The sequence below is a fragment of the Colossoma macropomum genome, unplaced genomic scaffold (assembly GCF_904425465.1).
Source record: "Colossoma macropomum unplaced genomic scaffold, Colossoma_macropomum, whole genome shotgun sequence".
NCBI classification, from domain to species: domain Eukaryota; kingdom Metazoa; phylum Chordata; class Actinopteri; order Characiformes; family Serrasalmidae; genus Colossoma; species Colossoma macropomum.
In genome coordinates, this window is record NW_023495254.1 from 1,129,406 (window position 1) to 1,201,494 (window position 72,089).

The following is a 72,089-nucleotide window of genomic DNA, read 5'->3' on the forward strand; positions in this document are numbered from 1 at the left end:
ATTGGCTGAATAAACTCTTCGCGAAGCGGCATTGAAATATTTGCTGTTCTATACTGAGAAAACGAGTGAATTTTTCTATATAAATATAAACGTTCCATGTTTCTGTTGATTCTGATCCTGGAGAATAAGAGGGAAAATAATAAGGAATTAAAGGCACAACAGACAAAGATAGTTCCGCACAGTAGCTCACTATGACAAGTTCTCTCTCACATGCTTTCTGCACCTGACATATCAATAGACACGTGGCTTAAGGACATATTAATCAGCTTACTTCACAGACATATTCTCCCAAAGTATCTTCTATCGTTTCCTTCAAAGAACTGATAAAGGCCAGTTTTATTAAGTTGTGATGTAAAACTGTACACTCTTAAAAAAGATGGTTCTTCAAGGGTTCTTTAGTAAAGAAAATGGTTCTATATAGAACCATGAACACTCAAAGAACGTTTTGCATGATTAAAGGGTACTTTACATTGTGAAATTCCTACCACTCCACAAAGACAGCGTGACAAAATGCGTCGCACAGCTGCAGCTTTCTTGACTTAAAAATGAATGATATATTTAAATATATAAATATACATAAAAATATATTTAAAAACCCAAATGTCACAGTGTACACGTGGCATTTCTTACATCGTGACACTCATTGTACATGAATAGTGCTGTTCCATCAATCAGAGCATCATATTCATCAAACTCTGCTCTCTTTTTGGTTTTCCAGAATCTTCTGCCCTTGATGTTTCCATCCAGGCCTCCTCATCTGGCCACACAAGAGAAGAATCAAAACAAAATAGTGCAAATCCACAACAGAGAAGCTCCATCACCCAGAGGTCAGGTCTCCAGAGGCCCACATACAAGGACTTCCCCTCCCTAAAATGGGTCAGGTGGTCAGGCACACCACCCAGGTGGGCGGTGAGGGTGAAAAATGAGTGTACCAAGAGGTTTGACTACGTATGTGCTCCGTTGACAGGGTGCAACTGGGCAGCCGGCTACTACAACACCGGCAGAGAAGCCCTATGCCATAGCCCATGTGGAGGGAAAGAGCAAATAAGCCCCACGTTTGATGTGTTGGTAAATGAAAACAATGCAGTGCATTTAGAGTGGCAAAACGTGACTGTTGACCCATACCCACTCAACGCGGTTCATGCTTCAGCAATGGAAAATGCTGTTGGAAAAAGCCCACATGGTGTGGGGACCTTTCATATACCATCAAAAAGGTTCTTTGTTCCATGGAAAGGTCTTGAAGTGATACTTCAAGAAGGTTTTGAAGTGCTGGTGATGACAGGCGGATATTCCCAGCAAATCTATGACGTAAAATACCACATGGAAGGGATGACTATAGTCTCCAAGACCTCAGTCATCGTAACATCGATATCTGTTGCCAACAACGGCAATGCCATCCTGAAGGAAAGTGTGAATTTGAGTAAGAGCGTTCAACAGCACAGCACTTGGCAGACGAGTGATTCGGACCCTCTGTCCATCTCGTCCTCCATCAGAGCTTCGGTTCCCTTCTTTGCTGCTACCACTGGCCTCACGTACGAGAAAACCTTCCCTAACATGAAGGGCAACTCTGTCACCGAGACAGACACTCACTCGCTGACCCTTGAGATTGACGTCCCTCCCAGACACATCTGCCGGGTGAAAATGGTTGGGGAGCAGTACAAAGTGAGCATCCCCTTCACTGCCAAGCAGGTCAGGGTCTATGACAACGGCGATGAAAGAAGAACCGTGATCACCGGTGTCTACCACGGCACTCAGGTCGGTGAGATCAAAGCCGTGGCTGAAAGCTGTGTGCTGATTGATGGAGAACATCACCTCTAACCAGATCCACACTGTGAAGAACTTCTGTAATTTCTGCAATAATACACTGTGTTCAAGCGAGTATAATATTTTAAATGTGTTTTACAGTTTTATGCAGCATCTTGCGTCAAATTCAGGTAGAACATTTACAGCACAGGCAGATTTTACTGTGTTAAACACCTTATTGTATAGCTACTGCAATATTATTCCAACAGTACTGTAATAACACGTCAAACCATACAGTATCATCAGCTAAACTGTAAAAGTAGGTGCCAAAATTACTTTTCTGAAACAACTTTGTTTTTTAGTTTTCCGATGATGACATGTTAAAGAACTAACGAAATCTAGCTGCATACTAGCTTACCTAGCACAACTTGTACCAGCATGGGAGTTCACAAACATTTTTGTCATATATGTAATTAAGTAATTTCAGCTAGCTATGGGATTTGCAGTGTCATGATAGCACCAAGCTAACAATGGTGTACATTCATTTTCCAATGTTAAGTTTAATACTACACAGCTGTAGCTAAAACACTGACTTTTGGAGCTTGTAAGACATGGATGCATCATATTTGTACTTTGTAGATTGCAGTTTTCAGTGAATTCTTAAGTAAATACTTCATCATAAAGTTTAACTGTGAGTATTATTAGAGAAGCATGTTAGCTTTTGAAAGAACTGACATGAAATAATAGATTCTTTTGTTAGGAGTTTTTACTTTACATGTATTTAACATTTTAACTGCAATTTTAGAACTGCTGTTTTACATATATATATATATATATATATATATATATATATATATATATATGCACAAAACAACAATAACATTTAGATCACAATAGCAATAACCCAGATAGCAAGCGTAAATCGGTCCGCTGGCTTGATAAGGTCGACACCACGCTGACTGTATGCCACTGCTGGTCCACCCTCAGACTACCCACATTATTACCCAGCATGCAAGGTTTTCAATCCCATCAAACGGATTGTAAATGCACACAGCCTTTTATTTTGGAAAATAAACTAAGAATAATATTACAATCAAGAGAAAAAATATTTAATGAGTCTAATAAAAACTGATTTTGTTGAAAATGTTGTTGCTGACACTGGGCTAGATTGGTTACAGCTGTATAACCGGCTTTAATTATGATGTTGCAGTTAAAATGATTTATTAAACTAATTTACAAGGATAATGAAAGAAAGAAATAAAGGAAAAATAAGTCAGTTGGATTATGAGTGGAAAGTGAGTGATGAAAAGCATCATTTTGTCTAGTACTCTGCTTAACCACTGGTGGGCCGCATGGAAAACGCTGAGTAAAAATACAGTGGGCGAACAGTGACCCACTATCCTCTTGCTATATGTGGAGTACATTCTGTAACAAACTAAAAGGTCAGCAAGACTAGCTGACAATTTAAACCAAAATAGCTATAATAGCTGGAAAAAAGGCCACTTTTGCGCCACTCATTTTTCAAACATGATTAAATGAATTCAATTTCTCTTTATTTTATTTTATTTATGCTAATAGTGATTGTATAACAAACAAGCAACCACTTAGCAACACCCTAAAGATACCGTAGCCACTGCCTAGAAACACCCTAGCAACCACAAAGATACCATAGCCACTGCCTAGAAACACTCTAGCAATCACCAAAGACACAATAGCAACACCCTAGCAACCAGCTGGGTTACCACAGCAACCACTTAGCAACATCCTAGCAACCACCAGGGATACCATAGCAACACCCTGGCAACCACCTGGAATACCACAGCAACTACTTAGAAACGCCCTAGCAAGTCAAGGCACTGACTCGAGTTCCCATTTATGACTGGTGTGTTTGGGTTTGTTGTCTCTCTGCAAGACCCACCTTCTGTTGAGCTTCAGTTCACAGACGAATGTCCTCCTAGAATTTGCTGATCTTTGTTTTAGCAGATTTTAAACAGGCGGCAATGATCTTCATGGAGGGGCTTCTTCCCTGCTAACACTATTCTAGTTCAGTCTTTGCCTGATGGTGGAGTCACGAACACTGACATTATCCAGTGCAAAGGGGATCTACAAACAGGTGTATAAAATCAGGCACATAGCCATGCAGTCTCCTTAGACAAACACTGGCAGTAGAATGGCTTGTACTGAAGAGTTCACTGACTTTAAATATCACTTTAAATGTCATGGTCATAGGATGCCACCTTGGCTACAAGTGAGTTGGTAAAACATCAGCCCTGCTAGTTCTGCCCCTGTCAACTGTAAGTGCTATTAATGCGAATGGAAGCATCTAGAAGAGACAACAGCTCAGCCACTAAGCAGTGGACCACACAAAGTCACAGAGTGGGGCTGTTGAGTGCCGAAGTGCGCAACAATTGCATATCGTCTGTTGCATCACTCACTCACTCTCAGTTCCAAACTGTTTCTGGAAGCAACATCAGCACAAAAACTGTGCGTCAGAAGCTTCATGCAATGGGTTTTCCATGGCGGCACACAAGCCTAAGATCACAAGCCTAAGATCACAATGCACAAAGCGTCGGCTGGAGTGGTGTAAAGTATGTCACTGGACTCTGAAGCAGTGGAAACGTGTCGTCTGGAGTGCATCATGCTTCGGTTTGACATTTTAGACAATCATATGCTTCCAACTTTGTGGGAGAGTTTGAGGAAGGCCTTTCACTGTTCCAGCATGACTGTACCCCTGTGCACAAAGCGAGCTCCATAAAGACATAGACTGATGAGTCTGCTGTGGAGGAATGTTCATTGTGAGCCAGGCCTTCTTGACCAACATTGATGCCTTTTGACTGAATGGGCACAAATTCCCACAGGCACACTCCCAAATCCAAAAGCCTTCCCGGAAGGGTGGAGGGTGTTATGGCCACAAAAGGTGAAGTAACTCCATTTTAATGCCCATGGTTTTGGATTGGGATGTCCAAAAAAGCTCATTCAGGTGTGATGGTCAACTGTCCACATACTTCTGGCCACATAGTGTACTTTTGCCAAAGAAGACATGTAATGTTGGATCACTTTGTTCAATAACTGAATAAAAAAGCTATATAATTGTGTTATCTGTTTTACTGGGTTCTCCTTATCTATTGTTATGATTTAGATGAGGATTTGAACACATTTTCATAATTTGAAAGGGTCCACAAACTTTCTAGCACCGCTGCACCTGTCTGTCTCATGTTCCCTATGAAAATCACTAACACTTGTTTTCCAGAGAGTAATAGTCAATAGTGGCCGTCCCTGGTATAATTAAGTAACACTGCCACCCAGAGGTCAGTTTCTATTGTAACATAGAGTGCTCTCCATAATGTAAGGGACAAAGACATTTTTTTATTTGCCTCTGTACTCCACAGTTTTACATTTGTCCCTAACCAATTCACATATGGTTAAAGTGCATCTCAGATGTTAATAAAGGATAGTTTTATACCTTTTACTTTCACCATGTTAGTGTACAAGAACTCTAGTGACCTGCACAGAGCACTGGTCTCAACCACCCTGAACACCTTTAGGATAAACTAGAAATGACGGCTCTGTTTCTACATTAAGTGACTGACTTGGCCAGTTAAAAATATTCTGGCTTTTAGCTTTGAAAAACTGCTTTGTTGCTTTGGCAGTATGTTTGGGATCATTGTCTTCTGTAGGATGATAGGTTTGGATGCCTTTTTCTGAACTTAGATTGATCAGATGTTTCTATATACCTCAGAATTAATTTTGCTGCTGCCAACAGCAACTGCATCATTAATGGAGATGAGGGAGTACCACAGCCATAAGCCCAGGCTATAACACTCCCACCACCATGTTTTACAGGTGAGGTGGTTTGCTTCGGACGTTCGGCAGTTCCTTTTTGCATCCACACATTACTCTTGCCATGGCTCTTCTACAAGTTCTTCAGTCTTGGTCTCATTTGTCCACAAGACATCTTTTCCAGAACTGTTGCAAACTGTAAGCTAGACATCCTGTTTTTGTGGCTAACTTAGGGGTTTGCATCTTGCAGGGTAGCCTCTGGGTTCCTGTTCATGAAGTCTTCTATAGACAGGGGCCATTGGCAAATCCACATCTGCCTCCTGAAGTGTCTCCTATCTGTCTGACATGCGTATGAGGATTTTCCTTCTTCTGTCACCAGCTGTGGAGCTCTTCCTTGGCTGACCAGTCCCTCTATGGTTACTAAGCTCACCAGTTCACTCTTTCTTATTAATAGTGTTCCAAACAAGTGACTGTGGCAAGATTGTGGTAAGGTTCGGCCCTTGTCTATTACTGTTTTGTTCTTTTTGTATAAAAAGTGCTGTAAATTTTACATGGCAAAACTAAAATGCATAAAAATGCACTTAAAGTGACCCTTATTAGTCCCACAACGGGGAAGTTTCACCTCTGCAGTGAAACACCACATACACACTAGTGAATGCACACACACTAGAGGGCAGTGAGCACACTTGCCCCGAGCGGCAGGCAGCCCTACCCACGGTGCCCGGGGAGCAGTCGGGGGTTAGGTGCCTTGCTCAAGGGCACTTCAGTCATATACTGTCAACTCAGGGGATCGAGGCAGCGACCTTCTGGTCATAAGGCTGCTTCCCTAACCTCCAGCCCTCGACTGCCCCATTTTATTATTTATTTATTATTAATTATTATTAATTATTCAAATCTGAGAATATGTACTTTAACTATATGTGTATTGCTTGAGTGCAAGTTTAAAACTGTGGAGTACAGAAGCAAATTAAAAATATATATATATATGCCTTTGTCCCAAACATTACAAAGGGCACTGAATGACAACTGTGTTATTCCAAGAATCCCAACATAGCCATTTAATGTTCTGGTGCTATAAAAATAACTCCAACATGTAATTAGACCAATAACACTTTGAGGAAACTCTAACAACAGTGTAAGCCTACTTAGCAAGACAACGTTTTATTGTACTCTAAATATAAGTGCATATAAAATGGCTCAACGATGCGAGACTGGAATTTCGTTCCGTGTCAATACTCATTTAGTTCAGTTGCTATGCTATTTATAACCATATAAAGAATGAAGTGTGTGGGTGCAGAAAAGCTACCAGATGAAAAGAACACATTGGGCTTGTTGTGATGGATGTTTTATGAAATATATTTATTATGAAGGGGAAATTCAGCTACTGCCATTACAGATCATAAAATGTAAATATGGCAGCTCACAATGCTAACTATCCCATTTCACTGGACACAAGGTGGACGCAGGTGCTTTCTGGGGATGCTCATTTAGGGTAGGAGAGTGTGGATTTGTCCCCCTGGTCACAGATCAGAGCTCAGTCTTGCACTGTCCTATTGTAATGCATTATTCTATAGCATGGCTTAAAGAAGCAGGTCCTAGATCACTGGACAAGGGCAAGTCCAACCCCCCAGGCTCAGAGGCAACCATGGCAACTAGTTTAAAAGCAATGTGCCACGTCTGGAGCACCAGGAAGCCAGCGTTAGCACGATGACGTCTCATGGACGCCTGCTCTACTACTGGAAGGTTTCAGCTTAATCTGTCGCCCAGCTGACAGCAGGTCCGTTCCAGTGGAATTCCACCGATTTTTAGGAGTTTCTACATAATTAAGTGGTTAAGATGTAAACAAAGTCATTCAGAGTGGCTTGATGTGAAATGCCGCTGCAGAAAAACGTACCAGGTCACAGTGATGGTGACAGGAACCAGAAAAGATTAATGTCTCTAAAAGCTCCCTCCGATAGTTTTAGAGAAGGTTTGGCTTACGAAATTCATTCATTCATAGTGGAAGGATACATTCAAGGTGTTATAAGGCTAAATAGTCCCCCAAAGAAAAATTCGCACTATGTTCTAATTATTTACATTACATATAAAAACCTCGAAAGGTTCTCTGGTGGTTTTGGACAGTAAATAAAGTGGCTATATTTGTGTTGTAGACATTGTGACCCCTGGTTCCTATCAGCACCACTGTAAAGAAAAGAGTTGGCAAGTTTCTCTACAAGGAAACATTTCACTTCAAACAACTCTGAATGACTTTGTTTATGTTTGTTTTTTATTATTTAAACATGTAGAACTTTGAAAAACAGGTCAAATTAAGACAACAACTTTTTTTCCCCATTGCACTTTATGAGCAAACGTCAGGTTTAACGGAATTAGTGTAAATAACTGCTCAAGTTAGACCGTCATCATGTTGACGATGTTCTGTTACGTCAGTTGTAAATTTACCGTTTCCGTTGCTTGGTTAACTTTGCGGCAAGCCAGTTGGTAACGTAATGAGTAAATGTGTCTCCTCTGTTTTACCTCATCGCAAACTTATGTCATTCTCTCGCTAGCAGTGTGTTGCATTCACGCGAAATGAAATGGTAGCAGCATGATAGCATGAGTCGAGTCAGCTAGGCCTTATAAGAACGGTTTCACTCATTCACATACCAAAGAAACAGCACACAGAGGAAATGAAGAGGAGACTAGAGCCTTTTGCAAATGATGACCACTACATCAATACTGAAGCCAGTCCAGAACCTTTTAGAAGAGGGGAAAAGCCTGGGGAGAGGAGATCACCTCCGATGTATCTCTAAGGGGGAACATGAGTGCAGTGGCGCTGTTCTGATCGGCTGGTAAACAGCGCCAGCTGGAGGCAGGTTTATGTAGTGCTGCTCTGAGGGACGACTCTTTGGCGGGCGGTCTTGGGCCGGTGTCGAGGGGTCGGGGGGGAGCTGCGCTCGCTCTCCGATTCAGAGGGTTCCGTTTCGGCCTGGGGGGAGCCCGTGTCCCCCACCAGCTCTCTCAGAAACTTAAACTTGGACAGGAACAGCTGCCACACCACATACCAACCTGTAAAGCAAGAGCAGATTACACCCATTAGCTGAAGTAGTCTAAGAACGAAATGGGAACCAACAGAACTTACAGTTCTACTTCATTTTCCACCTCCTTGAGAACCATCATAATAACCACAATTAATGTTTTAATTACCTTTTTGTTCAGTTTACGGCACTCTGAAGCATCTAATTAGGCTAATTAGCTTCTTTGCTACCCTTACTAGCTAGCTCAGGGTTTGGCAGCATGCGGCTCTGGAAGTGGAACAGGAAAACTACAACACAAAGCTTGTGAATGAGAAGCTGATTTCAGCCTCGTAAAAAATTACACCTACAAAAACAGAAACTTCTCCACTTTTGAGTAAAAGTTTCCTGCTGGAGATGCGAGAAAAGCAGCTATTGCTGAGCAAAAGCTTAAAGCAGAGAACATATTAAAACATATTTTGAGCCAAGATGGTAATGGTTGTGGCTCCCAAGGTGGTTTGGTTTTTGTTGAAAGGACAAAATTTGGGTTGCCAACCCCAGAGCTAGCTTGACTTATTGGCCGACATTAAACAACCTAATGTACTGACTACATATATACAGACTCGTGAACAGTCTGCTGAGTGTAAAAATATGAGCAAAAACCTTTATTCTGTGGAGGCTAGCATATATGCTAATATTGTTAGCATTCTAACTAGCCTATGTGACCTTAGCAAATGCTTTACAAAGTAATAATGTAAAATTAGCAACATTATCATAGCATTCATGTGCTTATTGGTGATGTAATAGTGCATGGAATGGTGCTTCTGATGGAAGAGTAAAGAATTTTCTACATTCTTCTTGGCCATTAGGTCCAAATGATGCCAAAGCTTGTACGGAACTGATGGTCCTGGACTAACTGTCGACAGAATAATACAGTTCCAGTTTTCTGGTACCATATCATACTTTACCATACTTTGCACACTGGAAAAACGCACTAATATGAGCTATCACAATACGTCATATCGCTAATTTGTTCATTAATATACAATTAACATGTGCTAATATTTAATAATAATATACACTATGATCATAATGTATACTACAACATCTGATACTGTTATTATACTATTTTAATCAAACAAGTTGCAGCTTCACCAGAGATTTTTTAGGTCCCACTAAGACAGGTGCCGGCCACCCACATGTTAAGATGAGCCATTTTGTCCTTTCAACAAAAATCAAACCATCTTGGAGTCACAACATTTTATGTCCATTTTACCATCTTGGCTGTAAATATGTCTTCGTATCTGTTAATGTACTAGTATAGGCTAAAAATATTATAGTCTATAAACAAAAACGCAGACTTACTTTGCTTTGCTTTAAGCTTTGGCTCAACTATAGCCGCTTTTCTCGCATCTCCAGCAGGAAACGTTTCCTCAAAAGTGGAACAGTTTCTTGTAAAACGTCTCTCAATGTTCACTTTTTTACGAGGCTGAAGTCAGATTCTCATTCGCCAGCTTCTTGTTCGAATTTCCCCATTCCACCTTAAATGGTGCCTGAGGCGCCAGAATGTAACTGCTGTACAATTTAAGGCAGAATGGGACAATTCGAATGAGAAGCTGGTGAACGAAAAACTGACTTCAGCTTTGTGACTTTTTAGTGTTTGACAGTTTTTCATTGCAGATTAAACGTATCAGGAAACCAGCTGGAGTGATTAGAAACACAAATAAATCCATTTGTCTCCAAATTATCGATGTTCATATTAAATCTCTCTCTTTGCCTTTTCGTTAGCTACTAGCTAGCTATGCGGGACTGGTGTCTGCGTTGCTGTGTGACCTGCAGTCTATGCTCAATCTTCAGGGTTAAAGGTTAATTTAGCAGTTATACATTAACTCCACTTTTTAAGACTATTTATTGTTAAAACTGTGTTAAACGATCAGCAGAGCTTAATTTTACTACAAAGGAGGATTATTTTATTTTTCCCTAAATGTCTAATTCTGCTGTGGAGCCGCAACAGGACAGTAAAAGAGCTGCATGTTGCTGACCCCTGCACTACACTGTCACACTGTGATCCCATACTTTAGTTAATGTCAGTAGAGCTGTTTTAATGTGGAATTGGTCTGAGCACCTTCTCAGGTGATTGTAAAGGCTGCAGTGCTAACCTTGCATGCTCTGTATGTTAGCTAGAGTACCATCAGTCTACCAACTGGCCCAGAAAAAAAATAAATAAAAAAATCTGTGGGAAACTATTAATACTATTAGCTCAACGCTGTGGGTCTGAAAGGATGTGTAGCTGAGAAGCCCTTACTGAGAAAAGGAAACAGACAAAAAAGAGAAAACCCAAAGAGAAAATCTGCAAATCAAGCAAAGAAGCTGCTGAACTGACCACCCCAGAGTCCACACCTCAACATCACTGAATACGTTTGGGATTAGTTGGATCATGAGGAGCAGAAAATGCAACCAACTTCTAAGACTGAACTTTGGAGGTGTGGAAAAAATATTCCTGCAGATTTCTTTGAAAAAGTCTCCTGAACAGAATGGAAGCAGTAATAAAGCTTAAATATGGACACACTATGTGTATTTCATTGTTGAAGCTACTGTGGAATCTGATGCTTAAAAAGGAATAACTTGTATTTAATAGCCAATTTGACTGGTCTGACTTTTGTACATTAGTGTAATATGATGAATTATGCTTATTATAATCAGGGACATAAACTAACAAAGCAAAAAAAGGTCAGTTTTGATTTCAGGTTGACACTAGTGAATTTGGGTAAGTTAAATAATGTCAGCATGTGGTGGCTTTTAGACTCGGATAGAGCCAAACAGACTATGATTGAGGAAACAGCACCCACAGCTCTCCAACAAGTCTACAGTGAAATCAGGCCTGCAGAAAACTGGCCTTGTTTTGTAATGACTGTCTGTATCTCGCAAGCTCTTCCCTGAGGGAAGCTACGAAATGCTACGAAACTCTTGTGTGGGCTGGACTTTAACACCACAGCATGTGTCTCTGTCTCTGCTATGTGGTCGTGGTCACGTCTGTCATGCCTATGACAATAACCAATAAAGAAAATGACAAAAAATGCTGAATTTTTCATGTAAAATAAAAAAATTAAAAAAAAACTGTTTAAACATTAAAAAACAAGCAAAATGCTTTTATTTGGTATGTTTACTGTACAACCCCAAAAAACTAAAATAGACAGTGTGACAGATAAATAAGTAAAATGCTTATAAAAATATCAACATATGTATTTATTAGTCAATTAATGTACAAAAGTATATGTCCACAAGTTTGTAGACACTCACTCACCCAGTGTTTGTCCTGAACTGAAGAGTATAAATAGGGAGTTTGTCCCCCTTTGCTGCAGTAACAGCCTCTACTCTTCTGGGAAGGCTTTACACTAGATGATGGAATATTGCTGTGAGGATTTGATTGCATTCAGCCATAAGAGCATTAGTGAGATCTGGTACTGATGCCGGATGTTCAGTTCTGAATCACTCCAGCTCATCCCAAATGTACTGGATGGAGCTCCATCACTCCAGAGAATGCACTGCTCCAGCCCAAATCTGGGGGGCTTCACACCTCTCTAATATTTTACCAATATCGTTACATATAATTAAAAAAAGACATTGTGACGTTTGGTTCCTATCACCACCACTCTTACAAAACCAGAGTTGTTAGGTTTCTCTAGAACTTTCCACATCAAACCACTGTCAGTGGCTGTTTACATCTCAACCACTGAATTATGCCGTTTCTAACCAGTGGAATTCCCCTTTAAAGTAGCAGAAGGGGTGTCTAGAGATTCACATATTTATCTGATACTAACACTGTGTGTGAAATTAAAAAAAAAAAGTGTCAAAAAACACTGTCAGAATTAACAGCATCTCATGCAGTATTCTGAACCTTATTCTATGTCCGTGTTTTGGCAACTGTGCCATTCTGAAGCTGTCAGAGGTAACATATTGGCTTTGCAGTGACTCCAGACTGAGGCTTTAAAGGGCTCATATCACAGAGTTTGATGTAATATAAGACTATCCAGTTGCATAAATAAAAGGAAAAGTCAGAGGGAAATAAGTAAAACATTTCCAAAACTGAAGTTGTTAAAAGTGATTAAAAGATGCTTATTATATTATACAAAGTCTATTTTAGTCTAAAATAGACTAAGAACCCTGCAAGACCTAGTAGACCATCAAAACAACTTCTAAGACTGAACTTCGGAGATGTGGTAAAATATTCCTGCAGATTTCTTTGGAAAGACTGAAAGAAAATCTCCTAAATAGAAGCTGTAATAAGGTCAATATAGTGTAGCTTGACTAATAAGACTAATAACTGAATTAATAAGACGTTGTGATACATACCAAAGAGCATGAACAGCAGGACACAGAGCAGCGTGGCCACAATGACCAGCAGCGTTAAACCCACACTCTGCCACATCTCTCTTTCCTACTGAAGAACACACAATGACTCAAATTAGTTAGTTATTCCTGCTGGCTGTAGCACAGTATTAAGATATTCTTAACTCTTTAAAGGAGAATTTCACTGATTTTGCAGAATTTCATCGTTCAATAGTTAAGATGTATACAAAGCCATTCAGAGCCGTTTAATGTGAAATGCTCCACTCTAGAGAAACTTACAGAACTGTTCATAGTGGTGGTGATAGGAACCAGACGTCTGAAGAGTTTAAGGTCTCTAAAAGTTCTCTCACAGAAAGTTGATGTCTATGAATAGGTCGTCTGATACCAAAGAACCTTGTTTTATGGTAGTTTTAAGATAAAATATTCGGCCAAAGTATTACTTTTTGTCTCAAAAAGTAGAGTGGGGAGGTACCTGCAAGGCGTTGTGAGGCAAAATATACCAAAAGACAACCGATTTATCACTATTTTACCATATTCAATATAACATATAAAAGCTCGGAAGACGTGCAGGTTCACTGTTCACTGGCGGTTTTGCGTTGTAAATAAAAAGGCTTTTTATCTGCTATCTGGCCATTGTAGACATTGCGACCCCTGGTTCTTATCACCACCACTGTAAATAAGAAAGTCAATAAGTTTCTCGGTACTAAACCATTTCACGTTAAAACACTCTGAACGACTTTGCTTACATATAGACAATTTAATTAAGCAGACAAGTTGAAAAAAATCAGTTGAATTCCCTGTTGAAGGACCACTCCACCAATTTCTCAAAATTTCTACATAATTAGGTTAAGATGTGAGCAAAGTCATTCAGAGTGGTTTACTGTTCACAGAGGTGGTGTCAGGAGGCACACGTCTAAAATGGTTAATGCCTCTAAAATCTCCCTCACAGAAAGTTACATGAAATGGTTATATATCAACTGCCTGGTGCCTGAGACATTATTTCATGATAGTTTTGTGATGAAGTTTTGGCCTGAAACGTCTTGTTGATCCATTTATTTAAATTAACTCATGGAAGGGGGGTTGCAGGGTACTGTACGGTGAAATAGTCCTCCCAAAAAACTTATTTTTACATTTTTTCCACTATTTTAGCATCTTAAACATTATATATAAAACCTTAGTAGACACATGTAGGTCCACTGGTGGTTCTGGATAGTAAACAAATTGGCTATATTTGTGTTGTAGACATGACGACCCCTGGTTCCCATCACCACCACTGTAAAGAAAACGGAGACAATGAACCATTTCACATCAAACCATTCTGCATGACTTCGTCTGCATCGCAACGACTGAATTGCAATGCAAAAAATTTGAAAAATCGGTGGAATTCCCCTTTAAAGTAGCTCCGCAGACAATACAGCAGTGTTGCCCCTCCTTCTCTCTATATCAGACTACACTTTACTAACCTACAGTGCGTTGAGGGTGAAGCAGGCGAGGTGGCCGCTGCCCACACGGACGGAGAGTGGACACACGGCTCATGGACGGCGGCAGGTCCGCTTCTCTACATCGCTGTCAGGCTGACAGGGGATTTCTTATTTTACTTCAGAGCTCAAACACAAGCTGCAGTCAACAAGACGACGCTCCGGACGCAACTGGCCCGGAAGAGGTCGAGCAGCGCTACGCTTGCTGGGTAACGTAGTTCTCTAGGACCGTTCCCTCATTTATTCATTCATTCAGTGTTCCACAGCAGGGAAAACTATGGAGGCCCAATCCCGCAACTTAAAAAAACATCCAGCACCTAATTTTTTATTTATTCATTTTTTTATTAAGTGAATTACAATGCCATTATTTTACAGTACTAAATTATTATTTTGATGCTTTTATGTTTTTTTATGCTTTTGAGATGAATATACATTACATGTAAATAAAAATAAATGTAAATATATAAATACATATATTAAATAGTAATTATATAGAATAAATAGAAATTAGTATCACAAAATTATGACTTAGAATCTGAAATTCATTAGATAATATCTCAAAATAATGACTTAGTTTCTCAAAATAATGCGATAGTATTTCAGAATAATGACTTAGTATCGCAAAATAATGGCATAGGTGTTAACTTAAGAATAAAAAAAAATAGGCACTGGATATTTTTTATTTTAAGTGATGGGAATGTGCTTCCACAGAAAACTGAATTTCCCCCATTTTTTTTTTTAATAAAAGAATGTAACATTTTATATAAATATTGCTAACATCCCAGCTCTCCAGTCCATACAGCACATATGAAAACTGTGCTGCCAAATTAGCCCATTTTGAATTCATTGTTTCTGTGATGTCCCCAAAATCAACATATATACATACTTTCACATATTCAGCCCACAGTAGTACAGCAGTTCAGCCCCGCCCACTCACGCTGGAGATATAGAGGAGTTTCAGCTCATTTACTTAAGTCAGAATGGAACTCAGCAGAGCTAAAAAACAAGAAACATGTATGGATATGAACCTTTCAAGTAAAGTAATGGTTCACAGAATAATCAAATGTACACGTTATCCCCGTTACCTCAAATGTAAACGGTCAGCCAAGAAAAGTTTGTTTTCTGAAGTTTTGCCTTATAACTACAATGCTACTGTAACAGAAGTCTATGTTACACACATACAATTTGGGTGACCTTTGACTTACCATTGATTACTTTTTAGCTACATTAGCCTCATAGCGCAGTGCAAAACTAAAAAAGCAGACCTCAGACACTAAACATGTCTTGGTTGATCGACTACATTTGAGGTGACGGGATAATTAAAGTTGATTTCCCGTCAAACCACTTTTTTAAAACAACAAACCAGACTAGAGGGATCACATTTAGAGTAGACTACTGAACAAACAACCTACAACGTGTTACAAAGAGTTGAAAACATGAAACTGCACAAAAAAGTGAAACAAAACGTGGATGGAAAATAAATACATTTAAATAGGACTATATTAAATGAACACAAAGTCCTCAGATGTACTGGGTAAACCGGTTTCAGCTGGTTTTTACTTGCTGTAGTGTTGGGATAGTATATCATTTGTTAGGTAGTCTAATCTTTTTATGACTGTCGTCTCATCATTGTTGTGTTTCTTTGCACTTATGATGTAATAAAAATAAGTCCATGAATTATTTAACACAGATCCCAGTGAAATTTGTGTCTATTTCCTCAATATAGACCTTATCAGCTTTCCCTCACTGATGGGTGAATGTCCACTCTAATGCTGTATTTTCAAGGGAATCCAGCAGAGGGACCAAGACTCCCAGACATTCTTCCAATGTCCCACAATGATAATTAAAATGACCTCAAAATAAGAATAAATCACACAAAGCTGATGTATGTTTACCATCATCATCTCACTAATCATCTAAGTCAATTATTCTCCTAGGTCGTGGGGGGTGCTGGAGCCTATCCCAGCGGTCATTAGGCAGAAGGCAGGAAACACTCTGGACAGGCCACCTGTTCATCACAGGACAGATACACAGACATACATATTCACACGTACATTCACAACTAGGGGTAATTTATTATCTACAACTGGTCTGACTGTATGTCTTTGAACTGCGGGAGGAAACCGGATCATGTATGTATATTCTTTGTTCTAACTCTAAATGAACCAACCAAAAATAATATTTTTTTTATTATTATTTTTGTGATTTTTAGTCATATTGTGCAGGAGAAACAGCACTGACTTTACAGATGTTGAACTATTATTTTTTTGCAAAACAACAATTATTATGCTTGTTTAAAGTAAAAATGCATTAAAACTGTCTGTTCTATTTTAAAATGATTTTGTAGACATTTTGCAGACATGCAGTCAGGCCAGTTGGAGATACTAAACTGCCCCTAGATGTGAGGCTTTACAATTTCTGTTTTAAACTTGTTTCCCTCACCCACTTCGACTGACCACTCGGATCTGTGTCACATCTATATTACACAAGTGGCCACTCATGGCAGGAGGAGGAGAAGATTATGCAAATTGACCCCTTGAGTAAGTTAGCCTCAGTGGGCTGATCAGCTAGCCATGCAGACTTCACAATGCAAAACGTGTTTTTAAGAAGTTTGAGCATAACGTGCATAATGTGTGAGAGTAATTGCTTTGTCTGGCTTAAACTTGATGTAAACTTGGCGTTAAACTTGGCCTTTCTTTTTGTTGTTATTAGCCATGTAGCCTTTAGCATGCTAACTAGCCAGCCAGCTGAGTAAAATGACAAAGTTATATCAACAGTCATGTATAGCAGATGGAGCAGTGTTCACCTCACCTTCCACTAGGCTATTGGACACCCAGGCTATTTGCCTGCTAGGCTATGTGGCCCAATATCAAAAATGAATTTGACATCCATGGCTTAGAATATATACACTTACCAAGCACTTTATTAGGAACACCTGTACACCTAATCATTCACTTATCTACTCAGCCAATCATGCGGTAGCAGTGCAGTGCATAATATCATGCAGATACAGGCCTCAGCTTCAGGTAATGTTCACATCAACCATCATATTGGGACAAAAATGTGATCTCAGTGATTTTGACAGTGACATAATTGTTGGAGCCAAACGGGCTGGTTTGAGTATTTCTGTAACTGCTGATCACCTGGAATTTTCACATACAACACTCTCTCGAGTTTACTAAGAATGGTGCAATAAAGAAAAAACATCCAGTGAGTGGCAGTACTGCGGACAGAAACACCATGTTGATAAGGGAGGTCAACAGAGAATGGCTAGACTGGTTCAAGCTGACAGGAAAACTGTGCCAACTCAGATAAGAAAAGCAGAAAAGCATCTCAGAATGCATAACACATTGAACCTTAAGGTGGATGGGCTACAACAGCAGAACCAAAACTGGACAGTTAAAGACTGGAGAAGCGTAGTCTGGTCTGATGCATCCCCATTTCTGCTATGCCACACAGTTGATAGTTGGCAGAATTTGGCATCAACAGCATGAATCCATGGACCCAACCTGCCTTGTGTCAACAGTCCAGGCTGGTGGAGGTGAGTATCGTTGTGGGGAATGTTTTCTAGGCACGCCTTGGTATCATTCATTGCTTGAATGCCACAGCCTATTTGAGTATTGTTGCTGGCCATGTGCATCCCTTCATGACCACGATCTACCCATCCTCTAATGGCTACTTCCTACATAATAATGCACCACATCACAGAGCAAAAGTTGTCTTAAACTGGCTTCATGAACATGACAAGTTTATTGTTTCTCAGTGGCCTTCCCAGTCAATGGATCTGAATCCAGTAGAGCACCTTTTTTGATTTGCAGCATGAAATGCACCTGAAAAATCTGCAATTGCATGATAGTCATGTCAGAATGAACCAGAATCTCAAAGGAATGTTTCCAATATTTTCTGAAATCCATCCCACAAAGAATTGAGGCTGTTTTAAGAGCAAGTTCCTAATAAAGTGCTCAGTGAGTGTATTTCTCCCCAGTTTTGTTGTATGCTCAAGATCCTCCAAGATCCTGTTCATGTCTAGTAAGAATGACTACAAGAAAAGCTGTTGACTGGGACTGGTGCTTAAAAGGTAGAAACACATCCTTGACATCATTTTAGAAATGGAGGTTGATACTGATAGCATATTATCTCTAAAACCACCACATTTGAAACATTTTAATTTTATTTTTGCATTTACATAATAATTTCAAAACATCCCATATTAACAGTATAAGGTAGATATGTACACAGCAGACAAATAACCTTAGTAAGGACTGTAATTCTGTTGGCAGAATTCACAAGAAGTAACATAAACACTAGATGCAATTAAAGTCTGGTCATTTGTAAATTGTTCCAAAATATACAATTTACAAATAAATCTTCAAATCTAGCTGCAGCTTTGGCAAAACTTGTTTACAAAGTGAGTTATAATCTGCTGTACAGCAGCTTAAGGGATATGAGCTGCATTCCTGTTTACAAAAGGGTCATTAGTTTAGTTACAGGAATCCACAGAGTATAACAGCACTGGGCCATTTTAATTACAAAAAAAGGGACAAAATCAAAAGAGAAATCAAACAAAGTATACAAAAGATGAAACCATAACAGCATATTAAAGTGATTTACAGTGCAGCCTATCTCTCTGTTTTTATTTCTGGCTCTTTCTGAGAACTTTCTCTGCAATAATCAAGGCCAAAAGTGGACAGGTAGTTTTCCTGTATATGAGCCTTATACTCTACATCACGTACCGCAATAGATTTACTGTTAAATGAAGAAACAATGTTGAAAATCAACATGAAGGCAGCTGTGGTGCAGCTTCAAAGCTGAGAATTGACTAAACTCAGCCAAACCCGATACCCTGTTTTCAGTGAATCAATCAAATGTTCATATGCTAATGATGTAGCCATATGTGAAATATGGATGTATGCCTGATTGGCCTGTTAAACTGTGCATGGTTTTAACCTAAAACATATTAATAGATGTTTTTTGCCTGTTGCTTTACTGAAAAGAACATCAGACAGAGGAAAGTGCAGGAGAGTTGAGTCTTCTTCCAGGATGGGACCGATCAGAGAGAAGGATGTAGCTGGTCAGTGCAGTTTTAGAGGTCAGTGGTGCTTAAACTGGGGTTAGCTATGGTGAGTCCTGTGGTCTGTGGACCTTTCTTCTTCCCTCTCTGCGCCAGCGCTGCTCCCAAAGGCTCAGTGTACACATGTTCACCCATATTCTCCTCTTCTTCCGCAATGATCTTAAAGAACAAAACACATACGGACAAATGAATGACAAATGATAATGGTGTATGCATATATATATATATATATATATATATATATATATATATACTATCATAACCAAAACCTCATAATTCAAAAACTGTCTTTTGGAAACATAACATAACATAAATGACTTTAATTAGAATAAAATTTTTTCAATGTCCTACAAAATTACAGTTAAAGAGATATGAGGCTTTCTTATGACACCCATATTAAGTATACATGTAGGAAAGCATAAAAGCACACATGTATATGCTGTACAGAGCTATATAAAACACACGGAAACCCATAAATGATGCATATAGACTCACGTATTTGATCTGCTATACGTACTGTATGCCAAGAACAGCAAAGGAAAAAGCAGGAAAAAGCAAACCATAGTTAACATGCTTTTTCAGCACTGCAGACAGCCAGAATACTCAGAAATGCATGAAGATAGTATAGATCAGTATAAATAGTGTTGACAGATAATATGGATAAGTATAGATAGTAATGATAGATCAGTACAGATAGTATAGATCAGCATAAATAGTGTTTATAGATAAGTATAGATAGTAATGATAGATCAGTATAGATAGTATAGATCAGTATAAATAGTGTTGATAGATAATATAGATAAGTATAGACAGTAATGATAGATCAGTATAGATAGTATAGATCAGTATTAATCTGTATAGATGGTATAGAGCAGCATAGATTATATAGATATAATCAGTGTAGATAAGTATAGATAGTATAGATTGCATAGTTCAGTGTAGATCAACAAAGATAAGTTTAAACAGTATAGATAGTGTTGAGAAATAATATAGATCAGCATAGATTGTATAGATTATATATATCAGTGTAGATAGTATAGTTGGTATAGATTGCATAGATCAATATAGACCAGTATAGATAGTATTGATCAGTATAGCTAGTATTGATAGATCAGTACAGATCACTATAGCTAGTATAGGTCAGTATATATCAGTATTGATCATATAGATCAGCACAGATTGTATAGATAGTACATATCAGCATAGACTGTATAGATCCTTGTAGCTAAGTAAAGATAGTATAGATTGTGTAGATTAGTATAAATTAGTATAGATAGCATAGTTGTATAGATTAGTATAGATAGCATAATTGTATAGATCAGTTTAGATAAGTATAGATAAGTAGTATTGACCATTATAGATTGTATAGATCAGAATAGATCAGTGTGGACTGTATAGATCAGTACAGATAAGTATGGATACTCTAGTTCAGCATACATTGTGTAGATCAGTACTTCGTAGATATGTTAGAATCTCTTTACCGTCATTGGCATTGTGCCTTTCTCAGTCATGGTCAGGTCAATGTTGTAGTCCAGGGAATTTAGGCTAAAAACAGAGAAGACAATACAATCAGAATCTTACAGTGACGCCTTTATATAAAGGCTAATAGTAGCCAAGTTTCCATCCAGCTGTTGATTTAAATTCAAGCCTTTCCTTCAGCTCTGTACAAGAGAATAAATCTCTCTATGGCACATTCTCAGGACACTTCAGAGAAATGTGAAGCAAGTTTACAGATTTTAGAGATTTTGTTCAATATTTGTTGTATTCATCAAGTTCTATTTATTCCATATGTTAAAATATGCATAAAACTATGTTGACAGAAACACCAACTACTGATGCACAATTAAAAGGAGAGAATTGGTACAATATGTGATTCTCAAAGCTAGAGAAGTGCTAAGAGGTCAAAATGATAAAGAAAAAGGTAATGTCAAGAGGTCAAGACGAAGTTTGTGGGATAATCGGTGTTGTGTGCACTTGGCTGTTTGTTAAAGGCAGTTGAAATACACTGCAAAAAATTGGCTCCCAAAAAACAAAACTGATGAAATGTAAGAAATAAAAACTTGAAATAAGCCAAATTAAATTCAAATAGAAATATGCTGATCCAACAGGTATTTTACCAATATATTAGCATATCCATAATGTGTTATTATTAGATTTTCCCAAAGGTCAAAATAAGAAATGTTCAGAATATTTAGATTTGTTTAAAATTGAGTTTGCCTTGAAATGATTTTCCACCGATATTTCAAAAGTTCTGTAAACAAGGTCCTTTAGAGTGGTTTGGTGTGAAATTATCTATTGTGGAGAAAATGACTCCGATTTCTTTACAGTGGTGGTGATAGGAACCAAGGGTTGCCAGGTCTACAACACACATATAGCTTTAATTTTATTTACTATCCAAAAGGATCAATAATCCTGCATGTGTCTTCTGAGTTTTTTGTGTGATGGTAAACTAATGGAAAAATTGTGAAAAAAATTCTAATAGTTTAATTGTATTCACTTCACCATGAACAGATTCTAAAAAAACACACTGTTTAGAACAAAATATGATCTCAGAACTATCATGAAACAGTGTTTCAGACATTAGACTCTAGATTCATAAGCATTTCATGTAGTAACTTTCTGTGAGCTTTCAGAGGTGGACGTCTGGTTCCTGTCACCACCACTGTGAACAATCCTGACTCAGTCAGATTCTCTAGAACGAAGCATTTCACACCGAACGTCTTAACCATTTAATTACACAGACTTTTTGAAAAATCAGTGAATTCAACTTGAACGTGAGCATGGCGTGTTTGCATATCTACCTCTCCCTGTCTGCACTGGATCCGTCTTCGTCGAAGCCCAGGTCTGTGGCTGAGTCAATGTTCAGGTTCAGCACAGGGTTCGCGCTGCAAAACACATAGCAGTACATATCAGCATAGTGTAACCCTTGGTCAGCAGCACAAAACAGCTTTTCATTATTTTATTATGAATTACACTCAAAAAAAGACTTCATTTTTAGGTATAGCATACAGCAGCACTTATATTTGTTGCCTCAACATGAATATTAACATATTTTTTAGATTCAACCCCATTGGTTCATTTTTTGAGTGTAAGGATTACAGGGCCTGTCACGGGAGGAAATAAATCCACAAGTCTAACAATTTCATACTCCAACATGCAGCTTTCAAACAGTAATAAATGGTTGTCTACAGCAGAATCAGGTTTGAAAGTACATTTTTCAAACCCTGCTGCTGCAAAACACAGCCTTATTACACTGGGAGCTACCAACTACCAGACTGAAGGGAAAAGCTATAACAAATAAGTGAGTAAACAGATTGAACGCAGACTGAAAGTCGTAGAATCTTCGGTTGAGAAAGGTGGACTGGCTGAGAGTGTTGAGACGATATTCCAGTTTGCTACAGGACCACAGAAATACAATAATTCATAATAGATCAGAGTAATTCTTTATACAGGAGCAGCAGTGAAGGCTGCTGTGTGGAGGGGATTAGCCTCACCCCTCTCTGGTGTATTTGTTGGTGCCCGGGACAACAGGCCCCGCCTTCTGGTTCTCGACTGCCTCCATGGCTGCAGTGTTCATGGCCTTGGCTGCCTTCAGCTTCCTCTTGTAACTAGAAAAGTGAAATGAAAACCTTAAGCTTTATGCTTTTCAAACATATAAAACTGACACCACCTGTGATATAACATTATATACTTGCATTATATTACATTAAATGCAATTATATGTTTATTGCTGTTATTATTACTACTATACAAATAATCATTTAATATGATAAAATGTAATAAAATAATAAATAAAATTATAAATTACATTATTATTATTATTTATTACTATTATGCTATTGTATTGCATTATATTATGTTATATGACTATGAATATATGAATATATAATAATATAATATTTTCTTGCTGTTATTGTTACTAATATTACAATTTGTTTATATTACAAATTTTTAAAAGTTTTTTATAATATTAGTAGCAATAACAACAAAAAAGCTATTCTTATAATATAATATAATATAATATAATATAATAATTTCTGTTATTATTAATGAAAAAATAACAACTTATTTTTTTATTATTTATCCATGTATCATATTATTATTATTATTATGTATCATTATTATTATTATTATTATTACACCTTTGTCTATTGTTTTTGCTGTCCTATATGATCTCTTACCTCCTCCTAACACACACAAGTGATGTGGTCATGACGGTCAGAACGATCACGAGGGCAGCCACCAGGCCGATCATGATGAACAGCTCCAGCTTGCTCTCCTGTGTCTCAAACGTGCCCGTCAGCTGTTTAAACAAAGTGCACACAAAAAAACGCAAAGTTACTGAAAGAACAGAACAGATAACTGTGGCCTGTGCATGTGACGTCATCCACTGTCAGGCTTTATCCAAGCTACCTTTGGCAGATCTACACACATTTATCCAAATATTAATCCAAATAAACATATACCAAAGTAACACTGTAATCAAGCTGTTTCTTACAATGCCAGTGAGGCCGTAGCCCTGCAGTATGACTCCGTACTGTTCATACACGTCCTGCGTGTTCAGGATCCTGACCACCGCGTCAGAGTCCAGGGCCGTCCCGTTCGGGAACACAAAGTACGCCTCGAGAAGAGTCACCTCTTTTCTGGAAAACACACATAAAATAAAACGATTGCTGATCATTCTGCTGTGTTGTTTTATATGCCATCTAGTGGACGGCAAAAACATAACAGTACAAATACAGTAGCAACAAAAAGTCTTTTAAGTTGTACTGTAGCTTTATGGTAAAAACAGTCTCATTCTTACCTCTGTAAATTCCTTGCTGTCTCAGACGACACCTTAACCACATGCACCATTGCATTCGTGGCCCCCCTCAAGGCCCTGCAAGATATTTCACAACAACAGTTCTTCTACATGGCCAAAATTGAAACATTAACAAATGAAAGCATGGTAGGTGTAGGTGTGACATTACTGTAAGAATCTAAGAAGGTTTTTCAACCTATTTTTGGGTAAATGTTATTGTTTTAAAGCTGATGTCAGACCAAAACCTCTTTTTTCCAAAATGGTAACTTTACAGGAGAAGGAAAAAACATACTTTACTTTTAATGTAAGTCAATGGAACCAGACTTTTTTCCAAGCACTTCTGGCCTGTTTTTTTGGGTTTATTCATCATGAAATTTACACACAAAGTAAAGGGCAACAGGCATTTTCAAATTAGGCCAAAAACTGAAAAACGACAAAAAAAAAATAATTCTTCAGATTCATCACCATTTTACCATTATCAACATTACAAACACTCAGAAGGTGCGTTTAGGTCCACTGATCATTTTAGATAGTAAATAAGATGTCTCTGAATGACTTTGTTTACTTCTCAATAACTGAATTAGAAAATTTGATGGACTGAACTCCCCTTTAAGTGATATTATCTAGCGAAATTAGGCCATTTTGCTTATTTTACAAAAGAATAAGCAAAAAAACAAGTAAATAAAAAAATAAATAAAATGATCTGCCATTGCTGTAAGATTATTTCACTTGCTTTAAAAAGTCTGGAAAATAGCTGAATAATCTTATAATATTCTAACAACAATGTCTTTACATGTCAAGACCATTTGCCATTTGTTGCACCCAGACAGTGCTGCTTTTGCTGGACAGAGTGTTGCTGGACACTCTTGCCTGACTAGAGTTTGACACCCCATCTCAGGCTGAGCCTGTTCATGAGTTTAACGCAGATAATAAACAGATTAGCAAGATAAATGTGCATCACATTTACACTGAAGCAGCAATATCTCACCCTCTGATATACGCCAAGTTTGCGTTGACTTCCGCCACTGGCGACTCAAATCGGAGGCCCACCCTGAAGGACTTGTCCACTGTGATAAGCTGTAAAACAAAGCCAAAGAAAACACAGTGCAATCAGATCACAATGCAGTTGTATGCATACGTTTTGGCACTTCTGGTCAAATGACGTGTTTTGTTAGATAATAATAATAATAATAATAATAATAATAAATCTTCTCATTTTGACACATAAGTGCTGTTTATTTGTTTAACATACTGGAAAAAGTAAAAAAATAAATAAAACCCTTGCACAGGCCACATTTTATGTTTTATTTTTTTATTTCAATATGTTAAATCTAGCAAATAAACAATAAATGTGCATTAAGATGGGCAGAACTTTGCTCTGGTGTGCAAAGGTTTGGGCACCCCTGATTTAATGCCAAATTTTGTTTATTTTTTTTTTATGAAAAAAGAAGTAAATACAATCTCTGCCATCTTGTATGCACAGCATGTGTAAGATCTACCAATAGATTTTCAGGGGACTATTCCTGAAATAGTGCAGGGTGGATTTTGGATTTTGAGGCATGTTTTGGAGCATGCAGAAGCCTGCCTTTATTCAGATTGCTTTTTTGACTGACTATGTCACATTTGCTTCCAGAATTTGCAGATAATAGATCTACAGCTGACAAGGTGTTTTTTTCATCAAATGCTGCTGTTGTTTTGCATATTTCAGATGTTGACTTTTGTAATGGGGTCACAGGTAAGGTTTCTTTCTCATGACTCTTCCATGCAGCTCATGTTTGTGCAAGCAACACTGCCACCAATCATGTCTCAGATAAACCTTGTTGCAAGTCCTTTGCTGTCGCATGGGTGTTTTGCTTTGCCTTTCTGGCCAGCATACGAGCAGCTCTATCTCTTTTTCTTGGTCTTCAAGATCTTACCTCGACTTCCACAGTTCCCCTTAACTGCCATGTCATTTAATGAGATTTTGAACAGTGGAAGAAACGACTTTGTAGCCTTACTCTGGTTTGTAGGCATCAATTAGCTACTTAGAGGAGCCCACAGTTGTTGAATATTAGGACCAGGTTTGAAGAGTCAGATGTATTACGCTCTTAAATCGTCATAATATTTCTACTAAGTACAGTTAATAAGTTAGTATAGATGTTTTATGTAAAGAGTGTCTTTATTTGAGTTTTGAATTCGAAACTCTAAAGACAACTTTAATGAGTCAAGGCAGTTGTTTTCTGAATCTATTTATTTAATTTATATTCATTTTGGTCTTTCATTCTTACTTCGATCGTCTCCTCTGTGCTGAGGTCAAGGTTTATCGCCATCACTCTCACCAAGTACTTTCCTTTTCTATCAGGGTCCAGAGTCTGGTGGGATCTAAGAAAAAGAGAAAGAAGTTTCACTATTTGTTTATTTAGTTCACTCCTCATTTGCCAAGATTTTGTTTATTCTTTCTTTCATTAATCAGAACAAATTTGTCTGTTCCCGGCCTTAGAGACAAGAGCATTTTACAATTGCATTTTTCAATATAATCTCTATCTGTCACATCAGTATTAAGTGGTCGATAACTTTAATACGTTTTCTTTATTCAGGAAAGATAAGGAAACCTGTTGGCTAGACTGATGACAGTATAATGAATCACCAGTAGTTTTCATCCATCCCCAATGGTCAGTCAAGTTGGACGATTTAAATGTCAGAAAACCAGTGGCGAACCATGACTATTAGATCTAGGCCTTCAATTCAAGTCACAAATGTCAAAACTCAAAGAAAAGCCCACCTCTATGATAATGCTAATTTCTGCTAGTGTGTCTCTGTGGGATTCTAGTAGTTTGTTAGCGCTAAACCAATGACGATTCACATGAATATTTTTTGGCCTTTCTAGATCAAACACAGACATTTTGAAGCTTCAAAAAAGGCATTACATGTTTTGCAAGAAGCTTGTGACAGACATATTAGCGTTTGGTTCACCTTGTAGCAGTTTCACAGTGACTCTTTCAGTAGCGAGCTCTGGTATGGAGCTGCTGCTATTTTCCACCTCTAACAACCCGCTGATTAGGCTGCCTCTTGATAGTGACATATCTAGAACTTCCAGAAAGCATAGAGTGACATTTTTCCTAGTGAAACTGGTCCCGCCTATTGGAAATCATAAGGTGATTGGTTGTTTCCTCTGTCACTTCTTAATCATGCTGATGTCTAATCTGTCATGTTAGGCCTTCTCTGCAGTTCCTGAAGTCCTAACCAATAGGAGAGTTTGCTTAGCTATATCTACCAAGATAACATGGAGAAAAACAGTTCCCAATTGGCCAGTTTCTGTTGGGTATTTCAATAATTTCACCCTTATGTTTCCATTTAAAACTCCACAATGAAACTACAGTAGTGCTGTAATGCTAGAGTTTAAATACAAGCATGATTCTATATGATAAAAATTAACTAAAAATTACAGACACGAATTTTTCAGTTCCTAGAACATCATTAGGCCTCCTAGTCTTCAGAGAAAGCTTAATAATTTCTGAGAGATAAACATTTTTATTCATTACAGCACTACTCTTGATTCACTGTTAAGTTTTGACTGGAAACAAAAGATTCAATTCTTGAAATGTCCAGCAGAAAATTGCTCACTCAGGGTTTTTTCACTGTGGTAGTTAGAAATAGTTAGGCAAGCTCTCCTATTGGTTAGGACTTCAAAGAGCTGTACTGAAGGCCAAACGTACTAGATTTACCATCAACATAATGACAAAGTGATGAAGGAATGAACTAATCGCATTTTGATTACCAGTAGGTGGAACCGATTTCATGAGAAAAAATATTACTGTAGGCCTTCAGGAAGTTCTAGATACATTACTGACTGTGAACACTATGTAAAATATATGCTAATATGTCTGTCATTACATTTAGTAAAAGTAAAACAAGGAATGCTTTTAAGAAGCTTAAAATGTCTGAGTTAAATCTAGAATGGGCAGTGTGAATTGCTGTTAGCGTAGTGCTAACATACTACTGGTATCCCATAGAGATGCCAGCAGAAAGTTATATTATCACAGTGGATGTTTTTTCCTCATAGTTTGACCAAGTTTTGACATTTTTGGCCATAACTGGAGGCCTTCATGGCCATGGTTCACCACTAATAATAATAGGTTACAGTAACAGTAGCTTTTAAGTTTTAGCCAATATATTATTTTAAGAATATTGTTATTTCAAGAACAAAGTTATTTTAAAAGTTTTTGACCAGAAACATAAGCATTTTGTGTTTTTCACTTGCCTGACGCCACACCATTCCAAATTTGAGCAGTTCTAGCTTAATTTACTCACACAGGCCTATTTTTTTCATATCAGTATACATTACAATTCAGCGCATTAAGCTGTAGTAGGTTTGGTTTTTGCTGTGTTACAGCAAAGAAAATCAGAAGCGCCATTAAAATGAGTACAAAGACAGAAAGATGAAGCAGCAGGTGCTGATATAAAAGACTTGGCTTGCTTGCCTGATAACTCCATTGTAGTTTCCTTCAGCATCTGGCTGCTCGTTGGTCTCAGCGTAGAAAATGAGGCCAATTGGCTGTGGATTCTCGCCAGCGTTGGTGCTGTCGAACTCCACCCCTACAACCTGAAACGTGATCTTCGCATTCTCCCCTGAATCTTTGTCTGTGGCCTTTTAAGAGTTACATTACATAAAAAGAAAAAATGAGAAATGAACCAGTCGGTCAGCTGTTGCAGTTGTTATCAACGAATCTGATGGATTTAAATTTGAATTCAGAGAAGTGGATTAGTTCATATACTTTAGCACGCATGAGATAACAAAGGCACAAAATGCAGCCTACAACCCCAATAAAGAAAATAGTTTGCAAATCTATTTGGAACTGTCGTTTGAAACTGCAATGCAAACTGTGGATCCTTTCATTAAAGGGCTCATATCCAACTCTTTTATTTCTTAAATGTGAGGAAAATTCAGTTGTGATATGAGCCCTTTTAAAACAACAACATCAGCAGTACTCACAGAAACACTGGCAACAGATGTGTCCTGCTCGACGTTCTCTGACAGCACAACTATAAGAACAGAAATAGCAAATGTTATCAGTGATGGGTTAATTGTTTTTTTGCCATATATGAAGGCTAGAGCAGAGAGCTAATAGCAGGTTTTACAGTGATCTGGCTGTGTGTTTGTGCTGTATTTCTGGGTTGTGGAATGTTAGAGCTGGTCTCTCTCACTCTGCTAGTGATGGCAGGTTCCTCTGAGTGTTCTGATGTGTGAATCATGTCACTGCTTTGAACCCTTTGTTTATAATATGAAGGCCAAAAGCAGAGATGTAATATAACAGTAGCGAGTGGGGTTTGAGTGATTTTGGTGCTGGATTGCTGGCTGATGGATGGTCACAGGTGGATGAAGTCACTCTGGATGGTGAGGGCAGAGTCTGATGAGTGAATCGTGTCGCTGTTTTAACCCTTTGTTGGAATATGAAGGCCAAAAAGCAAAATATATCAGGATTTTGGGTGATTTTCCAAGCCGAATTACTCACTGATGCTGATGATGCTTGATGACATGACACCTAGTTAGGGCTGGGTCTGCTGAATGGTTTGATATGTGTATCATGTCTGTAGCTTAAACCGTTCTGAAGTTATGAATGCTAGAAGTCATCTACATCTACATCTTTGCCCACAAACTGCAGGCGTTGGGTTCTGAGGGTTAAACAGCAGCTCCAAAATTGACATCAAAGACCCATGTATAATATTACAGCGATGAATCAAGTAGTAATTCAATTGAAATTACACCAATTTTGCAACATGCCTGAATGGTTGAAATTTTAAGATGTACAAAAGACATTCAGAGTGGTTTAATATGAAATGTTCAGTCAGAATTGTTCACAGTGGTGGTGATAGGAACCAGGTATCTGAAGCATTTAATGCCTCTAAAAGCTCCCTCACAGAAAGATATTACATGAAATGGTTATGAATACACTGCCTGATAATTGAGACATTGTTTTATGATTGATTTTATCATTGATTATGATTTTTTTCATGGTGGTGATGTACATGCAGGGCGTCATAAGGCAAAATAGTCCCCAAAGAAAACATATTTTTTCAGATTTACCATTAGTCGCATTATCAACATTACATATAAAAACCCAGAAGACATGTAGGTTGACTGGTCGTTTTGGATTGTAAATAAAATGTCTATATTTGCCCTCATCGCGACCCCTGTTCCCTATCACCACTGTAAAGAAATCAGAGTCAGTAAGTTTCTCTATAATGTACCACTTCACAATAAACCACCCTGAATGACTGTTTATTTCTCAACCACTGAGTTATGTAGAAATTAGTAAAATTTCCCTTTAGGGTTCCACAGTAGTTCTAGATCTAGAAATATAACAATAAGCACATTTAGTTTGACCAATTGTGAAAAAAAAAGTTTTCAAATTTACCAAAAAATTCCTGAACTGGGATGAACTCGGGTGCGTTGTCGTTCACATCCACTATCTCGATCATGACGGTACCTGGAAAATGGTGTAATAACCCTCAATAAGCAAAACCTCCTCAATGAACTCTGACTATAAAACAGCTTAATTTAAAATCTACTTGCAGACACATGCTTCACCTTTAGAAGGCTAGTTATTACTGTCATTTTGCTGCTATTTAAATGTAATTGTGTAATGACATAATTACTTCGCAATACCATTTACATTCATTTTACATGTGATATCATAATGCAGACAGTCATATGCAAAAGTTTGAGCACCCCTAGTCAAATTACATGTTTGTTGACTTTCTAAGTGATTCTCAACAGATAACACACTTAAATTTGTATTTTTCTGAAAATTTTAGAGCAAAATTTCTATTTATTTGCTGAATTTAACATATTGGGAAAAAAATGAAGAGTAAAATATAAAATGTGTCTAACTTTTGCTCAGGCCACATTTTATTTTATTTATTTGCCTCAATATGTTAAATGCAGCAAATAAACAGTAATTGTGTATTACAATGCACAACAGTGTGTTCTCTAAAGAAGACGTGTTAAATTAATTTCACTTAAGTTAACATTTAGAAAATCAACAAAGCATGTAAATTGACCAGGGGCGCTCAAACTTTCGCCTATGGCTGTATGCATATCTGGCTTTTTCTGTTTGTTTTAATGTCAAAAACTGACAAATATTTCAATGAGCTTTGAGTAAATAATCCATATAAAACTATAGCAAAATTTTGTTACTGCTGCCTATAACTATAGAAAGGTTAAATTTGGTGAAACAAAAACAGCAACCGTAGCACTGGATGGTTATTTTTCATGTTAGCTATTCCACCCCTCACCCTCGGTGCTGTTCCTCCCCTTCTCTGTGTACAAGTCGACCACACTGGCCGTCATGTCCACCATGTCGCACTTCTCGTAGTCGATGTTGTAGTCGGCGCTGGTCCTCACGATGCCTGTGGACTCCACGATGAACCACTCCTCCTCGCAGGGCTCCCACGTTTTGTTGCAGTGGCATTTTGTGGAGACCAGCTCATAGATCAGAGAGTGGTTAGTGTCAGCGTCACTTCCTACGATCACGCCCACTTCCGTCAGTGGCGGGGAGTTTTCCTCGATACTCATGGTCAGGCCCGATGGGAAAACAGGCGGCGTGTCATTGACATCCTCCACCACCACCTGCACTGTGATCTCAGCTGTGTGCTGGCCAAGGTCTGTGGCCTCCACCGTCAGCGTGTAGTTTTTGCGGTCGCTTTCATAGTCCAGCTCTACGTCTGGGTCCACCCTGATGACGCCCCTGTAGCCGTCACCATCAGGTTCCGAGATGCACAGGAAGCTGCCCTGGCTGCCGCTGGTGATGCGGAACGAGGTGCGGTTGTTGTACTCCGTTTGGTCAGCGTCTCGGGCACGGACATAACCCACCAATATACCTGGGAGTAAACAAGCAAAAACCTCATCAAATGCTGTCCTGGTAAGGGTGGAATAGCATACAGAGTAACACCACTGCCCTCTATATGGCAGACGAGGGTTCATTTCCCTGCCTAGGCAAGCCCGCCATGCTATACTGAGAAGAGTTCTTGGGTGAGGCCACATTTGCCTACCTCGAAAATGGGAATAAAACTGTAAGTTGTTCTGGATAAGAGCGCGTCTACCAAATGCCGTGAACGTGAACACCTAGCTTTCTCTCAAAATTATGTCCTTTGGTATTTTTAGCCTTATAGCTTCATATTCATGATAGTGTGTCCCTTATTACAGGCTGTGGCATGCACCCGCCACCCCCCGGCCTTGATGACAACCGCGAGAGCTGGCAGGAAGGCAGGGCCCGAACCCAGAGCGAAGACGAAGCCCCGATAGGATGGCGGTGAGTCCCGAGCTCTGCCTCCTGGGCACTGTCTCTGGTCCTGCATCTTGGCCACCGGGGTCGAACGTGAGTCAGATTAAAGTGGTCTTGCCACAGGACCAGAGGCGGTGCCCAGGAGGCAGGGATTGGGGCCTTATGTGCCGTCCCTCACTTACTCGTGGTTCTCCTCTCCCTGTGGTCCTCGCGGGACTTCGTCTTCACTCGGGGTTCAGGCCTTGCCTTCTCACGGCTGTCATCAGGGCTGGGGGACAGGCGCATGCCACACAATCATATGCAAAAGTTGGTATACCCCCGGTCAAATTACATAACTTCTTGTTTTTCTAATTCAAAATAAGTTGTAGAGGACGTGTTAACTTATTTTCACTTAGAAAATCAGCAATGCAGTTTAACCAGGGGTGTCAAACTTTGGCTTTCGACAATATGAAGAGCAGGTCTTTTATTGTTTTAAGAGATTTCTTTTCCAAACTGTTGCTTGAGCACATATTGAAGCTCTCTTGACCCAAAGGTGGGCCAAAGCCTTAAAAGTTTGAATGCAATAATGGCCTTTACCATTGTTCCCAAGCCAGCACCGTCAAAACTGTTACCACATGTAATATTCTTTTCCTTAGTCCTTAATATTTTAACTTATTGCAAGCCAACACAACAAATATGCTCATTTTCTAGTATATACATTTTAAAAGCTTGGTGCCCCCAAACCTTTGAGATGCAATATATGTTCTAAAGCAAATTGAATTCTATTTTAGTATGAATATATATACACAAAAAGTGACTTGCCTCTTTCACCTTCCTTTACGTGAAAGGTGTAGCCTGGATCCAAGTACACAGGTGGGTTGTCGTTGACATCCTGAGTTAAAATACAAGATTTGATGGTAGAATTTAAAACACAACCTGAGACCATTAAAAGGAATTCAGTCACTTCCACAATTACTGCCACTATTGGAAAAGATGGGTTAAAAAAGCACAAAAAATATATTTGTAAAGTTTTACCTTATCAACTTCACTGTTTTTTTGTAAATATATTTACATTCTGAAATTGATGCCTGCAACAATAAAAAACATTTAGAAGTGCATCCACAAAAAATGCCACCAACTTCTCCAGGCTCAAGCTCATTTGAAATGGACATATGCATACTTTGCAGGTGGAAAATAATGAAAATAATGTTCTCTGGGCCAAAGACGAAATGAACCAGCCAGATTGTTATTGGTGTAAAGTTCAAAAGTCAGGATCTGCCATGGTATGGGTAACTTGCGCAGGCAGTATTAACGCTGGAAAATAAATGCATATTTTGGAGCAAAAATGCTGCCTTCTAGATGACATCTTTTTCAGGGAAACCCATGCTTATTTCAAAATGACAATGCCATGCCATATTCTGTACATTATAACAACAAAGACCCTATGTGATTGCATAGCTGAAGACTAGTATTAAGGAAGAATAGCAAAAAATCCAGGTTTTCAAACCTGGATCAGTTGGTGTCTTCAGTCCCCAAATGATTATGAAGTGTTGTTAAAAGGAAATGTGATGTAACACAGTGGTAAACATACTCTTGTCCCATTCTTTGGAACATGTTGCAGGCATCAAATTTGGAATGAAAAAAAGTTCATGAGGTTTTTTTTTTACTGTTTTCAGTTGAACAATATTTACTAAACACTTTTTTCTGTTATAATCAACTCACTGTAGGAAAGTTAAGATTTTCCTTGTCCTATAAAGTTACCCTGCCTGGTTTTCATGTGCCAGATTGACTATATACGTGTGAATTTGTGTTTCGTAACAGGGTTTTACCGAGTAAATCATTTAAGGAAACTCAAAGTGTTAAAGCAGTGATGAGCCAAGGTCCACACTCACGTCGACGTTGATGACGACAATGACCCAGGATGACAGGGGTGGTACGCCCATGTCTGTGGCTGTCACATTCAATTCAATCACCCCGTTCAGCCCTGGATCAATGGCCTCACGGTCCAGAATGCCTATGCTTGTTATCATGCCTGTGTCCTTGTCAATGGTGAAGTTGCCACTGTATTCGCTGTCCTCTATGCCATACTGGATTTTGCTGTTGGGTGTGTTCGGCTCATCATCGTCTCTAGCCTACACAAAGAATAGAGAACATTGTTCCAGAATGAATGGACCAGGAAGCCCACCTGGACAAAAACTGGTGTAAACGTTCAAAGAACTGCATTGGCATTACACTGAAAAGGAAAAGTAAGCACTAGAAAACTCCTCAATATAGGTAGAGAAAATACTTTACTTTTTATTTAAATTATGTAAATGATTATATAAAATATAATATAATTATATAAATTATGTTTAATCATAATTTTAATATGGCAGATCATTATCTTTTTGAACTTTTCATTTGAACCCTCGTGGAAGGCCTCTGCTTAGCTGCTTTGTCGTACTAAGCATATGATAACGTCCACTAACACAGTCCAGTACTTCAGGAGCTCCATTCATGGCCTACTCATACATCTCACCTCCACTTGAAGTTTCAGCACATTGTTCTCACGGATGAAAACCTCATAGTCTCTGTAGAACTGTGGCGTCTGGTCATTAATGTCAAGGATGGTGATTTCCAGGACTGTGGAGCCCACGTTATTCCCTGAATCTCTGGCCTGCAGCGTGGGCGAGTAGGAGCTTGTGCGCTCCCGATCCAGCAGATTCCCATTTTTCACATAAATGGTGCCATTGTCTGTGTAGACATCAAAGTAAGGGAGGCTGCAAAAGAAAGGGAAATCCTGAGACATGAAGGAAAGAAATGCCAGAGCCTGGTCTGAAACCACCTGAAGCTACAGCATTTAGCTTGTGAAGGACTCATACTGAATTTTATTCTATTGCTTTATTGATTGAGGCTAAAACTGAATTTGGTCAACTTGAAAATGACCCTTTGATACCAGAAAACCGGAACCTTGCTTGTTCTATTGATCACTGGTCTAGTAGCAATGGTTCGTTAGTTGTCAGTTTTTGGTACCTGCTCAAAAGTGTAGTAGCTGACATTTGAGGATGTTCTTTTCTGTTTTTGGTAACATTCGTAGTTAAATCCAATGACAATTAAGCAAATTCTTTACGCTTCCAAGTGAAGATAAAGCCACCGAGCACTATTACCTCACAAATAAGTGCAAAGGAGTGTAAACTAGAATGGTATGTTAATTCTATTTCTAGAATTATTACTTGCAAAGAGTTTGGTCACCTAAGCTAGTTAGGAAGCTAATGATAACACTATTAGCATTAACAGAACAAGTGCTTTTTCTCATATTTTCACTCTCTTTCATGATTCTGTGTAAATGGAGACATTTGTGAGTTTGTGAGAGCAGACAGTTCAGTATATTGTTTCATATCAACCAATAAGTTAAGCTAACTACACCTGGTGAGGAATGTGTATGCTAAGAAAAACTGAAAGCAGTGATTAGTAAGTTCTGTTTGACCTGTAGTAGATTATTATTTTACGATTTACATTATGAACTTATTTTTTATAAGTATACGCTCATTCCAAACTTGATGCCTGCAAAATGTTCCAAAATAGTTGGGACAGGAACATGTTTACCACTGCATCACATCAACTTTCCTTTAAACAGAACTTAATAATCGTTTGGGGACTGAAGACACCAACTGATTTAGTTTTGAAAGCAGACCTATTTGCCATTCTTCTCCACAGCTGTGCAACCGTACTGATGATTTTTGTATACATGTGGAAATAAGCATGGACGTCCTTGAAAAAGACGTTGTCTAGAAGGCAGCATATATTGCTCCAAAAGGTGCTCTGTATTATTGCTGCTTTCACAGATGTGCAAGTTACCCACTAATACAACTTGATACCATGACAGACCCTGGCTTTTGAACGTTATGCTGGTAACAATCCGGATGGTCCACAAGGTCCATCATATCAATAAACAATTAAAAAGAAAGACTTGTTAGACCACAATACACTTTTCCACTGCTCATCTATCCATTTCAGATGAGCTGGGTTCAGAGAATTCGGCGGTGTTTCTGGACACTGTTGACATATGACTTTCAGTACAGTCTTAATACAGTCTTAACTTGAATTTGTGGATGCAGTGACGGACAATGTTTATGAATAATGGTTTGTCAAAGTATTCCCGAACACGTGGTGATCTAAATCACAGAAGGATGCTTTTTTTTAAGCAGTGCTGTTTGAGGGATTGAAAATGATGGGTATTCAGTTGTGGTTTTCGACCTTTCTCTTTATACTCAGAGATTTCTGTGGATTCCCTGAATCTTTTGATGATTGGATTTTGGATTGTGAGCCTCGACCTATCCTATAAAGATTCATGTCAATGTCTCTGGCCTTCATTTGGCCTTGTCATTTTTGGAACAGGTTGCAGGCATCAATTTCAGAATGAGCATATATTTACAAAAAAAACAATGAAGCTGGTAAAATAAAACATTAAATATCTTGTCTCTGTGCTGTTCTTGTTCAAAAACAGGCCAAAGTTGATATATAAATTGCTGCTTTCTGTTTTTATTTGCATTTTACCCACTGTCCCAGCTTTTTTGGAATTGGGTTTGTAGCTATTTAGTCGAATTAGATGCTCAGAGTGGCACATGATGACCAAAAGACAAGCTGATTATGTTTTTCATTGTGTTTCAGAATACCTTTTTGGTTATGAAAAATGTAATGAATTTTATTATGGTCCATTTGTTAAGAATTAAACAATAATTCATCTTCTCTTCATTATTACTATTTATATTATTTAATTAGTTATAATAACTAAATAATAACCTGAGAACCTGACCTGCATTAGTTAAATACATGAGTTCACTTGTTATGGCATATTAGGATACATTGCATCTGAAAGCACTTTCTTGTAGCAGTTTGTTTTGGTGGTGAGCAGATGGCATGGCGGGCAGCAGTGATACATACATGCTTTCCGGGAGCAGTTTGTAAGTGAGGAGACCTTCGTCCAGCTCATCCGCGTCTGTCGCCTGGCAAACACAAAGCCGAGAAAAGAGGGTGAGTGCCAAAATCAGCAATACAAAAACAGAAAACTTTAAAGCGATGGTTCAGCCAAAAATCTAATTTATCAAATCCAATCAGTCAAGACGTTTGTTGTCTGAAGTTTGCTACTTTAGTTTCGCACTGGAGCTACAAGGCTAATGTAGCTAACAAGCAATACCCCACCGGTTAGCATTATGTAATTAGCATATTAGATATTTTTTCTTAGTTCGAGAGTTGAACATGCATATACAATGTTTTGGCTTATCCCAGAACAGGCCTGTCACAATCCTGATGATTAATTGCCACATAAATAGTTGTCTAAAGTGACCGAGTTAGCTAATTAGCTATCTTACTTCCTAGCTGTAAATACTTAGTAGCTCCTGGCTAATGACAGACCCAGCATGAGCTCAAATAAACAAACATTAATCACTGCTGACTTCTTAATGTGTTAAAAAATATCAAATAAATAAACATTACTCACTTCTGCCCTCTAAAGGTGTTAGTAAGTATCAAATAAATAAACATTACTCACTGCTGCCCTATAAAGGTATTAGTATCAAATAAACAAATGTTATTCACTGCTGCCCTCTAAAGGTGTTAGTAAGTATCAAATAAACAAACACTACACACTGCTGCCCTTTGAAGGTGTTAGTATCAAATAAACAAATGTTACTCACTGCTGCCCTCTAAAGGTGTTGGTAAGTATGGAATAAACAAGCATTACTCACTGCTGCCCTTTAAAGGTGTTATGACAAGCATCGAATTAACAAACATTACTCACTGTCACCCTCTAATGGTGTTAATAAGCATTAACTAAACAAATATTGCTCACCACCACCCTCTGAAGGCCTTAATAACACGCATCAAACAAATAAACAAACAAAAAATAATAAAAATCAAATCAAAAATCTATATAGAGATACAGGATTTTTTGTTTTAACAGCGACGATAAGATTGTGACAGCTAACAACTGTAGAAAATGACAGTGGTCAGCTGAAATAATCGCGATCAGGCGATTGTGTAATGATTGTGACAGCCCTAATCCAGAATTAGTCAATTAGCGAAGATGTCTGTTTATGAAGCTGGCTTTTTTTTTCATTTTGCTCTGGCTAAAGTTGCTTATCTGTTTTTTTGACACTATATCACATATTGACATCTATAAAAATAGACAAATGTATATTAGCATAGCTAAAAACAGTAGTAGCAGCCGTTGTGTAGCCTGAGTTTTGTCCAAACTGCCATAAGTAAATTTTGCCAAATGGCTACTTTAGCTCACACATACCGTCACAGTGCCCACAATGGTTCCATTTGCACAGTGCTCTTCAACAGACAACTTATATGCTTGCTCCTCGAACTCTGGGATGTTATCGTTGATGTCATTGATGTGAATGGTGACCGTAGCTGTTGACACAAAGTCAGAGATGTAGGCATCTGTAGCAACCACCTGTGTGGGTGAAGAAAGCAAAGAATCCCTTTAAAATTACTGACAAAAGCTCTGATGGATGTTAATGGATTTTAAATTCCCAGCACAGTCATTGTGTAGCGCTTCCTTGTGGTTTTATAAAAGGTTTTACAATCTGATTTCAAGTTATATCACATAATTGCTTGTTTTGTGTCGATCAGAGCTTTATCTTTATGGTCAATCATCAGCAGTATCAAAGGGTAGAACAACTTCACGGAAGTCCACTTGGTTGGTTTAGGGGTGGGAAGCACCTTTCGTTAACGGTAACACTTATAATTCAAGTACACTGTAAGAAAGGAAATGTCATTTTTCTAATTTTTCTAATTTTCTGAGGTTGAAATAATAATAAACTGCATCATTTTTTCTTTTGGTAAATATTAAAAACGGGTCCCACAGACCCCAACACAGTACAAGGGTTAAGGAGGAGCAAAGTCAAACAAACATAAGTCGTTACTGAGAAAACAAGAGTGAAATTAAGTGAATCAAATAAAAAAGCTGCTGGTATTCTCAGAACAATAAACTGGCCACCCCAGAGTCCAGACCTTATCTCTAGTGAATGTATTTGGGAATACTTGAATCATGAGAAAATGTAACCAACTTCTTGGACTGAACTTTGGAAATGTGACAAAATATTGCAGAAAAAAAAACTGAAGCAGGTTAAAAGAATGAAAACTGCAAAGAAGCCAGTGTGGACACACTAAATACTGAAAAAATGAATGGATATTTAGTTGTTGATGCTTCTGTGTTATTATCTGTAAATAAATCTCTTCTGCTTTTTTGCTTTTGCCACCTCCTGCTGCAAAAGCATGGAACAAAACCTTCTATCTCCAAAATAGTAACTTTACAGGAGAAGGAAAAACTTTCTTAATTTTGAATGGAAGTTAATAGAAACAGATATTTTTCCAAGCACTTTTGGAGCGTTTCTGTTGGTCTGTTCATCATGAAATTTTGGCACATTGTAAATTCCAGCTGGTATTTTCAAATTCTGTAAAAAAGTACAAAATGCAGAAACAAGGTTTTGTTCCAACGGCAGCAATGTATTCGAAGTTTGTGGCTATAGATCGCTGTGATGAAGGGTTGATGGGGCATTGCCCCACTAAATGATCCCCTGATGCCAGGCTTGCATGAACATTCTTCCTAATGTATTCAACTGCGCGTCACACGTTACTCCTCCAACAACACTCAATGGTTCTATTCCAACATAATCACAGAGCAGGGACTATTTGGGTGGTGGATAATTCTCAGCACTGCAGTAACACTGATGTGGTGGTGGTGTGTTAGTGTGTGTTGCGCTGGTGTGAGTGGATCAGTACTGCTGGAGTTTTTAAACACCTCAGTGTTACTGCTGGACTGAGAATAGCCCACCAACCAAAAATATCCAGACAACAGTCCTGTGGGCAGCGTTCTGTGACCACTGATGAAGGACTAGAGGATGACCAACACAAACTGTGCAGCAGCAGATGAGCTATCGTCTCTGACTTTACATCTACATGGTGGACTGACAAGGTAGGAGTGTCTAATAGAGTGGACAGTGAGTGGACACTGTTATTACCCAAATAGTACCTGCTCTGTGAGGGACTATGGGGGTCCTGAGCACTGAAGAACAGGGTAAAAGGGGGCTAACAAAGTATGCAGAGAAACAGATGGACTACAGTCTGTAACTGTAGAACTACAAAGTGCTCCTATATAGTAAGTGGAGCTGATAAAATGGACAATGAGAGTAGAAACAAGGAGGTGGTCATAATTTTATGCCTGATCGGTGTGCATATACAATTGTGTTACATGGTATGTTAGTGTGTAAATAGTTTAATAAACTCAGTTACAGCACTGGACACCAGGCCTTTAGAGATGACCCAAGGTCCAGACTCTTGTTGTTTTTGGCTCTTCTGGCTCTCCCTTTCTAGTTAGGCTGTAATAGCTATACTATACATCGGATGTTGTTACACTTAATACCTGTTTTGACTGGAAATGAACTAAATGAATTGGTCCCTGACTTTTGCACCATATGCTATGTGCTATGTGAGTCATTCTTTAATGGAGATAACAACATTTTTATTTCAAGATGGTTCTAGACTCCTCCAATCACTGTAGATGTGATGTGATCTTAAGCACACATGCCTGTCTTACCTACACAAAGCCCATTCCCCCTAATCCAGGTTAATTGTGGCACTGGCTAAAAGCTCAGTTGAAATCTCAGAGTCTCCAGCTCGTGTGATTAGCCTCTAAAGCCACTCCTTAATACGCACCTCCACAGTCATTACTTTTTTCTTCTCATAGTCAACAGCAATGGGGTCTTTGACCAGGATCAGCACGGCACTCTCCGAGATCGCCGACGTGGGTGAGACAGAGAAAGCATCTTTATCTGTTCCCTGAAGTTCGAGATTGAAACGACTGTTCTCTCCCTGAAAATCAGAAAGAAGTCACAAATTTGATTAGCATGCTGGTTTGTTTGTTTGTTTGTTTGTTTGTTTTTGGAGCACATATACATTTTCAAACATCAAGCAGAATAAATCGGCCCCTCAACTGTTTCACATTAAGGTCTGTGTAATGCAGTACCCAGAAACCTGACCTTAAGAGCACCCCAAGAACAGTTCATCCAGCACCAGGCAGGTCGTGTCCTGGATTTCCATGAAACAATTCAAGCAAAAACGTCTATTTTATTCGAGCAATCATGCAAAATTTCAAAACTGTGCTCCAAATCGTTTTTTAGTTATCACTTTTTAAAATTTGCCCGTAAGTTGCAAATTTAATTTACTTAGAATAATATTCTAAATGTAAAAATTTTGTTCAATTAGTAACAAAATGACTGAACTGAGATCAAATTTCAGACATTTTAACTGGGTACATAAATACAAAGCTGATACTGATATTTCACTTTAAATCAACTTCATGTTAGTAGATTCCCACAGCAGGTTATTTTATTATGAACAGCAATTCTTTTATTCATGTAAAACATGTCATATTTAAAAATAAATTAGCAGGTTTTAGGTTTAATGTAGAATTTCTACATATCTAGCAATTATTCTTAATATATAGGCAAAAGTTTGGGTGCCCCTGGTCAAAATATTTTTTTGTTTTGTTGAATGAAAATGAGAACGCACTTCTGCACATTTTAATACACAGTTCATATTTATTGGCCAAAAAAAATAAATAAATAAAATAAAGCATAAGCTGTGGTCTTTGCAAAAGTTATGGCAAGTTTATTATTTGCGTTTTATTTTTTAATATTTTACATATTGTATATATAACTTATGTTTTTTTTCAAACATTTAAAATTTATCAAATAAGTAAAAATTGTGCCATACCTTTTTTAGAGAATGTGTGTTCTCTGTAGAGAATCTGTTAGTTTAATTGCATTTTCTCTCTATTTGTTTCATAAGTTATGTCTAATTAACATATACCAAAATTACACACATTCTCATATATATAATAAATATCATCTCACCTGGTCTGGGTCTTTCACTCTCATGTTGAGGCCTGAGACAGACAGGCCTACAGACGAGTGCTCGTCGATGTCTGCAGTGAAGTTGGCCTCCATTGTGCAGTTGTCCCCTTCACACTTATAAATGCTGGGCCCGTTGTCATTCACGTCACCAATGTTGATCTGTAGCTTAGCCGTTGTGTTAGCATTGATACCGTCCACATTGAGGCCGGCTTCGGTGGCCTGAAAAAAAAAAAAACATGTATAATAGCCTCCAGAATGACTGACACACTTGTTAGAAATCAGCAAGCAAGTTTACAAAAATGCTGTTTGTCAGCTTGAACTTAAATCTGAGAGAAATATTGCGATAAAAACTGAAAGAACTGTGAGGCAAAATTATTTGATTTTTATACTCACATACAACATAATTTTTTCACTTTATTTAACATTTATTTATTCATTCATTTATTACACTGTGAAAAATGATTCAATGTTTTAACGTAAAAATGTTGGTAAACTGGTTACCTTCAAATTCTGAGTTCACTGAACTTCTAATAGTAAATTAACAGAACAAGAATATGTGTTTTACATTCTGTTAACTTATGATTTGAAGTTCAATGAACAAAATGTTTATGTTAAAACATCATTTTTTCAGTGTATTTATTTATTTATTTATACTAATTTTTGCTTAAAGTGCTAACAAATAAAATAAGTAAAGGAAAAAGGAAAATTAAGGTAAAATAGTTTCTACATATTACAAAAACTAATACAACTTGTGTGCAATTTTCATGATTCTTGGCCCCCTATTTAAAATAAATACTTCATATTTAGTTTAAACTATTGATCACTAATCTGTCAATCACAATCATAGTTTTAATTTAAACTGTAATCATTATTTATAATATATTTATATTATAAATCTATTTAAATGTATCTATATTTAATTTAGCTATAATACATAATATTATTTATTAATATGTATCCTAGATGATAAATGATAATGAATTTAAAAATTGAATTTTCATTTTTTTCCGTTGTTTTTTTAAATAATCTTATTCTAGTCTTAGCCTTGACACAGACTTGACTACTACAAAGTCTCTGCCTCGATTCAGACTCGCCTCTAGTGGCCTTAAATGCAACATTACCTATTCCCAATACTTATACATTGTACAGTACATATACTGTGCACACATGTGGAATCATCACCTTTATATACAGTTCTACAAGAGCATCAATGTGTAGCAACTTCTCTCGGTCAATATCAGCCTTGACGGAAACAATGCCGTCGTCCTTGTTGATCTGGAACAAGTCTGGTGCGTTGGTGTCTGTGAAATGCAATAGAGAGCAATTTATAAAGGAGAGCATGCGTAACATCTTTCTTCTAGCAGAAATGTATCAGGTATCAACTGTAAATAGTACAGTTTACAATCAGACTAAATAAATAATATAATTATGATTATTGCTAGCATTCCACTTCTTTTTTCCTTCATATTTAACGATAATAAAATTCATTTATTTACATGTTTATTTATTTATTTATTGATTTATTTCAAATCAAATGTGCAAACATTATGCATATGTCTATATCTTACTTTAACATATTCAATATATGTTCACTATATTCAATACCTTAGCATCCACCTAGGATACTATAGCAATATACTAGCCATACCTTAGCAACCACCTAGGATTCCACAGCAATAGCCTAGCAACATCTTAGCAACTGCCTGTAATAACAGCATCTTAGAAACCACTGGGATTTTCATAGCAATGTCCTAGCACCACCTTAACAACCACCTGGGATTTCATAGCGACGGCTTTATCAAGCCAACTTAGTTTGTTCACAAACCTTCCCCTTCTAGTTACTATTATTATTATTATTATTATTATTAGCTTATTATTGTTTTCTTTGATACACGATTAATGTCCAGGAAAGCTCTAAAAACAAGGCAATAGACTGTCTTATGATGCTCTTATTTGCAAACAGTTTTTCTGGAGCTGTTTGCAGTAAGTTCCAACATAAATACACTTTGCTTACCTTCGATGCTGTAATAGATGATGTCATTGATGCCTGTATCTGGATCCCTGGCTTGAACCTTAAACACAGACGTTCCCTGCAAAAAGCCATATCACATTCATTATTTCACATGGATTGTATTCTGTCCCTTGTGCTCTGTCCATCTGTCTCCATTAACACGATGTATGCAAAAGCTTGAACAATCTTGGTCAAATGACATGTTTTGTTGATTTTTTAAGTAAAAGTAAGTTAATACATCCTCTACAGGCAACAAACTTAAATAAATAAATAACGATTTTGCAAATTGTAGTGCATCATTTTTATTGGTTTGCTGACTTTAACATATTGGAAAAAAACAAAACATAAATAACATAAAACGTGCCATAACTTTTGCACAGACTGCATGTGCTATATGTTAAATTTAACAAATAAGCAGGGAATAAAATGAGCAAAGTTTGTTCTCTGTAGAGGATGTGTTAACGTATTTTCAGTTCGAAAAATCATGTCATTTAACCTAAACTTTTGAATACAGTTGTACCAAACATACCACACACACACACACAATAGAAACACATAGAAAAAAGCTTAAAGATCAGGAGTTTCAGAAGCGCAAAAAGAAGCAAAATCTTAAAATGAGTTTGTTTTGTTTGTAAACAGTATTATCTGGAAATTAAATGTCAAAATGATAAAGTGTAGAAACGCCTTTAGACATTGCCTGTGGTTGCTTTAAAGCTGATAAGAGAAAAAAGCTCATGGTACGTACCACAGGGGAGTGCTCGTCGACAGAGGCCAAGTTAGGCAGGTTTAGGAACTGAGGGTCCAGGTTTGGGACGTCAATCACTGTGATGAAGGCAGTCGTGGCGGTGGACTGAACGAAGTTTGGATTGTCATATAATGGTCCCCCACCGTCCTGTGAAGTACACAAAGCATTAGCATTTAAAGCTGCACTATGTAAGATTTACTTGTTAAAATTCGAAAGATTTTTATAGAAAAATATCTGCTAAACTATGGTGTTGTTGCGCTGCTGCGAGTCTCCCTGCAAGGTCTACTGGGCTTTTTTATGTTGGTCGTTTGCTAGCTAGCTAACGTCAGAGCACTGTATTCCGTACAGTATTTCGGCATTTTTCGCGTTTTAGTAGTTATTGCGGAAATACCCGAAGTCATACACGATTTAATGATTGGTTGGACTCTGCAAAATCTGCCTAGCAACCAATATGCACTTTGATTGGTCACATTTGGGAAAAAAAAAAAAAGTGGTCACACTTTTAAAGAAATAAGAGAAAAACGTCATCTGCGTCCGCGGTTTGTGCCGTCAGTATTCCGTACACCAGCTTCCACAGAAGGAGCGGTTTTCCGTACAGTGTTTTCCCTGCATTTTATTTGAAGTTTTATTGAATCTAATTGCATAAAATAGACATTAACTGATTATACTGATTATAAAAGTGAATGATTATAAACAATTTGTGCAACGAATGAGGCTACCATGGAAAGAAGCCCAGTAAAGTGGGGCAGTGGTATGAAGCTGCGCAGCTGAAAGGAGTCTGCTAAGGTAACTTAGCTGACGGTGTAAACTTTGATTAACAACTCAGTACTAAACACACTGTGTTTCGTGGTGATAATCCATTGTTTAATATTCGTTTTAGTGTTAAATATGATGATTAAACGTGCTGAAATGCATTTTAACTGGCCGTGAAAGTTTTCCCCACCCCATTCACCTTCGCATCCCTGGGTTTCCCCACCCGCCACTTTCGTGTGGCGCTGGGGGGTCGGTCACTGTTTGCCTAGATTTGATGTCCAAACCCAGCTTAGATGGTCTTGCCAACCGAATTGATGGAAAAAAGGATATATGATGATGTCTCAGATGTATCTTTGACAAATGTCAAGAAAGTGTTTTTTATTACACAGACAGAAATATTTGCAAGTGTACGGAATACTGAAGTGTACGGAATACCGTGCTCTTACGTTACCAAATATAGCCAGACAGATTATTAACCTACTCTTCTGGAACGTAATGCAATGTACTGCTGTAATTATGAAGTTGTTTTAGCTGTATAGCTAACGTTAGGTGGCTAATTTGCCAATATAAGCCAATTACTTGGCTAACAGTGTGTTTGTTCTCTGTTTGGGAAAGCTGTGAAGTTGTTTTAGCTGTATAGCTAACAGTGTGTTTGTTCTCTGTTTGGGAAAGCTGTGAAGTTGTTTTAGCTGTATAGCTAACATTAGCTGGCTAATTCACTAATATCAGTTGATAAACAGACTAATGGTGCCTTTTTGGCTTCAGAGTTCGCTCTCTGTTTGGGGAATCTGTAATTATGAAGTTGTTTTAGCTGTATAGCTAACGTTAGCTGGCTAATTCGCTAATATCAGTTGATAAACAGACTAATGGTGCCTTTTTGGCTTCAGAGTTCGCTCTCCGTTTGGGGAATCTGTAATTATGAAGTTGTTTTAGCTGTATAGCTAACAGTGTGTTTGTTCTCTGTTTGGGAAAGCTGTGAAGTTGTTTTAGCTGTATAGCTAACGTTAGCTGGCTAATTCGCTAATATCAGTTGATAAACAGACTAATGGTGCCTTTTTGGCTTCAGAGTTCGCTCTCCGTTTGGGGAATCTGTAATTATGAAGTTGTTTTAGCTGTATAGCTAACGTTAGCTGGCTAATTTGCTAATATCAGTTGATTACTTGGCTAATGGTGCCTTTTTTGCTCCAGAGTTTGTCCTCTATTCTTTAATAAACCAGGCTAGGCATTATTCTCAGTGCTACCCTCTGTCTCCTTTCGTAAACACAACCAATATAAAAATACTTGGCTAACATTGCCTAAACAGAAATCTGACTGAGTGGAGATTTACATAATTAATGGACACGTGCTACCCAGCTGTCAAATGAATAGTAATGTTAGTTAGCTGTCACGTATCTGTGGCGAAGTTATGGAAAAGAGCAGTTCAAATTAATCCACTTGGGGAAGCGGACTGCAGCACAACCCGCTTTACAAAATGTTCTTCCATACATTTTGTGCATTCACATATTTCCACCAGAGAGGTCGCCAATTCTCCAAATTTGCCAAACTGGAAGAGTGCAGCTTTAAGAAATAAACAATTAAGGAACTGAGCTAACACACTGAATGAGGTTTAGTCATCCTGTCATTCTCAATATACAGCACTGTGCAAGCCACTTTTCACTTAGTTAAGATTCAGTGAAAACTGCCATTAAGTGCTGTTCATCTGATGGAAACAGTTCTGGTGGTCTACCAGGTCTTGTGGGTGGTTGTTAGGAGTCCTACTTTCTTTGAATCTTTTAACAACTTTTTGAACTCATATTTTATTTTTCACCTTTACACTTCATTATGCAAGTGGATTATTTTATATCTAATCTCCTCAGTAATATCTCCTAAAAATGAATAACTTTTTAATTACATAAATGAAGGGTGGTATCTGACTTTTGCACAGTTCCCTATGTGTACACCTGTCCTGATCAAGGCTTTTTACACAAGTAGCAATCATTTTGATTTCATGATAGCTCCGCCCTTGCTGAAAAGGCAAGCTCCGCCCCCTTGCTGTATGCACAATTAAAAACTTTCAGCAAATTTAAATCATAATAAAGCATCTTCTTTTCTTCTTTCAACCACAAATGAGGGATTGATTCAAAGAACGTGTTTGAGTGAGCTACGAAAAGGAAGGCACATCAAGTTGTATATGATGTGGTGGAGAATTAAGGGATTCATTTGAACCAGAAGGACATGCTGGATGACAAGACAGCGTAGGTTGGTCAAACTCTGTGAATGGGTGTGTGAGGCACTCACAGATGCATTGATCTTTATCTGATAAAAAGCGCTCTTGTCGGTGAAGCTCAGAGGCTCATTCAACACAATGTCTCCTCCTCTGTCAGTGATGACGAACACACTGACTTGGTCAACCGGGATGACCTGAGACAGACATAGAAACAAACATCAGTCAACTCCAAAGAACTGGACCACTTCAATGCAAAATTTCAATGCCCAAATTTTTGCACAAGCAGAAGCAGAAGCAGAATCCTTCAACACTAGGTAACTTACTTGATCAATTTTGTAAGAGACAATTCCACCCGTGTTCAGGTCAGGATCTGTGGCCAGCACGGTCAGCACAGTACTGTTTACAGGTGTGTCCTGCAGAAGACATCAGACACAGTCTGATTATATCTTAAATTAGCAAACAGTCTACATCATATCAAAACCTTGTAGCTCCTTTTTTCATTTGTGCTCATTAATGCTGTTTGAAAACAGCTTTGCAGTGCAATAATACTATTCCCATAATTCCAATAACATTCTAATAATTACTAGGCTATTAGCTGAGATAATAAACCATTAGTATTTGTCTGTTCATCTAAAAGACTGACTGTGTCAATTTCAAGCCACATGAGATCTGCTGTGGCTTTCTGTGGCCTCAAGATGCCTTTAATTTAATGTATTAATGGCAAAATGCTGAGTTTTTCTATTGTGATGCATTCAAGACCAAAGAATAGCTAAGGCCGAGGATGCACTGTAATCAGTGGAGATTAGTAAGAGAATTAGCCAGCCTCACACTCAAACAGGATCAGCACTATCAGAGACACCACTTTAGCACCTCAGAATTCTTGCTACAAAGCCCTGAATAACAGCCCATATCTAGTTTTGATGAACCAACATTCATGTCACTGCATTTAGTGATGTTAAGTATGAATTCCACCAATTTTTTTCCAGTTTTCTGCATAATTACATGGTTAAGATGTCAACAAAGGCACTTAGGGTGGTTAATTTTGTGGAAGCTTAGCCAGTCAGACTTGTTCACAGCAGTGGTGATAGGAACCAGATGTCTGAAGGGGAATTCTACCCATTTTTAAAAATTTTCTGCATAATTACACGTTTAAGATATCAAAAAAATGTTCATGAATACACTGCCTGATGTCTGAGACATTGTTTTATGATAGTTTTGATACAAAGTTTTAGCCTAAAATGAATATTTTAAAATCTATTCATGGCGGAATAATACGACACTGTACTTTAGAGTTTCAATGGACTAAAAGAAATAGCCCACAATTACTTGTAATAAACTTCTGTTATATAAGCACACAAATTAAGAATATTTTGTAACCATTTTGGACATACAAGGTTTTCATATGACAGCAAAAACTGCTGCACTCACCTCTTTCACTTCAACATTGTACGGCAGGTTTTGGAACGTTGGCGCGTTGTCGTTTGCATCCAGCACAATAATGGTGATTTCTTTGGATGTCTGAAAATCAAACGTTCGCAATTAGAAAGCAATGTTAGAGAACGCTGCGATCCCACATTCCACTTGTCATGAGTTTTTATTACCTCATAAACTCCATCGCTGACAACAATTTCTATTCTGAAGTACTCTTGTGTCTGAGGGAAGAAAAGACAAGAAGATTCCCAAATGTTAACGATTGCTTTTTGACCTCTCCACGCGTTTCCTATCTGGATCTCTTTAAACTAGTTACCTCTCTGTCCAGTGTATTGTTGATGAAGGCCTGACCAGTGTTTTTATCCACCTTGAAATGATAAGCTTGATCTCTTATACCATACGTGAGTTTGTCACCATCAGGGTCATACGCCTCGATCTGGAAAGCAAAGTCATCTGCAGAGGAGAAAAAAACTCACTTTTAACAGGAAAAACTCAGAGTTGAGGGACCTTTGATCGCCTGCATTAGAAACCAATATGCCGCTATCATGAATTAAAGGAAAACTTCGGAAAATCCTTGTCAGTAAACACAGTCCGTCGCTGCTTCTACAAATGCAAGTTAAGACTCTACTACCCAAAGCAGAAGCCATAGATCAACAGCATCCAGAACATCTCGCACCCACTTTTTGAAATTTTGCGAGGTCATTTTTGTGGCCTAACAGCATGGCTATTGAAAAAAGTACACATATATTGCACATATATTTAGATGTGAAATATATGTCCATAATGCATCCAGTCATAATACACCGTAATTACAAGCTAAAACAGAGAACGTCTGTGTAAGTGAGCTGTGCCAAAAAGGAGTCTTTGTCAATATGCAGCAGATCAGATCGCTAACGGAATCGCTCAATACTACACATTTACCCATATGCATAAGAAATATATGGTAACACTTTCTATGAATGTCACATTTGTAAGCATCTATAAACACATTCATAACATGTTATATGGCTATAAATATTTATAAAAATGCATTACACGTTATTGTCATGCTTATTACGCATTATACATAATAATACAATTAAAATTATAAGAGCTCATAAGTCGTATTTGTCCGCTCTAAGTAAAGTGAAGCGTACTGTACTAAAGCCTCCTCCAGTGTTAAGAGTGAGGCTTCAAGTTAAAGTATTTACTGAAGGATTTACTAAAACACTAAAACATTCACAATAAAGCACATTACAGGCTTCAAATGTCAGAGTTTAAACTAGTGCTGCCATCAGTGTTTTACCCAATGTGGGAAAGGTAATGTACACCACCGTTAGCCAGGCACTAACTTAACACTGCATATCCAATAGAATGCTAGCAGAAATTAGCATTACTGTAGTGTAGTGTAGTGTTACAGAGTGAAGTTTTCTAGCGCTTGACGTTAGAACCAGCGAGGAAACAAATTACAATGACAGCGCTCTACTATCTCGCCTCTCCCTCTCCAGGCCTTCACTCCACAGTGACTGCACGCTCAGTGTGATGTCAGAGGGGGTTCAGGGGAGGGGCTCATGAATGCCTCAATACCTTATGAATGCATTATAATATGTTATAAATGTGTTTATAGATGCTTACAAACGTGACATTCATGGAATGCGTTGCTAAATATATTTACAAAAATTTTTCAAAATATGCGGTCAGTATAATTCTTTAATTAAATTCTTTAATTTATTTACACATATTTTTGACATATATGTATTTTTTATGCATTAAAAAATTATAACATTACATATTGTCGCTGTCCAAACAACGGGAGCCTTTTCCCAAGTGGCAACTTTACAGGAGAATACAAAAACATTCTTCACTTTGAATGTAAGTTAAAGTAAAGAGATTTTATTCTTAGCAGGTTTGGAGCATTTCTATTGGTCCATTCATCAATACATTTTCACACAATGCAAAATACACCTGCTGTGTTCAAATTGTGTAGATAAATAGAGTTACTTCTTTTTTTGATAGATTTAATCCACATATATGTGCATATATTGTAAAACATTTACATATGTGTCTAGATATTTGCATATATTTAAATGCTAGAAAATAACACAAAGTCCTCTCTGAAGTATGACTTGAACCCACTTATATGTACATATATTTTTCTATGTTTGTAAATTGATGCTAAGGCATCACATATGTTCACATATTGCACATATATTTTGATGTAAAGACATATGTCCACATATTTTTCTACATTTGGAATTTTAGTGCTAGGGCCTCATACATTTTGCCATATGTTGTATATATATAGGATGTACAGAAATATATGTACATATATTTTGTTCCATTTAGGTAATATTAGCAAAGAAAGAGTGGTACTTTGTGATCTGTAGGTGCCAGCAAGGCATGTAGGCCTCTCGATGTTGGTCTCCTACACATGTACAACCAAAATTGCATCCCTCCACTCCTGGTTAAGGAGAATATAATGTGTGGCATCACTCACGATTTCCAGACGACTTCAAGGTATTCATGTGAACCAACAAACTAACTTATTTTGGTCATATCCTACAGCCTTAGCCGCAGGTTGTTGTTTTTGTTCTGATGTATCACAAATAAACTAGCCTCATGACTCAGATGACTTTGATAAGTTTACAGTTTACTCATTATTGGAAGATATATATGTATATTGGCCTCAACAACCTGCCAACATATTCATTTGTGGAGTAAAGATGGAATTTGTACGTCATGACATGAATCTTATCGAGTCATTACAAACCCAATGCTTCTTTTACAGTTATTGCTGTCATAATTAAGCTAGAAAGCATTCTGTCATAATAAGAGTCGGACAACCTGAATTAGTGAAATAAATGAATAAACTAATGATATCTTCGTCTTGCTGAGGAGTGCACCTCATAATCAGGGTGTGTTGCACCCGTTACAAGACCTGTACCTCAGACACCACATCATTCGTGAGCACAGGCCTGCAGAAAGACGCACTTTACCTTTGTAAAGATCCTCCCTCACTTGCTGTACAGTCATGTTGATAATTGGAACACTGTTGAATGTCTGACAGTAGCCTGGAGAAAGCATACAAACAGCCTGAGTTAGCAAAACAGCATGAAATCCATACCACCATAAACTCTTGAGTTTGGGGACCAGCAGGGGCTCAAGCCTTTGGCTGTGTCCATGTGTCCTGAAGCTGGCTTCCTATTCTCCAGCTTCTTGTTTAAATTCCACATTAGTCCACATTAACCCCTTAAAATGGCCAGGGCCAGTTGGTGGGCCCAAAGTTTTATTACACACTTCTATAACCTACAAACAGCTCAAACAGTTTGCATTGAAGTCTCTGTAGTTACTGAATAATAAGCCTTAGTACGCAAAAATGGGTTGAAATTGTTACATGTTGAGGATTTTAAGGGGTTAATGGTTACAGTCTGGCACCTGTACTGGCACCAGAGTGAAACTGTGGCAGCTTTTAAGGTGGAACAGAAATATAAGTAAGAAGCCGGCAAAGAAGAAGCTAACTTCAGCCTGAGGTTGAACACATTATCTCCATAATCTGTTATCTTACATCGAATCAAAGTCAAACTCCTGCCAGAAAATAAAAGCTCAAAAAGAGAAAAGCCCACTGCTATGGGTTGTTGGTGTTGCCATGGTCACAGTCACAGTGTGGTCATAAACTCACAAACAGTCCTGACCAGGCAAAGAAGGAGAGTTTTTATAGAAGTTACAGCTTTTACCTCCATTTGAATATTAATTTCAAATTTGACTTTGGTTAATGACCATCAAGGCACATATCTTTACTGAGATTCAGTCAAGTTTCTAGCCCTTTTAACAAGGTGGCTGTAAAATCCAGACAGAAAATATGACGTTAGAGTGCACTGTGTTCTGTTTCTGGATAACAGCAATAAATTTTCCTGATGAAAGACCCTGCTATCGCCGAAGCCTGTGCGCGCCACTGCTCAACCATCATGAGTAATAAACCAGCTTCTTCCGCATGGCATTGTAACAATTGCATAAAAGTGATTATCATAGTGTTGTGTCATCAACATATTGCTTAGATAATATTTTGAACTTTGAGCTCATGCAGTATAACAACTGCTACCGGTCAGCTTATTCATTTTACCTGCTTGTCACATACTTACAAGTGGCAAAGAGATCTAGGAGCAGAAATAACAAGATCCCCATTCTTCTGCCGTCCGCCTGTGGATGGACCATAGGAGATTAACATGGAATCTACATGGAAACATGTTCTTCCATTGTTTTATGGGAAATAATAAGTGAACATTTGCTTTTTGGAAGTTTAAGAAGAATATTTGAAATATTTTGTTGAGGCCCAATGTTCCAAAAGCATCAGAATTCTGAACGGCCTAATGATGATCTGTATGTTTATGTAGTTATTCAGTAGTACTTGTGCTCGCATTTAATCTGTTTTAAGTTCTCTCTCAGTATCATTACTGAGCAGTAATACTTCAGGGAAACTCACCACTGTTCAGTCAAATTTAGTTATTTGTCCAGTCTCTAATCTAATAACTCAAATGGAGTAAAATCATCATAGAGCGCACTTTTAATTATTTTAAAATATTTGCATGCACATGCATATGAACATTTCATTCCAAAAAAAAAATAAATAAAACAAATTATACACATAAAAGAAACATCACTGGTATATTATGATTAATACCACCTTTATTAGAGAAATAAAAATGTGTTTCCATGCTACATATATATGTATATAATAATGTATGTTTTTTTAATTAAAAATATGATTACACACACTTTAATATATCCTCACTGTGAAAAAAATCTCTTCTTCATTGCAGCTTCTGTTTACATTGTGGAAAAATTTCATAATAAGTTTACCTAAAATAATGCTCAAAAGCTGCTTGGAATAAAATCTTTTTACATTAACTTATATTAAAAGCAAACATTTATGCCTTATTCTGTAAAGTTATGATTTTGGACATACTTTTTTCTTGGACAGCGACTATATGTAAATGTACATTTGTAAAAATAGATTATTACATTAATTAAAAAATACAATATGGGGCATTACAGAGCAGACAGTTATACTCATAGGTAAATACTGGTAAATATATACTGTTATATGTATATTATCTATAAAGTTAAAAAAAATTCATATATATATATATATACACATTGCTGTTGTCGGAAGAAAACCTTGTATCACAATTTTTGTCATTTTTCAGTTTTTGACTTTTTGAAAATACCTTTTGGCCTTTGCATTGTATGTGAATTTCATGATGAATGGACTAAAAGAAATGACCCAAAATGACTTGGAAAAAATTCTGGTTCCATTGACTTACATTAAAAGTAAAATAAGTTTTTTCCTTCTCCTGTAAAGTTACCATTTTGGAGATACAAGGTTTTCTTCCGACAACAGCGATACATATAGTCCAAAAAAAAAAATCTTATTAATTTTATTGTTGGTCAATGCTTTTTTTTTTTTACATGTCATTCTGGATCAGTTGGTTCACGAAATGTAGACACAATGTTAAGGACAGTTTCTGTGCTCAAACGATGTAGAAAAATAAAAATAAAAATTGAGATACACGTTTATGGACTGATATCTAACAGAATTTTAATCTATATGTATTCATTTTTAATTAGCTAAACAATATGAGACATGAGGCAGACAGACAGACAGACAGACAGACAGATAGACCAATAGATAGATAGATAGATAGATAGATAGATAGATAGATAGATTTTTTTCTTTCTTTGAGAACCGACTAACTGTGAATACCTGTCATTATAATTGTTATAAAGGCAGAACTCACCATCTCCTCTGGTGTGCTGGATGCTCCTCGGACGGGCGTGTGGTGTGACTGAGGGCTGCTCAGAGTGATGTCGTAGAGGGACCTTTGGCTGGGATGGATCTGTCGATTGCTGTGTCGCTGCTGTAAACGTGAATCATTAACGCAGCGGAGGAAACAAACAGGAGCGGAGCTGAGCTCGTCTGAGCTCCTCACACACCACACACACACACACTTCACACACACCCACCACACACACACACACACAAAGCAGCTTAACACTGACAGCAGCTCTGCTGGCCAAGCGTGGTCTGAGGAGCTAAACTGTCACAGCAAATCATGTCCAGCGCACAGCTATCCATGCAGGAGAGGACAGCTTAACACCAGGGGTGTAAAAGTCAGTGTATCACAGTACATCACTCTGAAGGTGTGGCTATTTTAGCACATATAAAACAAGCAAACAAGCAAGCTAGCAATCAAAAACCTTGCTGTAAAAAGGGATCTTGTAACTTATCGGACTGTCTTGAACTTCAAATATTAAGTTAACAGAGCAAGAATCAGTTTTATACGCTCAGTCATCTTAATATCTGAAGTTTAAGGCGGCATTGTAACTACTTTTTGTTTGAACGTATTGCTTTTATTGTGTATTTTGTCTATACAATCTATGCAAAAGTTCGGGCACCCTGGTCACATGACATTTTGCTGATTGTCTCAGTGAAATTAAGTTAACACATCCTCTACCGAGAACACATGGCATTTCTTCTGCTTTATTTTAGTGCACAGTTTCGGTTTATTGGCTGAGTTTAACATACGTGCCATAACTTTTGCACAAGCAACACTTTATGTTTTTTTTCCTATTATGTTGGATTCAGCAACTAAACAATAATTGTGCATTAAAATACACCCTGCATTGAAAAACGGTTGCTTTAAATTTACTTGACTCAAAAGTGGACATTGGTTCCATATGAATAAAACACATCAGCATGATTACTTTGTGTAAGTACTTAATGAACTTAAGTTAATGTAACGATTCATTTGTGTGAAACTGATGTATCTGAATCATTTCAATTCAACAACTCTGTTTTCAGTGCGTAGAGGGTGTTATTTTCATTCATAAAACCGACAAAACGTGTCATGCCCAAACTTTTGTATAGGGCTATATAAATAGTTCCTCCAGTCGCTTGTAGTGGAGACCATGGAGGTTTGTAACATGGGGTAAGTTGTACCCCCATTTTCACCAAAAAGAAATAAGTAACATGAGTGATATACTCAGGTGGTCTTTGCACTAGGCAAAAGTAGGGAGCCACCTAGGGCCCCCATGAGCCAAGGGCCCAATCAAAATACAAATGAAATACATTGTACATTAGATATTGTTGCTGTTATGACAAAACCTTGTATCTCCATTTTTGTGGTTTTTCATTTTTTTATATTATTTGAAAAAGGCAGGTGTCCTTTATGTTGTTTCAAAATGTCATGATAATCGGACCAACAGATATGGTTCAAAGTTACTTGGGAAAAAATCTTTCTCCATTTACTTCCATTAAAAGTTAAGAACGTTTTTCCTTGTCCTGTAAAGTTACCTTTTTGGAGATATGAGGTTTTGTTCTATATTTAGCTCGGAACAAAACCTTGTATCTCCAAAATAGTACCTTTACAGGAGAAGGAAAGACATTCTTAATTTTGAATGGAAGTTAATGGAACTAGATATTTTTTTCAAGCACCTTTGGAGCGTTTCTGTTGGTCCGTTCATCATGAACTCTTGGCACATTGTAAAGGTCAGCTGGCATTTTCAAATTCTGTACAAAAGTACAAAACAACAAAAATGGAGATGTGAGGATTTGTTCCAACAGCAGCGATGTAGTTATATCTATTAAAGGTAGGTTATTGTAGGCTGTTTTTGGTAACATTAAGACATTTAAGAGCATTAAGGAAGGAAATTTTGAATTTACATCCTAATCTGATGACAGACGTTTAATTTAGGGGTAGGATGTTGAAGTTACTAGGTAAATATATGGAAATTATTAATAATTTATTTTGTTTTCATTATCATACACTTTTATCATAATGTATATATGTGATCACTTTGCATTGCTGTTATCTTGTAATATTATGAGCAGATCGTACACCAGGAAAATGTTCATTGAGAGCATCATTATTAACTGAAAATATTTTTAATTTAAACACTACCTCTGCACTGTAAGAGCAGCGTGGAATGTCTCACGTTTTATTTCGGTGCTCCTGTTAGCGTAGGGAGCTCAGGGGATGTGGCCATACAAAGTGGCTCTCGGGAGGTGCCACACTCCAATGTTAAAAGGACATTTTGTTGTTGTTACTGTTAGTGTTTATAAGTTGTAATATGTGTTATGATTTATATGGTTGTGTTTTATAATGTTATTTTGTGTGTTTTTAGTGTATTGGAAGTGTTTACCATCTTCATGTAGTAACTGGCTGTTGGTGACCTGCCCCCAGTTTTTCCTGTGAATTAGTTCCCATCTCTGCCTGTTGGCTCAATAAAGACAGAAAATGGAAGACTCCACGTCTTCACATTGGGTGACCCAATGCCCCAATACCCCCAGAAGTTGGTGTCTAGGCTTCTACGTTACTCTGTGCAAATTACCTCAGTAGGCATTTTTTGTAAAACAAGCAAAATGTTTTGCCAAGATAATGAGATAATTTCAGTAAATAAATAATCTTTAAAACAACACTTCCAAAATTAGAAATATTAGATAGACACTATATGGCCAAAGGTATGTGGACACCCTTTCCTACCTCATTGCTAACAGGTGTATAAAATCAGGCACATAGCCTTGCAATCTCCATAGTCAAATACTGGCAGTAGAATGGGTTGTACTGAAGAGCTCACTGACTTTAAACAGGGCACTGTGTCCAAAATGGTAACTTTTCAGGAAAAGGCAAATGTTAAATGGTTAATGTAAGTCAAGGTAATAAGAAAAGTTATTTGGAGCATTTCTATTGGTCTATAATTTTCACACAATGTAAAGGGCAGCTGCTGTGCTCAAATGATGTAGAAAAATCATAATTGGAGGAAAAAATATGTACAGGTTTACCTCTAAAAGACATATGGCTACCTAACATAATGGTTTGAAAGATAAAGCATAAACAACCACAGAGTCACAGAAACTAAGAGGAGGCACACTTAGTTTTACTTAAAAAATCGACAAAACATTGACCACAGGCTTTCAAACCTTTGCATATGACTGTACATATTTAGATCAACGTAATCCATTTAAGCACTTCGGACTGTACCTGACAGGAGGAGCAGTCAGAGAGAACAGTGGGGACCCCTCTCTATCCTGTTACGTCAACATGTCCTGTGAGGGCCTCACAGAGTCCGGGCAAATCCCCTTGAACCAAAGTTGATCACTGCTTGATGGCTTCTTGCTTTCATGATGCTATTCGGAGCTTTTCCTGGCCAGATAGACTGGACGTTCACCAAAACACAGTGGACATAACATGAGGTAAGTAAAACTGTGGGCCTTTGATAACCGGCCGCCCCCTCCCTGGAACTCACTAATGAGCTTTTTCACCCTCCACCCCCCACTTTTGCCCATTAGAGCTTCATAATGAAAGAGAGATGAATGGAACAAAAGACCAAATTCACTGCCATCTAGCAAAAATAAAAGTGGACATTCCACTAATGACCCCTGGCATACTTGAACTAAGTGGACACTGCTTGTTTGATCTATTCTACTGTGGTATGCATGAAAGAGACAGCTAACTTTTACATTGAGCACACACAAATTTAAAGTCAAATCACTGGTTTCTTTTTTTGGGTTTGTAGAATATCCTGTTTTGCATCCAAACTGCCTCTGGAAGCAACATCAGTTCAAGAACTGTGCGATGGGAGCTTCATGAAATGGGTTTCCATGGCTGAGGAGCTGCACAGAAGCCCAAGATCACTATGAGCAATGCCAAGTGTCGACTGGAGTGGTGTCAAGCATTGGACTCTGGAGCAGTGAAAATGTGTTCTTTGGAGTGATGAAATCAAATTTCACTTTCTGGCAGTCTGATTGTGCCCCTGTGCACAAAGCGAGCTCCATAAAGACATGATGAGTTTGGGGTGGAGGAACTCCAGTGGCCTGCACAGATCCCTGACCTCAACCCCACTGAACACCTTTGGGATGAATTGGAATGTCAATTGTGAGCCAGACCTTCTCGTCCAACATCAGTGCCTGACCTCAGAAATGCTCGTTTGACTGAATGGCCACAAATTCCCACAGAAACACTCCACGATCTTGTGGAAAGCCTTCCAGAAGAGTGGAGGCTGTAATAGTTGTAAAAAACCTGACCAACTCCATATTAATGCCCATGGTTTTGTCAAACAAGTTCATTCAGGCGTGACGTCTACATACTTTTGGCCATTTAGTGGGTGTATGAACTGCGCCATAAAATATTCAGCAATACAGTCTCTGCTTTTGTCCGTTTTTGTTTGTCTTATTAGGCCCATAATAGCAGAACAAACACAGTCTCGGTCTGTCTGTGCCGTACAGTGTGAGTGTAGCTTAGCTTAAGTGAGTTTTAGCTGAAACTTGCTGAAGTGAAGATTATGGTGCTGTAAAATTTTTACTCACCCGGTTGACAAGCAACAAAAACGTTACATGCTCCTAAAAGGCTGTAAGCACGCAATGAAGTATATAAGTATATAATCTGCCACTTCTCACTAGTGTTAAAGGTGGGGCCTGTATCAGTTTGACTCTTCTACAAATATGGTCAAATAAGCAAATCATCACTGTCAGGTCAAAATATCATATTCCTTTAGTTTTTATTTAATCACTTATTTTATAAATTGAACACTCAAGTTTCCTTTTTTATTATTTGAACAATTTCATAACAACCGAAGCAATACAACTTTTTTTCTGTTCTTATAAATTTGTCATTTCAGAGATGCACGGTTTTAGAATGGCAACTATTAAGACCACCAGCTCAAATAAGTGCCATTATAAGACAAACATGAATGAGGCCTGCAGAACCAGTAGGTGGATATGTGTTTGGGTGTGAGTAGCAAATTGAATACACATAACTGTGCAGTTAAACTATCAAATCATAAACAAGCTTACTGTAACTGAAACGGAGCTCTGGCAGGAATATTTCATAAGTTTCTAATCTTATCCTTGTAGACTTTGGTTTATGGTCTACATAGCTTAGTCATCCATGGAGCATTTTACCAGATCTGTTCAAACTGTGGTCACACAGTGAAAAAATGAATTCAGACCTTAGATATTTACTATCTGAGGTATTACTAAAGAATAAATATTTACAAAATCATCATTTGTAGGGTACTTTCTATAGGGAGATGTCCGTCCCAAATCCTAACCCAGGTGTCAGCAGCCCAAATGTCAAGAAGAGCCATTTTGTCCTGTCAACAAAAATCAAACCACCTTGGGAGCCATGACACTTCATGTTCATTTTACCATATTGGCCGTAAATATGTCTCATTATGTGCTAATGTCCTAGTGTAGGCTAACAAATTTCATATAAACGAAAACGCAGACTTACTTCGCTCTTCTGCTTTTAGTTTTAGCTCAGCTATAGACACTTTTCTTGCATCTCTGGCAGGAAACTTTTCCTTTTTCTCATTCGCCAGCTTCTTGTACGAATTTTCCCATCTCAACTTAAACGGTGCCTGAGGCACTAGAATGTAACTGCTGCACCATGTAAGGTCGAACAGGTAAATTCAAATGAGAAACTGACTTCAATTTCGTGTCTTTTTATCGTTGCAGATTAAACGTATCAGGAAACCAGCTGGAGTGATTATAAATGGAAATAAGTCCATCTGTCTCCAAATTATCAATGTTCATCTTAAATCTTTCTCTTTGCCTTTTCTTTAGCTACTAGCGAGGCGAGGTTGTAGTCTGCGTTGCTATGGTGACCAGCAGTCTGCGCACCAACCTTCAGGGTTAAAAGGTGAATTAGCAGCGTTTAAGACCATTAAACTGTGTTGAACGATCAGCAGAGCTTTATTTTACTGCAAAGGAGGATTATTTTATTTTTTACCTAAAAGTCTAATTCTGCTGTGGAGCCACAACAGGGCAGTAAAAGAGCTGCATGTGGCTCCAGAGCCACATTGCCGACCTCTGCCCTAACCTCTAAATTTATACTTGATAATTTTTTTGTATTTTTTTTTTTTATTATTATTTCTTTTAAAGTGAATTTGAAAGATTTAGATTTACCATGAGTTTAATTTTTAAAGAGAAAAACTTAATTTTAAAAATGCTGTCACATTTTTGGTGGCACAGCAAGAATGGGCTGGGTTCGATTCCTGGCCAGGCAACCAGGGTCATTTCTGTGTGGAGTTTGCCTGTTCTCCCCGTGTCTGTGTGGGTTTCCTCCGGGTACTCTGGTTTCCTCCCACAGTCCAAAAACATGCAGTCAGGCCAACTGGACATGCTAAATTGCCCCTAGGTGTGAGTGTGTGTGAATGTGAATGTGTATGTCTGATGGACTGGCGACCTGTCCAGGGTGTATCCTGCCTTCAGCCCAGTGACAGCTGGGATAGGTTCCAGCACCCCACTGTGACCCAGAAGGATAAGCTGTGAGTGTGAGTGTGTGTGTGTGTGTGTGTGTGTGTGTGTGTGTGTGTGTGATTTTCACAACACTACCGAAACACAGAGTTTTAGTCTCTAGGCGGAGCCTTATTTTAGCCACACCCCTGCATTCTAGAGCAGGAAGCGACCACGTCATGTGTCACATTGTTTTGAAGTAAATGTGTCCCAAAGTCTGAAAATCAGTGTGTAACATTAAGAATTGTTACTACTGAAACACACATTTTCTACAGTTAAGTAAGCTCTTTTGTGTTTTAGTAGAAATATTATGATTTTATGTGTGCAGCTGTTCAAAGCTGTGTTTGCTAGTCATGTACTAGCTAGACAAAATGGAATGTTCAATCATTTCTTTTAATAAAATAAACATAATTAAGGTATAATATCATTTAAAACAAAGGATTTTAGTCTAAGGTTAAAGTCAGTTAACCCCTTAACGAGCCAGCAGGCCCAAAGTATTATTACACACTTCTATAACTTAAGAATAGCTCCATTAGTTTGCATTGAAGGCCTTGTAGCTACTGAATAGCCTTTGTATGAAATAAACCTGGAGTGTTATGGGGTTAAAAGTTGACCTCTACCTCTGTGGCTAAAAGCTAGCTCCGTTTTTAGTAATCACAGTAAGCTTTTTGGTCGTTGTTAGCGAAGGTGTTGTTTTCAGTACACATCTCGGTATGTAGTCTGCTGTAATATCTGATAATAGTCTTTGGTGTGTTCCCCTAATAACAGGCTGTAAAAACCACATGGGCCAATCAGAAAAGCGACGCTGCGTGTCGTCCTCTGCTGTGTTTATTTTTTATGGTTGGTAACGAAACGTCCACTCTGTGGGGCAAAGATCACTAACTCAGGCTATTTACTGTTCCAACGTCACTTATGATGAAGTTATAATATACAAGGTGGGTGAGCTACTGCAGTTACTGGACTGGTGTGTTTAGACATGAGACAAGAAGCTTCATAACTCCATGTCTTATTAACAGCAATTTATCACAGTATTTCCCAGCCTGGCCCTCAGGGCCCCCAGATGGTCCACATTGTCGCTCCAATCCAAGTCGCAACACACAGGGAGGAAGAAAATATGTGGACCGTCTGGGTTCTGGGGACTGGGAAACACTGATTTATGGCATTTATAGTAAAATACACTGAAGCATCTAAAACAGTGGTCACCAACGCTGCTCCTGAAGATTTACCTTTAACATAGAAGATCTAGACTTTAGCTTCAACCATAATCCACCCTGCTGACCTAATCATCGCTTTCGAAAGTCCTTAATTAGTGGAATGGCCTGTGTTGGAGGTGAAACCTGCCAGATCTCCAGGAGGAGGGTTGGTGACCACTGATCTAAATGATAACGTTGAATATAAGGCCGTCATATCTCAGTTGGTAATAGATCTTTCTCTTACACTGCATAAAATACAACTTATCCTACATTTTTCCACTTATGGGTCCACTTATGATGCTTGTGTGGGTTTATGCACCAAAAACAGTCCTAATTTTTCAACCTGACTATTTTCCAACCTCTCCTTATCTCTTAGAATTACACAAACAGTTTCTGTCACTGTGCCTTTAAGACCGATGAACACAAATGAGCTCTGTTCTGATTGGCTGCCCTGCGGTGTCTCATTCAAAAAGCAATCCAGGCTGTGCTTTTTCCAATGACCATTGGTAGACCTGTTCAAGACTGGTACCAACAGGACCTAGTGGTACTTGAGGGCATTCTTCTTTGTGTTTTGGTAACACAAAGAAGCCAACAAGAAGTTAGCATGAATTCTTTACTCTTCCCGGTAGTGTTGTAGTCAAGATCTGGACTGAAGGGGTGTAGATTAACTCCCACAGTCAGATTGGGATTTTTTAAATATAAAACATTTTGCTTAAGAATATATTTCTTACACCTAGATTTTTGGGTTTGTGATATTCCTTGAGAAGGACACTCTGGATGTGAGATAAGGACTTGTTTATGCCCATCACCAATCTGTCCTACCAGACATGGCGGCAGCTTGTAGTACAGGAGTTGGAACTGGGTTTTTTCAGCGTATCACTGGGTGAAAGGTGGCCATTTGGGAAAAGTCAAGGCCTTTGGGCCTGACTGAGAGCGACTCTTGCTGATGTCACTAAGATGTACATAATGGATGCTATCTATGTTCACTGGATCTCACCAGTGACACTGTCTTCAGTTTGTTTCAGAGCCAATCCAAGCCTGCAATATAATAACTTTGATTTGTAATAATGAATCAGCAATTGCAAATGTAGATTGTCTGTTTTACATATAATTTGCATACAGCTATAACTGCTTTGACCAAGTCTGTGTTAAACTGGGGGACGACCCCTGCGGGCCTTCATGGAAAGGATCAATTGGATCCTCAACCAGCAGCAAACAGATTTTAACATGTAGAGAAAGGACTATTGCATTTAGTTTGAAGGCTGTGTTAATATTTAATAATGATAGAAAAAAAGAGTTTCCATCTAGTTAGCAAAATTTGTCTGGCCCACTTCTGGGTCACATCCTTGAGTTTGTTCTTGTCCAGTATACGGCTGGGTCCTCTGCCCAGATCTGGCCTACATATCGTAAAGTGAGTAGGACTAATGAATGTGGCCCAAATCTTTAACATTCATGGCAGAACTGGCCCACAAATATAGATATGTGGAAAAAATGTATGCAGGTGTACAGCATCTGGCCCTATTCTGGCCCACATGCCTAACAACTGCCCAGTGGTCAACCAACACTAAAGTGTATTAAAGTCAGAATCAGCCCCGAACTCTGGGCAGTTACCTCAGAGGGAGGCATCGCAGTCGGTTGTTGTCGAGACCAATTTCTGAGCCCACCTTGCCTTGAGACTGAGACAAGATCAAGACTAAGAAAAGAAAAAGACTGATAACTTACAGTCTTCAGACCAAGACTGGACTTGAGTACAACACTTCCACGTGAGGATAAAGTCACCAAGCACTACTACATCACCAATAAGTGCTCCAAAAGTTAGAAAGAATGGTATGTTGATGTGTTGATTATTTTTTCTAGAATTATTTCTATGTAAAGGGTTCGCTAAGGTAATCTACAGCTAATGCAATAAGGATTTATGCTAATGAACTCGAGTTTCCACTCACATTTTCACACTTGACAGTGAAATTTGTGAGATTTCTTTGAATCTGTACATAATTCTGTCTAATTTTCTGTCAGTAAGTACAGAACAGTGCAGTACATTATTTCTTCAGCCAATAAGTTAAGCTAACTACAACTAGCAGGCTAAGTAGCTAATTAGCCAAACTAGACGTTTTTGAGTGGCATAATTACAAAAATAATTCAATCATTAAAGTTGTTATGATAGTCAGAGCTGTCTCTCAAGCTAACCAGAACAATATCCTTCATTCTGTTGGATCTTGTTTCCCAGATAGCAAGAGGACAGCAGGCCACTGTTAGTGTGCTGACGGTAAAACTTGCGGCCCACTGGCTTTTTGCTCAGGGTAGTCTGTTCGGCCCACTATTGGTTAAGCAGATAAGACAAAATGCCACTTTTCCTAGCTCATTTTCCACTCACAGTCCAATTGACTTATTTTTCCTTCATTTCTTTCTTTATCCTTTGTGAATTAGCTTAGTAAATAATTTTAACAGCAATATCATATATAAAGCCAGTTATGCAGCTGTAACAAATCTATAACCAACCACAGTGTCAGAAACATTTTCAACAAAATAATGTTATATTAGACCTAGTTGTTTTTTTTTCTCTCAATTGTTTGTAACATTTATTTATTTTCCAAAATAAAAGTGCATTTAAAACTATTTGAGGAGATTAAAAACTTGTTAGACCTTATACACAAGACAATAATCTGGGTGGGCCGATGGCTGACCAGAAGTGGCATACAGTAAGCAGGGTGCCAACCTTATCAAGCCAGTGGACTGATACATGCTCGCTATCTGTGTTGGGTCAGGTCTTGTTTTTGAATGTGCATAATAAAAGGTTCCCTAGTGGTTCCCAACTGCACTCTGGGACCTTCAGCCAGCTCACATTTTGGTTCTTTTCCAGCTCCATTCAATCATGAGCCAATATAATGGAGGGCTGGAACACTGATTACCTGTCTCAGGTGATCTAGAGGTTAAAGTGGTGCAAAAATTAAGCCTGGAGTTTGCATGCTCTGGCCTACACCCAGTCACTTTCATGACATGACCAGCAGAGGGAGCCACATCACTGCGACATGTAGTGGCAACAGCAACGCTGCACGTATGAGTGTGTCATACTGTTATACTGATTCAGAATCAACTCCTGTACAGGTTTTCTGAAAAAATAAGTCATGACCAAAAACCAATCAATCAATTAGTCAATCAGACTGCCCTGATTATTATTTTTCATTATTATTGTCCTGGATATAACTTTAAATTATAAGGATCGAGGATAATGTAACGTGCTTATCCTCATTGTATGCTTTATCTGCTTTAGTCGTCAAGATTATTTCAGTCTTCAGTATTTCAGCCACCTTCTCCACACAGCTTCACAGCTGACAGCCTTCTAAAATAAACGCACATTTGATTGCCACAGCGGGTCTATCAGACGTGACATTACGATGATATTAATTTATGGATTTGCACCTTACGACTCGCTGCCCTGCATCAAATTTTATGATCTTGGCCACCGAGCTGTGACATTGGGATGAAGTTATACACTCCTTACGGTAGAGCAAGTCGTAATGGTGGACGCCTTTAAAACGCTCCACATAGGGGACTTTGCAAAAACCGCGTCGACGTGTGTAGCGTGACATCAGGCTTTAACAGCACAGGAAGTTGTTTTCAACAGAGGGCAATAACAACTGCTTAGTTATGAAGCGAGATTTGACACGTACACCATGCCTGTTCGGTATTTTTCATGTGCGGGCTCCGCCGGTCTCCCCCGTCGCCGCAGCAGTGGTGCAGTCCGCGGACTGTTCCATTTCGCAGGAGGCAGCCGGGGACGTTAATGCCGCACCGAGTGGCCGAGAGACGGGGCGATGGATTACACGGCAAAAAGAGAAAATGTCGGTGACTGAAATGCGCGCAAATTAACAATCAGGTAACCGTCTGTCCCGGCTTTTCCCCTCGCGTTTGGCCTGCGGTCGGGGGTTGTGGAAGGGGGGGTGTTGTGCGCTTTGCTCCCGTGTGTGTCTCGTCTGTTTGCCCCTCCTTTGCCGTGTTGTTGCTGGGAGAGCGAGAGGGAGGCAGAGCCGAGGTCGTGTTTATATCAACAGACGGCGGCCTCTCATTTAGTTCTGCTCGGAGGTTAAAACACATACGACCCTGTACTCAAATAAATTAAGAAAAATAAGCCCCCCTTTAGAAAACGAGCAAACCCAAGATGAATTCGTGTTAACGTATCTTTTTTATCTTTATCTCTGCTCTGCGGTGAATGTAACGGAAATGCTTCCGAAAATGAATGACTCAGAAAATAACAGCTTCTTATTCGCCAGCTTCTTGTCCGAATGTCCCCGTTCCACCTTAAATGATGCAGCAGCTACATGCTGGCGCCGAGGGCTATAATGTAGCTGCTGCATCATTTAAGGTGGAAAGGGACAATTCGAATAGGAAGCCAACTTCAGTCTCGTCAGAAAACATGAGCATATACTGCAAGTATGGCGCCTTAGGTTCTCTCAGGTGGCCAGTCTGGTTCCTCATTCCAGCTACTGAGGCTTATTCATGTCTTTAAAAGTTGTCTTTGCCTGCTGTTCGCCGGTTTGAGTCCACAGTCCTAGTTTTCACACACTGTCCTGTGTTGTTTGCCGGCTGCCCGTTTGGCGCAAGGGTTACGTAACAGGCTAATGCTACTGCTAACACTGACAGGGCTGCACATCAACAACACTGCTTAGGTTCAGTTCAGCCTGCAGTCTGCAGATAAAGCGTGAACAAACATGTTTTAGAGGCTTATTTCAGAAAAAAAAAATATATAAATGTGCTTCAGTTGTATTAAGGTAGACATTTGTCTACCTTAAATCAGGAATTTCGCCGCTTTTTGAAAAATTCTGCATGATTACAGGGGAATCCCACCGATTTTTCAAAATTTTTGAGTAATTCAGTCCTTAGGATGTAAACAGAGACATTCAGAGTGGTTTGATGTGAAATGGTTCATTATAAAGAAAGTTACAGACTCAGATTTCTTTACAGTGGAGGTGATAGGAACCAGGTGTCGAGATGTATACAACACAAATATAGCCATTTTATTTACTATCCATAACCACAAGTGAACCTAAACGTGTCTTGTAAGTTTTTATATGTAATGTTGATGGCAAAAATGTGGAAAATCTGGACAAACATTGTTCTGAAGGACTATTTTGCCTTACAATGCCTTGCACATACCCCTCTGCCATGGATGCATTAAAATGGATTAACAAGGCGTTTTAGGCCAAAGCCTGATCACAAACTATCATAAAACAATGTGTAAGACATCAGGCAGCATATATATAGCCATTTAATGTAATAACTTTCTGTGAGTAAGCTTTTAGAGGCATTAAACTCTTCCCATATCTGGTCCTTATCAATACCACTGCGAACAATTCTCACTCACAGATGATGATGGGAACCAGAGGACCAAGACAAATAGAGCCATTTTATTTACTATACAAAATGACCAGAGAACCTAGACGTGTCTTCTGAGTTTATATGTGTAATATTAATAATAAAACGGTAGTACATCCAAAACGTTTACTTTCTGGGACTGTTTTGCCTTACAACGCCTGTCCATGTACCTGCCCATCATGAAAAGAATTAAGTTAAAACAATATTTTTAGGCCAAAATCTTCATAAAGCTATTATAAAACAATGTCTCAGGCACCAGGGAATGTAAATATTTCATGTAATAACTTTGTGTGTTAGTTTTTAGAAGCATTAAACTCCCCAGACGTCTGGTTCCTATCACCACAGCTCTGAACTATCCTGACTCTAGTTTCTCTAAAATGGAACATTTCACATCCGTCCACTCTGAATTACTTTGTTTACGTTGTAAAAATTGAACTATGCAGAAGTTTTGAAATATCAGTGGAATTCCCCTTTAAGAGACCACTATTATATTCCCCATTGCATTTTTATAGAAACTGATGCATGTTGGCTTTAGATTTTGAAGAATCCTATTTGCTAATTGTGTAGACATTTTGCAATTTAACATATAAACTGTCAGTCCACACATCTGGCAAGCTTTATGGTAATATTAATTAATTGCTAGATAGGTGTATTATTGTTTGTTATAAGTTAATTAACAGTGTTTGTAACTGCTAATGCTCACTTCTAATAGTAGGCTATATAAAGTTACTTGCCATGTTAAAATCTATTGTAACTCAGTGGTATTGTTTCATTGTACTGCATGCCATATCTGCATGATAGAAAACAGATGCATGAGATGTTTTAAACTCAACTATCTGGTGATTTCCTAATTGGAAAACCTTTCATTTGGCATTATTTATGCTTTAAAGGTCCCATATCATGGAAAAATAAAGTTTCCCCAATTTTCTTAGTTTCTTAGTTAAAGTTTAATGTAGTAAGTAAAACATATAATAGTTTGAAAAAGTATTCACTCTCCAGTCCATACAGTCCACATATGAAGACTAAATTGCCTATTTTAATATCACTATATTTGTGATGTCACATAAACTACTTTTGCCTACATCCACCTATTCATTCTACAGCTTATTCCAAAAGTTAGAAGTGTTTCTGTCCAGACTGCTTTATGAACAAAGCATGGTACAGGGCAACCAATCAGAATAGAGATTGTTTACATATCTCAGTCTTAAAGGCACAGTAACAGAAACAGCCTGATTAAGGGATAAAGAGAGATTGTGTCAAAATTATATATTGACTGTTTTTGGTGTATAAACCCACACAAATGAGGTCATACATGGACCTCAGGGGAAATAAGACACAGTAAAATGTGGGATATAGGGCCTTTAGAATGGACAAGGACATAGAACCATATTTTGCAGTAACAATAAGAGGAAAATATATCAGTGAATGATATTTTCATGACATTTTAAAAAATGGGGCAGCGGGATGATATGAGTGTGGAAAAAGGAGTGCAGACTGCATTTGTCAGATCATGTGAAGATCTGTGATTCTTCAGAACATTTGCTCAGTTGAGGTTAGAAGTGGGAAAGCCTGATTCAGACGCGCCAGGCGTTCTGCCAAATGGAAGGTGATAATTGCAGCCTTTTTCGTTAATTATCATATCGCAGGACCCAGTGCTGCAACAATTATTAACATACAAAATATTTTTACTAGTGTGTTATGTAGATTATCTGTGTAATAATTCACTGTATAACTATTAGAGTGGCAGTTGAATCAGTTGCTCATTGCCACTGCGAGTCTATTTGGCTGTGGTTTGGATCAGTTGTTGGATAGCAAAAAGCAAATCAGTGCAAAAAAGAAGTCTGAAGTTTCAGTAGGCCTCTAAAATATCACATTGTGGTCGTTTAGTTTTGTTAAACGACCTGTCACTCATTGCTCCCTCTGTCATTGGCGTGGCTTGTTGGTGGAAGAGGGCGGGGCTACGAATGAACCCTGACGTCACGCTCTATGCCGTAAACGGCAGTGAAGGGAAGTTTGATTCAGTTGTATGAATCCGATTCTTTTGAACCGTCCGTTTCAATGAATTGGACGTCTGACTCAAACGATTCATTTTCGATTCATTTGGTCAGATCAGCTTTTCTCGTCCCATTCATACCTTTTCAATTGAATTTAAGGTCCACAATAATTAAAAAGTGAACTTTTATTTGTCTTTTCTCCTCTTCATGCACAATGTTGTTCAATTCAGTGAGCAAGTCTGATGTCCAGTGTTTGTACGCGCTGTTGGCAGCGGACTCCATTGCAAATTTTTAGACACTTCAGTGAATGACTGATTCAGCAATGTATTTTCGTTTTGGGGTGCAGACCGAGTAGTTAAAAGGCCCTTATCCTACAGTTTTTGATAGTTTATTTGATAGTCCATTTATAAAATTTTTGGGTTTATGCCTTTAGAAAATGGTTGTAGTTCAGAATCAGGAACTTTATTTGACAAATATATATATATATATATATGTGTGTGTGTGTGTGTGTGTATAATATACATGTATGTGTATATATATATATATATATATATATATATATATACACACACACACAAATATATATAAAATATGTGCGCATATGTATGTATACTGAACTACATATATAGATTATAGCTGAAAGAATTATTCAGCATATTTATAAAATATGTACATTATTGTAATTTATAAAGTTAAAGTGCACTGCCTGCAATATAGGAAAGTGGGAAAGGCTCTCATTCAGAAGACTTACTGGATATACAGTGATTATGTATATTGCAGTCTGTGTAATAAAGTGCATGTGCAGCAGCTTAAAGCAGAAGGATGTGAGAAGCCTCCTTGTTCAGGAGGATAATGGCCTGAGGAAACAAGCTGTGAAGGTGACTGTTGGTCCGAGTCATTAGAGCTCTCACTATTGGTCTCCTCGGAGATGAAACCCACTGGAAGAGAGGGTGACTGGGGTGTGAGGGGTCTTTGTATGACTAAAGACCATCGGAAGTGGAGAGTCAACAGCCAGTGATTCATTTTTACTTGACCATTTTTCCAACTTCTCTTCATGCCTTAGATCTAAGAAGACTGTTTTTGTTACTGTGCCGTTAAGACTGATATATGTAAATGAGTTCTGATTGGCTGCTCTGTATTGCTCTTGTTCTAGAAAAGCAGCACTCCTTATAACTTTGGCAAGAATGGGTGGAGCTAAAGTGAATAGGCATATATATGTAAATGACATGGTTTTCAAAAAAAAAAGCAGTGAATTCGAAACAGCCTGTTTAAGCAGCTTAGTTTCCATGTAAGGACTGGAGAGTGAACAGTATGTTTTAAAACGTCATTCTGCTCTGCGTACAGTGATGTTCAGTTCAGCAAAGTGCATCTAACATCCGTGAAGATTTTGTCGAGCTTATTCTTGTCCCCTGCGTTTGTCTGCATTTTGGTGCAGAGATTATGTTCATGATTGTTCTCCCTTTTTTGTAAATGAGCTAATTAGCTTATCAGCAATCTAGACTGCAAGCATATTGCAGCTCAATGAGACTGTAAGTGAATAAACAAATGCATTTTAATCCACACCTGAATATCTTCTTTTCTGCCATGTCGGTCAAGCAACTTTAAGCAAGAAGTTTAAACGCTGCGCCAAAAGGTGCACAGCCACTTTTGACCCCCAGAATGAGAAATGGGACGTCTTGCGGCCTTGTGACCCTCACAGGCATGTGCTAATGAGGTCCCCAAATGCACCAATTGGGACAGAGTTAGACCCA

General features: G+C 38.2%; 4 protein-coding genes across 7 annotated transcripts in view; 2 read left to right on the forward strand and 2 right to left on the reverse strand.

Moving 5' to 3' along the window:
* The window catches only part of LOC118801264 (natterin-4-like), a 3,256-nt gene extending 1,438 nt beyond the window's left edge, over positions 1–1,818 (forward strand). The window contains exon 3 of the mRNA XM_036561480.1: positions 719–1,818. Within this exon, the coding sequence (XP_036417373.1) occupies positions 719–1,818 (1,100 nt within the window). The remainder of the gene's footprint in view (positions 1–718) is intronic.
* A 5,037-nt stretch (positions 1,819–6,855) lies between these two features.
* Positions 6,856–14,520, reverse strand: smim13 (small integral membrane protein 13). 2 transcript variants are annotated; one of them, XM_036561514.1, is made up of 3 exons: positions 14,327–14,520; positions 12,867–12,951; positions 6,856–8,568 (listed from the first exon to the last, which is right to left on the reverse strand). In XM_036561514.1, the coding sequence occupies exons 2-3, from the start codon at positions 12,940–12,942 to the stop codon at positions 8,378–8,380; spliced, it is 267 nt and encodes an 88-aa protein (XP_036417407.1). In that variant the 5' UTR covers positions 12,943–12,951; positions 14,327–14,520; the 3' UTR covers positions 6,856–8,377. The 2 variants fall into 2 exon arrangements, with proteins under 2 accessions (XP_036417407.1, XP_036417406.1); XM_036561513.1 differs by having other exon boundaries at positions 12,867–12,954.
* A 3,970-nt stretch (positions 14,521–18,490) lies between these two features.
* Positions 18,491–55,571, reverse strand: cdhr2 (cadherin related family member 2). Its single transcript, XM_036561499.1, has 31 exons — positions 55,282–55,571; positions 53,626–53,683; positions 52,483–52,557; positions 49,824–49,960; positions 49,678–49,728; positions 49,505–49,594; positions 48,400–48,489; positions 48,148–48,270; positions 45,118–45,264; positions 44,376–44,451; positions 43,544–43,662; positions 42,362–42,580; positions 41,163–41,318; positions 38,737–38,898; positions 37,380–37,441; positions 34,975–35,215; positions 34,349–34,588; positions 33,279–33,348; positions 31,489–32,073; positions 30,609–30,680; positions 29,186–29,235; positions 28,674–28,840; positions 26,481–26,574; positions 25,202–25,290; positions 24,217–24,291; positions 23,911–24,055; positions 23,594–23,715; positions 22,907–23,020; positions 22,214–22,297; positions 20,894–20,957; positions 18,491–19,571 (listed from the first exon to the last, which is right to left on the reverse strand). The coding sequence occupies exons 1-31, from the start codon at positions 55,282–55,284 to the stop codon at positions 19,425–19,427; spliced, it is 3,927 nt and encodes a 1,308-aa protein (XP_036417392.1). The 5' UTR covers positions 55,285–55,571; the 3' UTR covers positions 18,491–19,424.
* An 11,151-nt stretch (positions 55,572–66,722) lies between these two features.
* rnf44 (ring finger protein 44) overlaps positions 66,723–72,089 on the forward strand; it is a 27,929-nt gene continuing 22,562 nt past the window's right edge. For all 3 annotated transcript variants that reach the window (XR_005006488.1, XM_036561482.1, XM_036561486.1), the window contains exon 1: positions 66,723–66,848. The gene's annotated coding sequence lies outside the window, so the exon portion shown is untranslated. The remainder of the gene's footprint in view (positions 66,849–72,089) is intronic.

Coding starts and splice junctions, on each gene's coding strand:
- smim13 (XM_036561514.1), bottom strand. CDS start 12,942: ATGTGGCAGAGTGTGGGTTTAACGCTGCTGGTCATTGTGGCCACGCTG. Junction 8,569..12,866: donor CCTGCTGTTCATGCTCTTTG/GTATGTATCACA, acceptor CTTGCTTTACAG/GTTGGTATGTGGTGTGGCAG.
- cdhr2 (XM_036561499.1), bottom strand. Junction 28,841..29,185: donor CATCTGTTGCCAGTGTTTCT/GTGAGTACTGCT, acceptor AACTCTTAAAAG/GCCACAGACAAAGATTCAGG. Junction 26,575..28,673: donor AACTACAATGGAGTTATCAG/GCAAGCAAGCCA, acceptor TCTTTTTCTTAG/ATCCCACCAGACTCTGGACC.